Here is a 65,686-nt window from a genome sequence, read left to right on the forward strand (position 1 = left end):
CCTTTTAAGAGCTGGGTTTGAAGACAAAATCGAGACGAATGGTGTAAAATAAACTATTTTTCAACAATTAAAAGACAGATGGGCACTAGACATGTTGTATAACCAAAATTTCACACTTTCTATGAAATAAAGCATGTCTACGGTCTAGAGAATTATGTATTGCATAACCTGTCTAGGGAAAAAACGGTCTCTTTGTGCTCAAATCAGAGCTGGGTTATTTGCCCTTCATATTGAGACATACTGGTATGTGGGCACAGCTGAGGAGACAAGGAAGCTGAGAACAAAATGCACTTTGTATTGTTACCATTAGGTAAAGTCTTTTTAAGACTAATCTATAAGGTAGATTAAAAATAATAATTTGTGTGGATGGAAGACTATGCGAGACTATAGAACAGTTGACAGTAGAATAGAGGAACATATGTGTGAAGTTCTGTAGCCTTAAGTCAAGATCACATACAAACCTTTAATTAGTAAAATAAATATTTCCAAAGAGCAAACAGTGAACGAAGACATGTGAAAACGTAAATACAGAACATAGCTCATAAGATAACAGTGCAACTTAACAGTGCATGATATTATATCATAAGATAACAGATATGATATCATAATATAACAGTGCAACGGAGACCAGTCCAGAAGTAGGCTATTAAATCCAGAGGGTTTTTATAAACCTACAGCGTCAAAACGATACACAATTAAAAGGTAATATAGAGTGAATAATGTAGGTCATACCTGGATAGTCATGGTTAACCTCAACTTATTATTAAACACATTGCTGCTCAAAATATTGTACTGAATGAACCTTACCAGATTGAGTTATATAGCCTACACTGCTCAAAGAAATGAAGAGAACACTTAAATCATCAATCATCATCACGGATCTCGTTGAACGAAATATTCAAGTTGAAAATCTTAATTGATTACATTGTGTAATTCGTCGAGAACAAAACGTGCTTAATTTAATGTTCGGACGTAAGAATGGTCAACGGAAACCAGCATCATTAACCCATTGATGGCTGGATGCGATGACCAGTGTTCCCTTAATTTGTTGAGCGGCGTATTTAATTTAACTCAGATTGGGTTATATTTCCTGTTTCATATCTAGTCACTCTTCTCTCACATTGTATATTTCCATGGAAATAGTTAATATGAAAACTAGTCAACCAAAACCTAATCTGAGTTCCCAGAAGCTCTATAGTGCTGGAGGGCGTCAGCAACGAGAGCTAGGATTCTGAACGCAGCGGATGATTGGCCCATGCAGATAGCGAGATGTGCGGGAAAGCTGATTGGCTGATTGACTGACTGTTCAAATGCAGCTGGATTTGAAAGGTGATGCGCCAGCTCTGCCCATATGACCATGTTTTGTGACGCTTGAGTCCAGACTAGCCAAGACCAGTCTACCAAAACCAGTCAATCAAGAGCAGTCTATCAAGACCTTTCTGGCTAAAAACTATAATTCAAGTCTGACTGAATGACCGAGAGGCCACCTGATCTTCAATCTCCATTCCTATTGGCTGGGGGAATTGGCTGGACGAATCACCAATGTCACAGAGCATAACACTTCGTTTCTTTATCCTCCGTCTCAGAACTCCGCGTCTCTCCGTCCCTCGTGTCTCTTTCACATCCTCCGGAGTCCCGTAGCTCCTCCTCCTCCTCCCCCCTTTCCTTCAGAGCCTCCCAGCCATGCGAGGTCCCAGCGGCCCCCTCCGACCCCCTGCCATCCAGACCCTCTCCCTGGGCTAGACCCTCTGACTGGGCTAGGCCCTCTGACTGGGCTAGGGTCTCTCCCTGGGCTAGGCCCTCTCCCTGGGCTAGGCCCTCTGACTGGGCTAGGGTCTCTCCCTGGGCTAGGCCCTCTCCCTGGGCTAGGCCCTCTGACTGGGCTAGGGTCTCTCCCTGGGCTAGGCCCTCTCCCTGGGCTAGGCCCTCTGACTGGGCTAGGGTCTCTCCCTGGGCTAGGCCCTCTCCCTGGGCTAGGCCCTCTGACTGGGCTAGGGTCTCTCCCTGGGCTAGGCCCTCTCCCTGGGCTAGGCCCTCTGACTGGGCTAGGCTCTCTCCCTGGGCTAGGCCCTCTCCCTGGGCTAGGCCCTCTGACTGGGCTAGGCTCTCTCCCTGGGCTAGGCTCTCTCCCTGGGCTAGGCCCTCTCCCTGGGCTAGACCCTCTGACTGGGCTAGGGTCTCTCTCTGGGCTAGTCCCTCTCCCTGGGCTAGGCCCTCTGACTGGGCCAGTCCCTCTGACTGGGCTAGGCTCTCTCCCTGGGCTAGGCCCTCTGACTGGGCTAGACCCTCTGACTGGGCTAGGCCCTCTGACTGGGCTAGGCCCTCTGACTGTGCTAGGCCCTCTGACTGGGCTAGGCCCTCTGACTGGGCTAGACCCTCTGACTGGGCTAGGCTCTCTCCCTGGGCTAGGCCCTCTGACTGGGCTAGGCTCTCTGACTGGGCCACGCCCTCTGACTGGGCTAGGCCCTCTGACTGGGCTAGGCTCTCTCCCTGGGCTAGGCCCTCTGACTGGGCTAGGCCCTCTGCCTGGGCTAGGCCCTCTCCCTGGGCTAGGCCCTCTCCCTGGGCTAGGCCCTCTGCCTGGGCTAGGCCCTCTGCCTGCTCCTGGATAGTGGGCAGGTTCCCCTGCTTGGGGCAGCGTTTCCTCAGGGCCATGAGGAAGGGCTGGGGAAGGGAGAAGATGTCCACGTTGTTGCCCAGGTCGACCCAGGTGAGGGCGGGGAAGCCGAGCGGGTCCTTCAGCGCGTCGGCGAGCGGGCGCAGGACGGCGCGGGTCAGGCGGTTGCCGTTGAGCGCCAGGGTCGCCAGGCGCGGCAGGGGGGACAGGGCGGGCAGCAGCAGGAGCAGCGCGGGGTCCGTCAGCTCGGTGAAGCCCAGCTCCAGGCTCCGGACCCGGGCGGCGTGCAGGCGGAGGTGGGCGGCGAGGCGGTCCATGTTCCGCACGCACAGGGGGACGCCCGACAGATCCACAGCGCCCCCTACTGGAGGGCTGGTGAGAAGGGCCTTTAGACTGGGGAGGTACAAACAGAGAAACGCCATATCTGATACGCTGCATGAATGAATGAAGTCGAACCGACTGATTATTGATTTGTTTACATGGAACATACAGTGTCACACGCAGGCAGGAGCGAGTGAGTTACCATGGTAACTATATACGAACACAAGTGGTCAGCTGGACACATTTGGAGACGCATGACAGACACAGGTGTAAACGGCGATGTGCCTCGTTGTCCACCACTGATCCCAGATAGCAAGCGAATCTGGGCCATATACAGGCCAGGGCCAGGTTTCCCAAAAGCTTCTTTCGTTAAGAGGCTCTTTAGCCCATTCAGTTGACCAATCAGAGAGCTTGCCCAGACCAGTTGACCAATCAGAAAGCTCTAAATGAATGGCCCAAGAGCCTCTTAACGAAAGACGCTTTTGGGAAACGCAGCAGATCTGGCCCTTGTGGCTTAGTTCCGGCCCATATATGGCCCAGAATCATTACACATCCGCTTGCTATCTGGGATCTGATCGTCTGCATTTTAAGTCTAAACACGGTCCTAGATTCTTATTCAGATGTGGGATTGCGTGAAGCAGATCTAATTGCGAGGGTTCATTCGGCGTGACCGGCGATTCAACTGCTAGGTTAGCCATGTGCGTTTTCGCTTACGTTAGCTCGCCTAGCATTTCTTCGTTCAGACGTTGGATTCAGCGGCATAGGCCCATCCCCCCCCCACCCCCACCCCCACCCCCACCATGGTAAGTGTTTATACACTTCAATGTGTTCAAGGTAAAGACATGAGGATATGTAGTAGATCTACTGAACGATCTAACACATGCAGGCACACACACACACACACAAATGCAATCACACGCACACACACACATGCATGCACACAAGCACAGTCCTGAAAGTGCAGGGGGGGGGGAGGGAATGAAATATGAACCATGAAGCTGAAAGGAAGGGTGACTTGTCGGGCTAGCGATCAGTATAACCCAATCAGAACGGCTCCCCCCTGGCTGGCACAGAGCAGAGCCAGAGGACGGCACCAGAGACAATCCCAATGACTCAACAAGCGGAGAAATGTAATAGGCGATTGAGTGGAGGATATGGCCCTAATGCATCCATGCATTTCAGGGGATTTGAACGAATGTCTGAGAATAGAATGGGAAACGGTTCAAACGGTGAGCGGTTTAGCCAATTGTCCCCACATTGAGGCTCCTCGTAGGAATGGAGGTTGGAACTACTGACAGGGAATTAAAATAAATGTCCACACACACACACACACGCGCGCGCACACACACACACACACACACAACACTATGCACTGAACTGGACTCCCTTTGTAACACTGGGAGTGAGTGCTCATTAGGAAGACAAGTGTACCCCCACACGCACGCACATACACACATACGCACACACACACACACACACACACACACACACACACACACACACACACACACACACACACACACATACAAAGACGCACACACACAAACCTGTCTCCTATCTTCTTTACTCTCTTTTTTTTTCTCTCTCTCTCTCTCTCTCTCTCGCTCTCTCTCTCTCTCTTCTCTCTCTCTCTCTCTCTCTCTCTCTCTCTCTCTCTCTCTCTCTGACACACACACACAACACACCTCAAACCGCCTCATTACTGTGGTTGAGTGTCAGCTCCATTGAGCGAGCCTCCCGGAGGAGAAGCTGATGAGACGATAAGTGTGGTGCTGTGTCGGAGAGACACCGTTCCTGTCCACGATGACCTGGCTGGTTAAATGAAAGGCTGGAGCCACAGGCCTGTCCCCCCCGCTGAGTCTGCCGCTCTGTCCCCCCCCTCCCCCGCTGTCCTCAATACTCCAAAATAACTCACCATAGTCTCCACCGGAAGGTTAAAAATAATTACTTTGATTATCACCTGTTTGTCTCTTGACACCTGTTGAGTTCTGTCTGCATCCGTCCTGCCCAGGATCAGTTAAGAAGATCAGAGGAAAGGAGATGATATTCTATACTGTTATACTATACTACTGTATACTGTTATACTATACTTATGTACTATGTGGTTACTGATATACTGATAAACTATACTGATATACTATACTGATATACTATACTGATATACTATACTGATATGCAATTCTGACGTACTATACTGTTATACTATACTGACATACTATACTGACATACTATACTGATATAGCCTACTGTTCTTGCCAAGAGCCCAGTTGCAACTGTATGTATTTTGGGAATAAAAGAACCAGTCTTTGAACCTTCAGATCGGACCTCGGCAAAACATTTGACTCTTTATTCACTTCTAGATATTCAAATTAAATCTAGCATTCACAATTGGCGACGAGGACTTAAACGGGAAAACTACTGTGTTGTTTGGGTTCGAGCGGACAAACGGGTAGCAGATGTGTTGGGTCCTGTTAGAGGATTTGGAGCTCGATCTTCTCTCTTGCGTCAGCTCCCATTGTTTTGACATTAATCCACACTCTTCCTCTCCTCTCCTGAACTCACAGTACCTTTGAAAGAATCCTATTTGGATTTTTGAGTGAAGTGTGCCTTGTTTTGTTTCTGACTGTGTCAATCTAAGTTTGATCTTTTATCCAAAGCCCAGGGGTAGGTGACGTTACTTGTGTAATTGGTTCTGTGTACTGTATGCACGTTAGGTTGCTATTGGAGATCTTGTTTTCGTTCTGTCACTCTCTTATACTTCTAACGTAAGCCTAGTCCACCCAGAAGATGTGATTTTGAACCTTGATTTAATTGTGTCTTTGTGGTTGAGGTGAACTTTGTTTCTTGCCAACTAAAGTTAAGAAGCATTGTGTACTACTGTTATAACTTTTTTATTTATTTATTTATTTCTTTGTTTCATTTTGGGCACAGGGTAGACCCACATTTGCTAGCAAGGTCTGTGAAACCGTTTGGGGAGCGGGAAGCTAGTAGGCTACCGCTCTGGCAGCGTTTGGTCAACCTTGCCGGCAGACGTAACAACACTGAGACTGTTCTACCTGACGTTCGTTCAGAGCGTGGTGACCTTCGCCATCCAGTGCTGGGGTGGACGTCTGTCCATCCAGAACAGAAACATGCTGGACAAGGTTACTAAGACGGGGAGGAAAATCACTGGCTCAGATATTCAGAGTATCTCTCAGCTCTCTGATCAATATACCATCAACCTTGCCAGACGAATACTGGACGATCCTTCCCATCCACTCTTCTCAGAGTTCCCCCTACTCCCCTCTGGACGCAGGTTGAGAACGCCCAAAACAAGGACAAAACCACCCAGCACTTCTTTTGTGCCAAGAAGCATTAAATTGTTGAACAGCTGTTGATGCCTGTTGCAGTGATGATGATGTTGATGCGATGATGTTGGTGAGGATGGTGATGACGATGATGGTGGTTGGTGACATTGTGGTGTTGGTGAGGGGCGTACATTTCAATGTTTTCTGTATGCTTGATGTGTGCTAAACAAATTCCCCTCTGGGGCAATAAAGGTTTCAATTCAATTCAAATTCGAAGTTCGCAATCAGCGCGATTCACAAAGGAATTGTGCCATCTGTGTGCGATTTTGAGAAATCTATGTATTCAATTCAGTCCTAGACGTTACTGTTACAGACGATCAGAAGGCGGGATTAAACCTTCTATTAATACATCCATGGATTAAACACATCCCCCTCGGCGATAATAATGAATGATCAGAGAGGGGAAAATCAAATGCAGAGACATGGAAATCCCCTCCATCCCCACCGGCAAATCGCACGCTGTAGTTACGGCTCTGGCCTCTCTGACTCTGGCCTCCACCACGCCCCCTAAGGCGCTCCGACTCCCCGGGGTAACCCTGCTGCCCGCCGCGCCCTCACACTCCCCCTCTCATGGGAGGTGGACCCACCCCCCCGCACCTCCTGTTTTGTGCCCCTACCAGGTGAGTTGTGCACAAGAGAGCTACCTGTGTAAGATTGTGAGCTAGGTTCAACACTATTACTAATGCTAATTTAAAAGAGCACTCACTCTCTCTCTCTCTCTCTCTTTCTCTCACAGGACAAACAAGCTAGAGGAATCCCTTTGAGGACACAGCGCTGTGCATTAGCTCGCTGCCATGCAGCCTCTACAGACTATCTCCCAGTTGCACAGGCCTCCGAGGTATCCCAACAATGTGGCTCCTACACTAAGCCTCTGTTTGGTGGCACGACGCACTAGGGAGAGGGGAGATAGAGTACGTTGGGGAGAGGGGAGGGGGGAGATAGAGTTAGTTGGGGAGAGGGGAGAGGGGAGATAGAGTACGTTGGGGAGGGGGGAGATAGAGTACGTTGGGGAGAGGGTAGATAGAGTACGTTGGGGAGAGGGGAGATGGGGTACGTTGGGGAGAGGGTAGATAGAGTACGTTGGGGAGAGGGTAGATAGAGTACGTTGGGGAGAGGGGAGGGGGGAGATAGAGTACGTTGGGAAGAAGGGAGATAGAGTACGTTGGGGAGAAGGGGTACGTTGGGGAGAGGGGAGGGGGGAGATAGAGTACGTTGGGGAGAGGGAAGATGGGAGATAGAGTACGTTGGGGAGAGGGGAGATAGAGTATGTTGGGGAGAGAGGAGATAGAGTACGTTGGGGAGAGGGGAGATGGGAGATAGAGTACGTTGGGGAGAAGGGAGATAGAGTACGTTGGGGAGAGGGGAGATAGAGTACGTAGGGGAGATGGGAGAGGGGAGATAGAGTACGTTGGGGAGAGGGGAGATAGAGTACGTTGGGGAGAGGGGAGATAGAGTACGTTGGGGAGAGGGGAGATAGAGTACGTTGGGGAGAGGGGAGAGGGGAGATAGAGTACGTTGGGGAGAGGGGAGATAGAGTACGTTGGGGAGATGGGAGAGAGTACGTTGGGGAGAGGGGAGAGGGGAGATAGAGTACGTTGGGGAGAGGGGGAGAGAGAGTACGTTGGGGAGATGGGAGAGAGTATGTTGGGGAGAGGGGAGGGGGGAGATAGAGTACGTTGGGGAGAGGGGAGAGGGGAGATAGAGTACGTTGGGGAGAGGGGAGATAGAGTACGTTGGGGAGAGGGGAGTTAGAGTACGTTGGGGAGAGGGGAGATAGAGTACGTTGGGGAGAGGGGAGATAGAGTACGTTGGGGAGAGGGGAGTTAGAGTACGTTGGGGAGAGGGGAGATAGAGTACGTTGGGGAGATGGGAGATAGAGTACGTTGGGGAGAGGGGAGATGGGAGAGAGTACGTTGGGGAGAGGGGAGATAGAGTACGTTGGGGAGAGGGGAGATAGAGTACGTTGGGGAGAGGGGAGTTAGAGTACGTTGGGGAGAGGGGAGATGGGAGAGAGTACGTTGGGGAGAGGGGAGATAGAGTACGTTGGGGAGAGGGGAGATAGAGTACGTTGGGGAGATGGGAGATAGAGTACGTTGGGGAGAGGGGAGATGGGAGAGAGTACGTTGGGGAGAGGGGAGATAGAGTACGTTGGGGAGAGGGGAGATAGAGTACGTTGGGGAGAGGGGAGTTAGAGTACGTTGGGGAGAGGGGAGATAGAGTACGTTGGGGAGATGGGAGATAGAGTACGTTGGGGAGAGGGGAGATGGGAGAGAGTACGTTGGGGAGAGGGGAGATAGAGTACGTTGGGGAGAGCGGAGATAGAGTACGTTGGGGAGAGGGGAGTTAGAGTACGTTGGGGAGAGGGGAGATGGGAGAGAGTACGTTGGGGAGAGGGGAGATAGAGTACGTTGGGGAGAGGGGAGATAGAGTACGTTGGGGAGAGGGGAGTTAGAGTACGTTGGGGAGAGGGGAGATAGAGTACGTAGGGGAGAGGGGAGATGGGAGAGAGTACGTAGGGGAGAGGGGAGATAGAGTACGTTGGGGAGAGGGGAGATAGAGTACGTTGGGGAGAGGGGAGAGGGGAGATAGAGTACGTTGGGGAGAGGGGAGATAGAGTACGTTGGGGAGAGGGGAGATAGAGTATGTTGGGGAGAGGGGAGAGGGGAGAGGGGAGGGGGGAGATAGAGTACGTTGGGGAGAGGGGAGATAGAGTACGTTGGGGAGAGGGGAGAGGGGAGTTAGAGTACGTTGGGGAGAGGGGAGAGGGGAGATAGAGTACGTTGGGGAGAGGGGAGTTAGAGTACGTTGGGGAGAGGGGAGATAGAGTACGTAGGGGAGAGGGGAGATAGAGTACAGAGGGGAGATGGGAGATAGAGTACGTTGGGGAGAGGGGAGATAGAGTACGTTGGGGAGAGGGGAGAGGGGAGAGAGTACGTTGGGGAGAGGGGAGGGGGGAGATAGAGTACGTTGGGGAGAGGGGAGATAGAGTACGTTGGGGAGAGGGGAGAGGGGAGATAGAGTACGTAGGGGAGATGGGAGAGAGTACGTAGGGGAGAGGGGAGATAGAGTACGTTGGGGAGAGGGGAGTTAGAGTACGTTGGGGAGAGGGGAGATAGAGTACGTTGGGGAGAGGGGAGATAGAGTACGTTGGGGAGAGGGGAGAGGGGAGATAGAGTACGTAGGGGAGAGGGGAGAGGGGAGATAGAGTACGTTGGGGAGAGGGTAGAGGGGAGATATAGTACGTTGGGGAGAGGGGAGAGGGGAGAGGCGGTGGGAAGAAGGGAGTCAGGCACCGGCACAAACTCTGCACCTCAGGCGGCCAACCGCAGCAACGTGGCATAATCGGATTAGTACCCTACAAGCTCCTTCACATTCCCTCCTGCTTACTCCCTCCAGAGGAGGATGGAAGGAATGTGAGAGAGCGGGAGATGGAAAGAGAGGGATGGAAAACAAACAAACCGAAATCCCCCCCCCAGTCCACCGACGACTAGGGATGAGACGGTATAGCCTACCGTAAAACCGTGAACCGCGGTATAAAATGTCCACGGTATTAGAACCGTGACATTCCCTGTGTTTACGGTATTACAATAATAATGCGCTGCTGAAACTTCACATTTCAAGTTGCTTGCAACAGTTAATTTTGTAATTTAATATATAAGCTTACTATTAATAAACTGAGCTTAATTACAATAGTGTGTATTTTCCATCATGTGTTCTAGAACTCAGCCTATTCAAACGCCTGTGTCTAGACGATAAAAAAAGAGCCTATTATTCGATCCAGGAAGTAGACTGGGCCCTTCTATATCCATTCCTGACTTCCAGTTGCTAAAACGCCATAATCAAAGAAAGATGAGATGCCGCACACTGTCACCGATGCCGTATACCGTGAAATACCGTAAACCGTACCGTGTAACTAGATACCGTACCGTACCGTACCGTAATGTAAAAATCCATACCGTCTCATCCCTACCGACGACCCACGCCCGGCCAACGACCTGAACAGGTTCTACTGCAGATTTGACAAACAATCACAGGTGGGAGATCGATCAGCTGCTGTCCTGGTGTGGCCAAAACAACCTGGAGCTCAACGCTCTCACCACAGTGGAGATGATTGTAGACTTCAGGAAGAACCACCCCCCCCTCCATCACACTGAATGACACCCCGTGTCCACTGTCGACTCCTTACGCTTCCTGGACACCACCATCTCCCAGGACCTCAAATGGGAACTAAACACCAGCTCCCTCGTGAAGAAGCCAGCTGAAGAAATTCAGACTACCAAAGGAAACGGGGGTACTCTTCTACACCTCCATCATTGAGTCCATCCTCTCCTCCTCCATCATCACCTGGCCACTACAGCCAAGGACAGGGCCAAACCGCAGCGCGTCATCCGATCCGCCGAGAAGGTGATCGGCTGCAACCCGCCCTCCCTCCTGGTCCAACCTGCCCTCCCTCCTGGTCCAACCCGCCCTCCCTCCTGGTCCAACCTGCCCTCCCTCCTGGTCCAACCTGCCCTCCCTCCTGGTCCAACCCACCCTCCCTCCTGGTCCTGCACAACTCCAGGACCCTGAAGCGGGCCAGGAAGATTACATCCGGCCCCTCCCACCCCGGCCATAATCTCTTGGTGCCACTCCCCTCAGGCAGGAGGCTGCGGTCCATCAGGACCACGTCTGCACGCCAAAGAGACAGCTTCTTCCCCACGGCCATCAGCCTCATCAACAAGGCGTGTGTCCCCCTCTGACCTCCACCCCAACTGCCCTATGGACTCCACCACCGCTGATTGATACTGTCGATAGACACTTGCGCATGACCTGAATTTATGTGTAGGACACACCGCACTCACACAACACACCGCACACACATATACACACACACACACACTCACCTATAAATTACACTCTGCATACTCACTGTATACTGACTGCACTATTTTTTGTACATTATTTTCTTTAGCTTATCCTTTTTTTGCACTAGCTTTTTGTACCCTTTGCACTGTCCTGTCTCGTCCCTGCACCCTGTCCAATGTTGTCTCAATGTTATGCACCACGCTTGAAAGAAAATTCCTAGTACGTTGTAAAACTGCATGGCAATAAACGGATTCTGATTCTGAAAGAGAGAGATAGATAGAGATAGAAAGAGAGAAATAGAGATGGAAAGAGAGAGAGATAGATAGAAATGGCGATGGAAAGAGAGATGGAAAGAGAGAGATGGAAAGAGATAATGTGTGAACATGAGGGGATCGGCCTGACCCCACTATGCAGACAGTCCCCACAGACCCACAGAGGACCAGGAAGACAGTCCACACAGAGGACCAGGAAGACAGTCCCCACAGAGGACCAGGAAGACAGTCCCCACAGAGGACCAGGAAGACAGTCCCCACAGAGGACCAGGAAGACTGTCCCCACAGAGGACCAGGAAGACAGTCCCCACAGAGGACCAGGAAGACAGTCCACACAGAGGACCAGGAAGACAGTCCCCACAGAGGACCAGGAAGACTGTCCACACAGAGGACCAGGAAGACTGTCCACACAGAGGACCAGGAAGACTGTCCACACAGAGGACCAGGAAGACAGTCCCCACAGAGGACCAGGAAGACAGTCCACACAGAGGACCAGGAAGACTGTCAAGATCAGACAGAGTTCATCGCATGTTGTAAGACGGTCTGACTGTTGCAGTGAGGGAAAGCGCACGAGGAGAAGAAATGTGTGCACGTACACGTGTGGGTGTTTATCCCCATGCTTGGGCAGTTATTCTTAGAGCGCTCTGTGTGACCTGACTTGGTCACTTCAAGAAAAGGTCAATTTGCATCAAAGGACCTTAATGAAGTGTCAGATTGCAGCAGGTTTACCTGACCTCTGGGGTCTCGTTTATAAAATGTTTCGTAGGATCCATACTAATTAAGTGTACGTGCGCAAAAAAAAAAAAGAAAAACTAAATGAGTTCACCAACAAAAAATCTGATTGAACTGTGTGCTGGTGCTTTACTCAACAGGGAATGTATTCCTAATTAGACTATTAAACCCAGCGGTTTATTCATCCTCGTGATCAATAACCTAATTTCTACATTGTACAGATCCAATTAAATCTGACTCCTGATTAAACTGTACAACATAGGCAACTTGAAGGGTTCTTTTGCAAAAACAGATATCTCCGTTTGTACTATCCTAAATCATGAATGAAAACCTTTATTGTCCCCACTGGGGAAATTTTGTTGTTGTTTTGTTGTTTGCCCATTATAAGGAGAAGAGCAGAGTAGGTTTAATATCGCAGGCCTACAACTTCATTCATCTGCCTATTGATGGTGACGTTAGTAAAATCAACACACGGACATAGTGAAAGTTGGCCTATTCGTAAAAACATTCACACACACTAATATTTATTCACAAGCACAGTGAAGCTTCTCAAAAGAGCTTTCTGCACGCTTCTGCAGGATTACTGACATAAACCCATTCTTACGCATATCTCACATTCAAGTCTTGTCATAATATCGGACCTCTATAATGTGAGATCTGTCTCGCTCCCTCTCTCTCTCTCTCTCTCTCTCTCTCTCTCTCTCTCTCTCTCTCTCCCTCTCTCTCTCTCTCTCTCTCTCTCTCTCTCTCTCTCTCTCTCTCTCTCTCTCTCTCTCAGAGCAAACCTTAACATAGAGCCTATGCTTTCACAGTCCCACAGATGATAATGTTATCATCTCTCTCACACACACACACACACACACACGCACACACACACACACACACACACATACACACACACACACAGTTCACTCATAACACACAAATGCACTCTGAGTTTGTGTTCTTAATTGACACAGTGGCACAGTACTTAGTACTGCCGCCTCACATCAAGGTCCTGGGTTCGATTCCCGCTTGGGACGATGTCGGCACCAGGGATGGTCTCCCAAGTGTTGTCAGATACTCAGGTGGGGTATCTCAGGTGGGGTATCTCCAGGGCCTTTCTGCGCGGAGTTTGCATGCTCTCCCCGTGTTCGCGAGGGTTCCCCCCATAAAGAACCCAATATGAAAAACATGCAGAAGAACAGGTCGCTAACGGTGTCCGTCCCTGACGAGGACGGACAGGAGCGCTTGGATTGGTCCCCGGGCGCGTCCCCCGCACGCTGCCTACGGTCTGCACCCGGCTGCCCTCGGAGGAAGGACGACAGGATGGGTTAAGAGCAGGAGAGGCATTTCATCGGCGACCCTGATGCATGAGTATGTGTGTGTGTGTATGTGTGTGTGTGTGTGTATGTGTGTGTGTGTGTGTGTGTGTGTGTGTGTGTGTGTGTGTGTGTGTGTGTGTGTGTGTGTGCGCGCCCCGTGTCGGCCATTACACAGCACATGTTGAGTCAAGTGCACATCCGTGTGATGAATAAATAATTCTTCTATGTGTGTGGAAGGAATCATCAAGCATGAGTCAGGGTGTTTGTTTTGGTGAGACTGATGATCATAGTTACAGGAGGAGTAGGAGAAGGAGTGGGAGGAGGTAGAGGAGGAGGAGTAGAGGAGGAGGAAGAGGGGGGTGTAGCCTGGCTCCAGCCCCTGAATCTGAATTTTGCAAAATGTGATTCAGGGGTCTGGAAAGGCTCGGGCCCAGAGTTATTTCTCGGTCGGAATTCCAACCGGGCCAATCAGCGTCCTTCGAATGCGATGACGGGATCAAAGGGTTCGACGTGATTGATCAGAGGATGAACTGATCGCCTGGAACTCCTTCGGCAACGCCCTGGGAAAACGGCCGCAACGGGAGAATATTCAGACCGAGAATAATGAAGTGAAGTGAAACGGCAGTTCAGTCTGGTTGTCGGACTCGGGCCGGAGGAGGAGGGGAAGCGACAAGCACAGTGAAGAGCTATTAGGTCGATCCATCTCAGAGCTCTCCCCAGATGAAAGATCCATCCAGGCCATGTTCCGCCACACCAATGAATCACTGTGTCACGTGTGTGTGTGTGTGTGTGTGTGTGTGTGTGTGTGTGTGTGTGTGTGTGTCTGTGTATATAAATGAGAGCAGGTCCATGTCAATGATAAAGAACTAACCGGTAAAGATGATGACCGTGGATACAAGAGAGAAGTACCTTCCCTGCAAAGCTGATGAACCCGAAAAGCCACCAGCTGAACCTATCCGCCCCAGTACCGATCCCAGTACCCGCCCCAGTACCCGCCCCAGTACCCGCCCCAGTACCCACCCCAGTACCCGCCCCAGTACCTGCCCCAGTACCCGCCCCAGTACCCACCCCAGTACCCACCCCAGGACCCGCCCCAGTACCTGCCCCTGTACCCACCCCAGTACCCACCCCAGTACCTGCCCCAGTACCCGCCCCAGTACCCACCCCAGTACCCGCCCCAGTACCCACCCCAGTACCCACCCCAGTACCCGCCCCAGTACCCACCCCAGTAACCCCCCATGAGACGCTCACCTGGGCTGAGGCCTGGTCTTCAGGGACGACTGTCTGCGCCACTGGGAGTGGGGGCTAAGGTGGTACATAAGTTGACGACACACCTTCTCCACCGCACTCAGGGAATCCCCTTCCTGGGAAGAGAGAGAGAGAGAGAGAGAGAGAGAGAGAGAGAGAGAGAGAGAGAGAGAGAGAGAAAAGACACCTTACTTTCCCAACAGCCTTTAACTTGTCCACAAAAACTCCAAGACTCCAAGCCACTCTTCTTTGGATTATGAAGCTTTAATTAACAGCTAGTTCATGACAGGCTAGAAGCATCCCAGATAGCAAGCGGATCTGGGCCATATACAGGCCAGATCTGGCCCTTGTGGCTTAGTTACGGCCCATATATGGCCCAGAATTATTACACATCCGCTTGCTATCTGGGATGGCAACATGGCCCCACGTGGCCTTCATCAGGGCCTGAGTTTGTATCGGACACACCTGTCACTCTCTCCTGTTCTGAGGTCAGATATTGACCGGAGGGGTTTCCTATTGATCCATGCAACAGCTCCGACACTGGGGGTTGTGGGGAAACCTCTTTTAATTAGCCAATAATCAGGAGACTGTGGGAGTTGTGGGGAAATCTCTTTTAATTAGCCAAGAATCAGGAGACTGCAGCCAAACATGGCGGTCGATAACTGTGGGCAGGTGGAGGAGAGAAGCAGACCCCTGTCATCTGATTCGGGTCAGGATTCTGCTGGGTCGGGCCTTTCTGCCGGAACTGATGACTCATCAATGGCGGAAGAAGAGACAGGGCCCTGTGATCAATCACACACTCTGGAGACCGATCTCGACCATAATTGGGTACCGGAGAGCCACTTTAGAACCTCGTCACGAAACAACCACCTTGTTCCTTGTTCCTCCTGGTTGTCAGAGATGGAAACGTTGTGTTTGAGTGCTATTTGAGTGGGTCCCTCTGGTTCAGAGCTGGGATTTGAATGGATGTTCTGTTTCTGTGGGAGAGGTGTGGTGTCTCCTCTATCACATCCTACATGTATTTGAAAGTGTGCTATAAATTATAATAATAATAATTATTATTATTTTTATTATTATTATTATTATTATCGTCATGATGATGATGATGATTATTATTATTATCTGTCTAAGATATTCCTCTCTTCACCATCATGTCTCTACCTCTGTGAGCTGGTATTGCATGACTCTGTTCAATTTCATATTGTGTGTGTTTGCGTGCGTGCGTGTGTGTGCATGAGTGTGTGTGTGTGTGTGTGTGTGTGTGTTTCGGAGTGCAAGCAGAACGTTGGCATCTAGAGTAATATTCTATTTATTAACTTTGAAATGATGAACATGGTTAGGGCACGGAGGGATTTGTGCTCACCGTACTGCTGGAGGGGCTACCTCTATTTCTCTCTCTCTCTCTCTCTCTCTCTCTCTCTCTCTTTCTCTCTCTCTCTCTCTCTCTCTCTCTCTCAATTCAATTCAATGAGGCTTTATTGGCATGACCATACAGAATACAATATTGCCAAAGCACACAGCACAATTGTACTGTATAATACAACCAAGTAACAAATGATATCCTATTAAAAATAAATGATAATAAAAACAATCTTATGTTTACATAACTGATGAACGTTATCAACCAATGAACAATATCAATACAACAACAAAAGCAATGGGGGGGGTCACATTCTCAAGATACAAACCATTTTTGTGTCTTTTGTGTGTGTGTGTGTACATATAGTGTGTGTATGTGTGTGTGTGTGTGTGTGTGTGTGATAATATGACGTATATTGCTGGGGAGGTGTGTGTGTGTGTGTGTGTGTGTACATATAGTGTGTGTATGTGTGTGTGTGTGTGTTTGTGATAATATGACGTATATTGCTGGGGAGGTGTGTGTGTGTGTGTGTGTGTGTGTGTGTGTGTGTGTGTGTGTGCGGTGGGGGTGGGGTCACTCACTGTCCCTCAAAGAGTGTCAGTTAAAGACACATTCTGCAGCTAGACTGCAGCTCTCTATGTGCTCCCCTGACAGGATTGGTATTTTATTGATGTTGGTTATGTGGTCAAAATCAGGAGGATATTTGAATTTGGGGAGATATTTTGTTGGGGATGGCTGGAGTTTTTGTGCATTCGGTGAGGAAGTGCAGCTCTGTCTCAACTCTGCAAAGCTGGCAGAACCGCTCCTCCTGGGGAAGCCATGGTCTTTAGTATGGGCCTGTTTCCATGGCCAGGCTGTGTTCACTGAGGCTGGACTTTGTCAACGTATTTCTGTATTTGAAGAGTTCATTTGCAAAAACCGATATGTGCATTTTGATAAATCATTTTTTCAATCAAATGTCAACATTAAATATCAATTAAATTACAGTTGGGTTGTTTTGATTAAATAAAGAAGACTCTTCTTTACGTAATCAAAACCATCAAACTGTTATTTAATTGATATTTAATGTTGACATTTGATTGAAAAAATGATTGATCAAAATGTATCAAAATGCACATATCTGTTTTTGCAAATGAACTCTTCATTGAGTGTGTGTGGTCAGGTAATCTGCTACAGTGTCGGCTACTGTCTTTTTAGGGTCAGACAGGATTGCACTTTGCTTTGTGCTTTTGTTTGTGTTCCAATCGGTTATGTAGCTTTGTTTCTGGCGTGTTGTAATTTTGTCGACTAATTGATTTGGTTTCAAACTGGTCTCAAACCGAGTGAGGGGTCTCTTTTCTCTCTCTCTCTCTCCCTCTCTCTCTCTCTCTCTCTGTGTGTGTTTCACACACATTTCACATGATGAACTGTATGGCAATGAAATGGGACATTCATTTTCATGTTACTTTCTAGTGATTGCTAAGTATTTTTCCACTGTTGCAGACGTGTCCCAGCATGACTCATTTTATAAAATGTCCCCTAATCTCCCGTCACGAAGCAGGGACAGAGATCCCAGACAGGTCACAGAGGGTTGGGGGCAAACTCCCCCACTGGACTAATATATGCACTGCCTGAAGACCTCTCTCTCCTCCAACTCTCACATTCTCTCTAACTCTCTCTCTCTCCCTCTCCAAATCTCTCTCTCTCCCTCTCCCTCTCCAACTCTCTTTCTCTCCCTCTCCAAATCTCTCTCTCTCCCTCTCCAACTCTCTCTCTCTCCCTCTCAAACTCTTTCTCTCTCTCTCCCCCTCTCCCTCTCCAACTCTCTCTCTCTCCCTCTCCCTCTCCAAATCTCTCTCTCTCCCTCTCCCTCTCCAACTCTCTCTCTCTCCCTCTCCCTCTCCAACTATCTTTCTCTCCCTCTCCAACTCTCTCTCTCTCCCTCTCCAACTCTCTCTCTCTCTCTCTCTCCCTCTCCAACTCTCTCTCTCTCCCTCTCCCTCTCCAAATCTCTCTCTCTCCCTCTCCCTCTCCAACTCTCTCTCTCTCCCTCTCCAACTCTCTCTCTCTCCCTCTCCAAATCTCTCTCTCTCCCTCTCCCTCTCCAACTCTCTCTCTCTCCCTCTCCAAATCTCTCTCTCTCTCCCTCTCCCTCTCCAACTCTCTCTCTCTCCCTCTCCAAATCTCTCTCTCTCTCCCTCTCCCTCTCAACTCTCTTTCTCTCCCTCTCCAACTCTCTCTCTCTCTCTCCCTCTCCAACTCTCTCCCTCTCCCTCTCCCTCTCCAACTCTCTCTCTTTCTCTCTCCCTCTCCAACTCTCTATCCCTCTCCAACTATCTCTTTCTCTATCCCTCTCCAACTATCTCTTTCTCTCTCCCTCTCCAACTATCTCTTTCTCTCCCTCTCCAACTCTCTCTTTCTCTCTCCCTCTCCAACTCTCTCTCCCTCTCCAACTCTCTTGCTCTCCCTCTTCAACTCTCTCTTTCTCTCCCTCTTCAACTCTCTCTTTCTCTCCCTCTTCAACTCTCTCCAACTCTTTCTCGTCCTCTCCAACTCTCTCTTTCTCTCCCTCTCCAACTCTCTCTTTCTCTCCCTCTTCAACTCTCTCCAACTCTTTCTCTTCCTCTCCAACTCTATTTCTCTCCCTTTCGCTCCAACTCTCTCCTTATCTCCAGTTCTCTACTTTCCTCTCTCTCTCTCTCTCTCTCTCTCTGTCTTGCTCTCTCTCTCTCTGTAATAAATGCACTTAATCACACAGGAAGGACAGGGAACAATGGATGAAGTAATTACTCAGTGGTATTAATGTGGACTAGGGGAGCCATCATTGTTCAGAAACAAATGTTGTTTTTTTCCTTTCTGTCGCTGAAGGAGATGACAGAGCCTGTCACGTCTTAATGAAACAATCGTCATGTGAGGAGACAGTCATCTTGTGAGGAGACAGTCGTCTTGTGAGGAGACAGTCGTCTTGTGAGGAGACAGTTGTCTTGTGAGGAGACAGTCGTCTTGTGAGGAGACAGTTGTCTTGTGGTGAGACAGTTGTCTTGTGAGGAGACAGTTGTCTTGTGAGGAGACAGTTGTCTTGTGGTGAGACAGTTGTCTTGTGAGGAGACAGTTGTCTTGTGAGGAGACAGTCGTCATGTGAGGAGACAGTTGTCTTGTGAGGAGACAGTTGTCTTGTGAGGAGACAGTTGTCTTGTGGTGAGACAGTTGTCTTGTGGTGAGACAGTCGTCTTGTGGCGAGACAGTTGTCTTGTGAGGAGACAGTTGTCTTGTGAGGAGACAGTTGTCTTGTGAGGAGACAGTTGTCTTGTGGTGAGACAGTTGTCTTGTGGTGAGACAGTTGTCTTGTGGCGAGACAGTTGTCTTGTGAGGAGACAGTTGTCTTGTGGTGAGACAGCCACCTTGTAATGAGATAGTCTTCTTGTGATGAGACAGTCAATTTGTGATGACAGTCGTGTTGTGAGGAGACAGTTGTCTTGTGATGAGACAATCGTCTTGTGATGGGACAGTCGTCTTGCGAAAGGACAGTCATCTTGTGATGAGACAGTCGTCTTGTGATAAGAGAGTCAGTTTGTGATGAGACAGTTGGTTTGATATGTCAAGTGTTCTGCTGTTGTCTTTGTGAGTTTGCTCTGGCAACGGCCATGTGAATGAACAGTGAGGAGGGGGCGTGGCTTTAATAATGGTTGCGTGTAGGAGCCTGAGAAACCCTCAAACAGAAACATACACACACACACACACACACACACACACACACACACACACATGAATGTTCTCTCCTCAGTCTCTCTCTTCCTCTCCCCCACACACAGATGCACATGCACACAAGCTAACGAGCAAGATGAGTCATTCACCCTGGCTTTGGACTGGCATGGCTGTTGTTGATGCTAGAGTTAATGAACCATACACACATGCGCGCGCACACACACACGCACACCCACGCACACTTGCACAGAAACACGCACACACACACACACACACACACACGCACACTTGCCCAGAAACACACACATACACACTAGTCCATCATAAAGCGATTGTGTGTGCGATTGTGTCTGAAGGTGCGTCTTTCTGTGGAAAGGTCAGCTCTGGGAATAGCTTAGACAGACAGCAAGCGGATCTGAGCCATATACAGGCCAGATCTGGCCCTTGTGGCTTAGTTCCGGCCCACATATGGCCCAGATCCGCTTGCTATCTGGGTAGACAGACAGAGTCAGAGACATGCCGGTGAGGAGGGTGATGGAGGGGATAGAACGGAGAGAGGAGGAGGGGTGGGAGGAGAGGGTGAACGAGCCACATCCAGCCACCCAACCAGACCCACCATCTTGGGGCAGTGGAGAAGTCTGGCGAGGCTGATGAGGAGGTCATGGGTGATGGGGTCCACCAGGTTCCTAAAGCTGGCATAGCGGTACAGCACGTCATCCAGGGATGTGGACTCCATGCCAAGATCCTGGTGGAAGAGCACACACACACACACACACACACACACACACATACACACACACACACACACACACAGGCACGCATGCATGCACACACACACACACACACATACACACACAGGCACGCATGCATGCATGCACACACACACACACACCCTCTCTGTCAGATCAATACGACACCAGCCAAGTAAGGTTCAAATAGAATTATACACACGCGATAGAACCAACAAATCACTACACACAGCAATGCTCCTTCACTGTCTGGTACACTGGTACGCAACTGTACTACTCGTTTGAAATGGTATGGCTCTCAATGCGTGCACGTGTGTGTGTGTGTGTTTATGTAGTTGTAGTGGCGGTTCTGGGGGGGGGCAGCTGCTACCCCTGTAAAAGGCCTTTCCACCCCAGTTGCTGCCCTATTTGTATGGGGGAGAAAACCTCTACCCCCCCCCCCCCCCCCCCCCAGCTGGAACCACTACCACCTTTTGCCACCCCAGGTAAAACTCGCTAGAACAGCTCCTGTGTAGTTGGGAGGTGGTGATGGGTACTGCATGTGTGTGTCGATGTAATTGGAGGTGGTGATGGTTGTGTGTGTGTGTGTATGTGTGTGTGTTCATGTAGTTGGAGGTGGTGATGGTTGTGTGTGTGTGTGTGTGTGTGTGTGTGTGTGTGTGTGTGTGTATGTGTGTGTTCATGTAGTTGGAGGTGGTGATGGTTGTGTGTGTGTGTGTGTGTGTGTATGTGTGTGTTCATGTAGTTGGAGGTGGTGATGGTTGTGTGTGTGTGTGTGTGTGTGTGTATGTGTGTGTTCATGTAGTTGGAGGTGGTGATGGTTGTGTGTGTGTGTGTGTTCATGTAGTTGGAGGTGGTTGTGTGTGTGTGTGTGTGTGTGTGTGTGTGTGTGTGTGTGTGTGTGTGTGTTCATGTAGTTGGAGGTGGTGATGGTTGTGTGTGTGTGTGTGTGTGTGTGTGTGTGTGTGTGTGTGTGTGTGTGTTCATGTAGTTGGAGGTGGTGATGGTTGTGTGTGTGTGTGTGTTCATGTAGTTGGAGGTGGTTGTGTGTGTGTGAGTTTCAAGTTTTATTCAGATCCCCCAGCTTGGCTGTAGCTATTCTTCCTGAGGTCCACAAAGTATACTATACATGGCAACAATGCATCATGTAAATTAACTTATAAACACATAACAATGAACACAACACATGACATACCTTTGACAAACAAAACTAACTTAAACAGACATAACTTTAAAAAATGACAGAAGTAAAAAAATAAAAATAAAAAAAACTAGCTCCTAGTCGTTTAGTAGATAATTTAACATTATCTTTCATTGTCTCAGTTCATTTCAATCCAGAACATAACATACTACTCTATAATCTCCTAATCAGACGCATACCCTGACACAAACACCTAATCAGACACATACCCTGACACAAACACCTAATCAGACACATACCCCAGTATAAACATACCCCAGTATAAACATACCCCAGTATAAACATACACACCAATATCATTGCACTTTTCATACTTTCCTAATAAAATTCTCTATTTCAAAGATGCAGTTTTATTAACATCTTTGCTGTTTTCTTGTGTGATGTTTTTAGGAAGCAGATTCCATTCTTGCATCGCCCTGAACATAACAGTGTGCTTAAAGACATTAGATCTGCTCACTGGCAATGTAAAGCCTCCTGCTGAAGCATATTGTAATCATATGTATCTAAACTTAATGATAGATTATTATACACAACTACAGGAGTCTTAGTAACAAGAATATTCTTCATAAATACCAGGAGTGAGTAAAGTAATGTCTTTAACACATAACCAAGCTAAACAGTTGTGCGTTGAGGCAACGTTTGTTCTATACCCACAACGGAGTGCTGTACATGCTGCTTTGTTTTGTATCATTTGTAATTGTTTTAACTTATTAATTTATACATTAGACCAAACTACAGGACAATAGTCCAGATTTGACTGATTTGGCGTCTTAAAAAAGAGAGGATAATGTTGTGATGGAGAGAGAGAGAGAGAGAGAGAGGGAGAGAGAGAGAGAGAGAGAGAGAGAGAGAAAGATAAGGAGGGATAGAGGGAGAGACAACGTGAGAACAGAGAAAAAGGAGAGAGAGGAGGAGAGAGAGGTAGGCAATGATAGATAATGAAAGAGAGAAATTAAAATGTTTATTTTACATGCCATTTGATACATTAGATTTTGTATTTTTTTTGTTAGTTTGTTAGTTTACTTAATTGTTTTCTCGTGCCATTATTGAATTGTATACACACTGTGGCAATATTGTTCACCTGACATTCATGCCAAGTGTCATGGTCGACTGTATCAAACGCTACGCTGAGATCGAGCAAGATTAAAATAGCACAGGAACCAGAACTGACAGATTGAAGGATATCATTATATATCTTCAACAGAGATTACTGTGCTAACTGTGCAGGGCTCTAAAACTAGACCGGAATTTGTCAAAAACGTTGAATTCGTTCAAGTAGGAGGAGCAGGGGTGGTTCTAGGGAATTTTAACCGGGGTGGCAAAAGGGTGGCAGGGGTTCCAGCTGGGGAAGCAAAGGTTGTCTCCCCAAAACACATTTGAACTTGAGATTTAATTTCCTGAATCACATAATAATGAATGTGAAATAAAATGTAATGCTGAACACTTAACCCAGTCCTTGCATGCAATAAAGACTCACTTTTGCCAAAACATCTTTAAGTCAATTACATATTTGTCCCTTGGGGGAAATTTCAGTCTGCTTCTGCGTCAAAGGAAAAGACAAATGTAATAATAATACATCACAGTGAAAATACACAAACACGGATTCAATATAAAATTAGTCTAATATATGCAAGGCTAGGCTAAACAATAATACGATTATGTGCTCTGTGTTTTTTTTACAGGCTATGCTAAACAATAATATCAGTATGTGCTCTGCGTCTTCCATAGACACGACAGGCTAAAGAATATTACCACCCAATTATGCATCCTGCATCCCGTTCATGACCGCAGCTCCATCACATAGCCACCAGATGATGTCTGTATTCCAGCCCATATTTCTCCAAGCAGGAAATTATTTTGAAAATAAAACATGTAGAGTGCTGCGCTGGCCCAAAGCAGTGTTCATTATGTAAAATAGCAGTCCAGGTGCTCTTCAAGGGTAGGGCTGGTTGGAGATGAATAAATAGCTATAAACCACACTGTCCAGTGTACAGTAGGTGGACAAGGCGGCAAGAAGCTGGTCCAGAGGCACTCTGATGAAGTTAAAAGTCCTTTATTAGTGGACAGCTATCTAATAAAGGACATTTAACTTTATCAGAGTGCCCACTATCTAATAAATGACATTTAGCTTTATCAGAGTGCCTTGGGACCACGTGTTCTGCTTCCTGGTACTCAAACAAGTTCTCCCGTACCATATCATCATAATGGCACCTCGCAACAAGGGATATCTGCTCCTTTTTTCTCACATATTTAGTCTGATCTGCTCTTACTGAGAAGTGGTCATTGGCTTTAACTTCATTTAGAATTTCCTAATGCACCATTCCTGCCAAAAGATTCTAAGATCTTATTTTGAATGCTTTTACTCTGTGAAGTAAAATTAAGAAATAAATGGATCGTGTTTACTCACAAGACATCAAATCTCAAGAAATTCCCTCTGCTCTTTGATGTTTTAGTTTCATCATGTCCACGCTCTGCAATATTCAAAGTAGCTGGGAGCAGCAAAACAAAACAGGTTTTTGATGTAACTTTGATTTTCAGTGACTTGTTTTCGATTTTCAGCTCCCATCATTCCCCCGACAGATGTGTTGTTTTCGGACATCCTTTTGTATTCACCCCATGGAGTCGTTGCATTCAATGTGTCTGACTTAACATGCACATAAAACCCACTGTCCTGCATCCAAAGCAGTAAGCTGCATCCTTGGATTATGGATATTACAACAAGGAGTGCTCTTTATTCCACTCACTGTGGAAACATATTCTAACCCCTCCTTGTAAGGTTTTTTGGAAAGGCCTTCAGATGTGGTTGCATCAGTCCATCAGTTTTTAATCTTGATACGGAAAGAAAAGGGGCAATTAGGACCATCTATTACTCCTAATATCAATACACTTAAACTGTCCTACTCAAATTCAATAGCCCACTCAGAGCACAAATAGCCTAGTTATGGCCCTGACATCAACTCCAACATAGTGTGCCTATTCACGCAGAACCAATCTCAACACACATGAACCCAACATACACTAGCCAATATCTGAAGACATAAAAGCCATGTTGTTATACTGAAATAAGTACGGGGCCTTGTCGGTTCGTTTATAGGTGAAATAACCACTGTTACAGCCTATTTTTCACTCACTGTTCCTTTGTTTCGGGGTTTTCTGCTTCTTCTTCTACGCTCTAGCGGAAATAGCGCGCGCTCTGTGCGGTACGTCACAGTGCTGCCACCAAACGGTGGCAGCTATAACAGAGGTTATAACACTATAACACTGGTTATTTCACCTATAACCGAACCGACAAGGTCCCCACATGATCCCTTGATGCCAGACCTAGTACTACTCTAGTTTATTTTGTGAAAACTGCAGTTTGTCTTTAAGGGCCTTAGTAAGCCCACTGTAGCAAGAACCTAGACCATAATCAAAGCAGCAAGAAACCAAAGAATTAGCAAGCAGTCTAAGACTTGTTGAATCAAGGAATGGGGCTTTTCTTGCTAAGAATCTGGGTCGGCCATTTACCTTGCTCATGATCTTTAGAGCCATGCTCCCTCCATCTAGACTGCTATCTAGGGAACAACCTAAATAGGTCACTGAAGATTTGGCAGGGAAGTGCTGTCCCCCAAGCCACACAGCTTTTTTTATGCAGCCTAGGCTTCGAACCAAACACTATAAATTCAGTTTTGGCCATATGAAGAGACAATTTGTTGTCTATTAGCCAATCTTTGATGTTACAAAATTCCTCCTGCAGAGTATTTTGCAGCTTGAGCTCATCTTTGTCGGAGACTAAAATAGCTGAATCGTCAGCATATAGAAACAAATTCTCTTTACAAGCTGACTTCATGTCGTTGATATAGATTAAAAACAATAATGGACCTAAGACACTCCCTTGTGGTACTCCACGTTACAGGTTGATCCTTGGATAGATGACTTTGGAATTCGGTCCTCTGATATCTATCAGACAGGTAGGAGACAAACCGTTTTAAGGTGGGAGGGCTCATGCCTAACGCAGACAGCTTGTTGAACAGTAGGCTATGATCGACAGTGTCAAAGGCCTTCTGTAAATCAATTAAAATCATGCCACAGAGTTTGCCGACATCTATTTTGCCTCTAATGAAGTCGGTCAAGTACAGCAAACGAGTCAGTTGAATAGGACTTTCTGAAGCCTGACTGGAATTCATATAGCAGATTAGAGTCAGAAGCGAACTGATATAACTGTTTGTGTATCACTTTCTCCAGGACCTTAGAGGTTACACTCAAGATAGAGACCGGTCGGTAATTTCCCGGATCAGACCTGACACCCTTCTTAAAAAGTGGAATGACTTGAGAAAGTTTCATGTCATCAGGAACTGTACTTTGCTCTAAGGACAAATTAATAATATGAGCAATCAAAGGGGCTATCAGGTCGGCTACATCTTTCAAGAACCTGGCTGAGATATTATCGAGCCCTGTAGCTTTAGCGGAGTTAAGGTCCTTTAACATCCTGCCAATTTTTTCAACTGACAAAAGATTAAAAGAAAGGCTATTAGGAATCACACCTAGCTCTGAATAAAAAGCCTGCATATGTTCAGGCCCGTACACACCTGGGCTGGGTGGAAGCTTCTCCACACATTTGTGAGCAACTGAGGTGAAATAAACATTGAAATGATTGGCAATTTCATCCTTTTTATTCACCTCCTTTCCATCTATGGAGAGAGTAATGCATGAACTGGAAGAGTTTTTCCTTATATATATATACCAGGCGATACTGCCCTGGTACAGTAGAGCACTGTTGTATAGTACTGTACCAGGCCCGGTAGAGTACTGTACACAACACACTAGGGAAGATGGTGTCATGGAATTTTACAACTGGCCTCAAGACCTTTCAATCAATCAATCAATAACCTTTATTTAAACTCGAAGGACACTGATGTTGCCCTCATTTACAGTGACGACGAGTAAAGATCTCAGCCTTTGTTCTGAAAACCTATTGATCCAGTCCACTTTGTTATCCCAAACACCTCTAAACCCGTCTTCCTCTCTTCTTTGTAAGGACAAACACCCCTGAACCTCTGTCTTCCTCTCTTCTTTGTAAGGACAAACACCCCTGAACCTCTGTCTTCCTCTCTTCTTTGTAAGGACAAACACCTCTGCCGTGGTGTCCTCACCATGACGGGAAGACCTCACACCTCAGACTTCCCGTTTGGCCTAGGCCATTATTCCATTGTCTATATTCAAAGTGTACCGCGCTTTCTCTGTATCCCTCGACCACTGTTGATGACGTGTACAATGGGTTAGCCAATCACATCCTGGAAGCGCCATACCTGTGTATTGCTTGAATATAAGGCCGCGCAAGACCAGAGGGGGGACTTCACTTGGATGAACCACTCACGTGTGTTGTCCTGAAGTCCTTGCGCTCGTATGTTTTCTCAATAAACCAGACTTAACCTGTTTGAGCGAATCTTGGCAAATCTTTTTTGACTAGATCAGTTAAAAATCCATTACAATGGCAGCTAGGAGAATGAGGCCAGCTGGGCACTGTTACGGACACTGTGAGCTTCCGGCCAACAAGCTGGTGATATGGGAGCCATCTCCATGGCGCAGACACAAGTCACGAGGACATCCTACTAAAACATTTGCGGGCATAATCAAGATGGATGCGGGAGTGGAGACCAGCGATGAGATGGCCAGGTGTGTGGAGGACCGGGATGACTGGGGACAAAGATGGAGACCCGTCTGTGGTTGACCTGATGAGGTTGGTACAGTACTGTTCAACACACTACTGCAGGTCTGGTACAGTACTGTACACAACATATAGTACTGTATCATCTCTTGAGCTCTACAAAATATAAAGATAAACAAAAACATTCTGTAACTCACAAGTCACATTCTAATAACATACTGTAAGTAAATAGATTTACAGCCAAAAAAAAAAGCTACTACAGATTAAATGTTTTCAATGTCTCATGTAAAGCACCTTGAATTGCCCTGTGGCTGAAATGTGCTTTATAAATAAACTTGCTTTGCCTTCAAGAACACAGTAGCAGTAATGAGAATGAATTGTAGTTGAAATATAGCTAGCGATGCATGATGTCCAATTTAGTGGACAGGTGATTAATCATAATTTATTCCCAATATAAAATCAATACTTGAACATAGCAATTTTTGACTCCTTAGTTGTTACTTGATCTCGCCTTTTTTTTTTTTTTTTGACCTGCAAGGGTCTCCTATTCATGGATACCAAATGTAGTCCTAGACCTGCCATCTTTGTGTCCTCCACAGGTGTATCAAGTGGTCTAATTGGCTCTAGTGCATAGAATCCTATGCAATCAGACAAATTGACACACCTGTGTAGGGCACAAATATGGCAGATCTTGGACTACATTTGGTACCCATCAATAGAAGAATTAGCAAGATATATATTGACATTTCTGGCTGTCCATTGGCCATCTTGGTTTTGATCAATTTTCTTGCACTTACAATGGCTTGCCACTATGTGGCAGTGTATGGGATAATGCTCTAGCATCCACTCTAGCGGCTGATGTGCAAATATGCCATCAAAACCCATGCATATACAAGAAAACAGCTTTTGAATAGCTGTCCACTGTAGGGACTTCTATGTGTGAAATGGTTTTTCAGGGGAGCAAAGTGAATTCTAAACTGGTGAGTAAAGAAGTTTACCCCAACTATGAATTTTCAACGGCAAAAAACAAACAAACAACACATATATATTGCCCCTACAAATAGGGTGGCAACTGGGGTGGCAAGGCCTTTTTCAGGAGTGGCAACTGCCACCCCTTCGAGCCGCGTGTTTTATAAATAAATGGTAGCTTGGCTAGGTTTCTTTGGGCTTCACAATAGCATGTTTAAAACGGAAAAGGACGACTCCATTTGTTAAAGTCACACTGAAATGAAAAAAGCATTCTGTCCCATTTTGGTTCACATAATTGGTCATAGTGTTCACCTATTCAACGATGTATGCCAAAAAAATTACAAAATTCTACTTTTGTTGTAATCTTATATCAAAGTAAATAATTTCTTACTTCCTGGAAAACGGTAGGTCACGTGCAATGACGACAACAGGTACATTAGATTTTAGGCCAATAATCTCACAACATCCACCCGTCAATCAATGCTATCCTTCTATCGAATCTGTTTAAAGTTCTTAAAACCCGTCCACTTGTCAATGTTCCAATCAAATTCCTCTAAACATATGTCCCACCCTCATAGCTTGTTTGCGTCGGAAAAAGTCAAACTACTGAAGTTAGATGATCTTAAACGTCCGTTTCAGTGCGACTTTAAACTGCTATTAAAGCAGCTATGAGGAGTTTTTCAGTGTGTGTTGACTTTATCGGCCCCTGTGGACAATGCCGTAGTGGTAGTGCTTTCCCGGAAAGCGGTAGTGCTTTCCCGGAAAGACGACTGCATTTCCCATGAGCACCACCGCTTCCTGACGTAGCCCAGCATTTGTTTTGGAAGCCAGCAAAAAAAAAACACTACTGGTCAGATTGACTAGTGACGTGGTAAATAAATCGTTTAGTCCTTTCTGGAAGACCTGACCAGTCAAACAGCTATCTATATAATAGGCCTAATACATAGAAACAGCCAATCTTCTCGCTGATGGCCATGTTTGCTAATGTTGGTAATGTAGAGGCATCAGTAGGCCTATTAAAATGAGACTGTCTTATAACCAGTCAAAGACTCCTTGTAGTTGCTTTAATTATAGCCTAAATAAGCGGGCAGATTGTGACAAAAACATCATTGAAAAGGCGTGACGGTATAATGTCTTAGGGACAGTAGGTGGGATTCATGTGTGAGACCACCTCAGCAAAGACACGGCCGGGCCCAGGGGCCCAAGAGGCTCAGGGGCCCAAGAGACTCAGGGGGCCCTTTGCATTTCTTGTCACATAGTCAAAAGGCTTAGTCATTCACTCAATAACAGAGCCTCAAAAATTCTGCTGAAAAACTGAAGCAATAGCCTAAACATTCACTTTGAAGACGTCACAAGAAAGAAACCCTCATGATACCTGTAGTTTTTAGTTGAGTGTTTATAGTACATTAGAGGGGCTGAGTACCCCATGCAATATGGGCCCTTCAACTCTTTTGGGAAGAAATCCAAAAAGCAGGTCCTCCACACAGAGTTGAGGTCCCTCGAGTCAAAACCGAGCTGGGTAAAGTTGCTTTTATTGTGAGTTTTCTCAAATCATCTTCACATTGGATGCCGTCTCATTGGGCAAATTCAAAATGTCGCTAAATGAAATGGGTGGGAGGTCGACACGCGTTGAAACTGCTGGAGGCGGCCGGCAGGACAATGTGTCTCTGAAGGATCAGATGTGAACGCTGTCACTTTTGTCTATGAAGACATTAAGAAACTTCCCAGGTTTTAGTAGAGGACTCAAAAGGTAGCAGCAGCAGTAGAACGATTTAAGATGGAGTTGAATAGTATTTCCTGTCTATGGCCCTTGTAATTACTTCAGCGTATTAGGCCTACCTCAGATGACTTGAAGAGCTTTGGTAAAGCTTTAAGCAATCTCTTAAAATGTTGTAGGCTACGAGACCTAGGGTTTATCTTTTTCCCATTTCCGCTCATCCTTCCTATAAGCTTGTCTAAACGCATGGGTAGAGTCATTGATTCAGCCAGGAAGTAGATCCGTGTTAGCCTTGGGTCTTTCAGAGTCTCGGGTCTTTCTTTATTTTAAGGAGCTACACACCCAGAGAGACAGAGCAGAATAAATCGAAGAGTGACTATCTCTTCAGTGTCAGTGCATCAGAGAAGGGTATAGGCTAAATGAGTTGTGAGTTGAGACGTGTTGGAGAAATGTATGGCTGTGACTGAGTTTATAGATCGGGCGTGGGAGTGGGAAGGGGACAAAACAAAATGGATTCAAATTCAACCATAAAATGGTCAGAGACACCAGTAGCCGATCAACACTTTCAAGGTTGGAGTCAGAGAGGAGATAAAATAGGGGATTGAATGGGATGAGGGGGGGGGGGGGGGTTGGAGACAGAGTCAGAGAGGAGATAAAATAGGGGGTTGAATGGGAGGGGGGGGGGGGGGGGGTGGAGACAGAGTCAGAGAGATAAAATAGGGGATTGAATGGGATGGGGGGGGGGGGGGGGGGGGGGTTGGAGACAGAGTCAGAGAGGAGATAAAATAGGGGATTGAATGGGATGGGGGGGGGGGGGGGTTGGAGACAGAGTCAGAGAGGAGATAAAATAGGGGATTGAATGGGATGGGGGGGGGGGGGTTGGAGACAGAGTCAGAGAGGAGATAAAATAGGGGATTGAATGGGGGGGGGGGGGTTGAGACAGAGTCAGAGAGGAGATAAAATAGGGGATTGAATGGGATGGACTGGGTGGGGGGGGGTCTACATGTGGCTGTAGGTCTGTGATGGACTGTCTGACAAATTAGGCCATGTGGGCATTTGCCTTTGACAATAACCCAAACTTTCCCACCTACCAACCAGATCCACATCATCGCCTCCACTCCCGCGTCATCCGCTCACCTGTCGGAGCGCCTTGAGCATCTCCAGAGCCTCGTCTCGTCTCCCGTCTTTGACCATCATCAGGACCTCCTGGATCATCCCTACGCGTCGCTGGTAGGGTGGAGGAGTCCCGGCGCGTCCGAACCGCTCTCCGGACGACCGCCGCCTGAACGAGCTGTGCGTCCGTCTCCAGGCACCCAGCACGGAGCAGGTCCCGCTGTCCTCCCCGCCTCCTTTCGTATGCTTTGTCCCCATTTTGCGTCGTAAACTAACTTCTAAAATCCGACAGATGCGTCAACTGTAACATTGCCACTCAGTGAACTTTGCATTACCACGAGCAATGACGACAAAACGGGGACACCGCTGGACAAAGCAGAGATCTTTGCGTAAACAAAATTAACCCCCAAAAATATCGAAATAGGCTGCACACAAATAGAAAGGCGGGATCCAGAGCATGTATACTCTCCAGGGTAGACTAGTCCGTCGCAGAGACAGAAACGCCCGATAGTTGACCCGCACGGACAGAGGATGCGCGTCTGCAGAAGGCTCCAGTCTCAAGTGAAGCGCACCGCATCCAGCAGACAGGCAACAGGGGGAACTTCTGATCCAATACATCTCCTTCTGATCGGGCAGCAAAACGAGGAGATCCACACGTTAAAAACAAAACAAGCTATAAAAACGCAGACACATCATCTTAAAAAATAAAAAAAATAAGAGGAAAAAATCATAATTCTCATCTCTCGTACTGTTGAAATACGGCCGTTTCAAACCAAAAGGAATCTCTCTGGAATGGCACTTGTCCAAGAGGTGTCGGGTGCGGTATACCCGTAATATAGTATTATAATACTGTCCATGAGAGAGGAGTTCAAACCCACACATTTCCATCCTGCTCCTGACCTAAACATTTGCATGCCGTCCATGAACTGACACGAGCAATTCCTGTGATCTGGTGGCAACCATGACCTCACCACCGACTCGAGATAATAACAATATCATTTGATTGACTCAGAAATATGAGCACAGTGTGATAAGCAGTAGAAATATGACCACAGTGTGATAAGCAGTAGAAATATGACCACAGTGTGATAAGCAGTAGAAATATGAGCACAGTGTGATAAGCAGTAGAAATATGAGCACAGTGTGATAAGCAGTAGAAATATGAGCACAGTGTGATAAGCAGTAGAAATATGAGCAGTGTGATAAGCAGTAGAAATATGACCACAGTGTGATAAGCAGTAGAAATATGAGCACAGTGTGATAAGCAGTAGAAATATGACCAGTGTGATAAGCAGTAGTCCGACGATGGCGCCACCTGAAGACCGAGGACCAAGGACAGACCGCAGCAGACGAGGACTCTTTTCAAAAAAACATCTTTAATCACGGTTTCATGTACAAAATGTCAAAAGGTCTCAAATGTATTTGGCCTCTTAAAACACAAGGGTACAATGTTCACGACTGCTTTTGTGCTTCACTTCACACAGATTACTTTTGGAGACGGTTGGGTCCTGTTCTCCCGTCACTCCTGTCTGGGGGGTCTTAACGTTGCATTCTTTACTCAAGTCATGTCCAACTCCGATGAGTGTCCGTTTTAAACCTTTGTGGTGCTAAACTAACCCGCTGTGTCCCCGGGTATGTCCCCAAATGTCGCAAACGTCGCGCCCCAGACATGCCACCATTCTGAAACCACATTGTCATTCAGTCGAGGGTGGAAGACAAAAGGTCAGGTCATGTTTTCTGTCACATGCTGACTTTGAATAAATAAGCATCAGGCTAGTTAGGCCTATATTTACTTGGCGATAAAAACTCACACTGCTCAGTGATATCATTTTTTCCCACACACTTCTTATACAAAGACACAAATCTTGTCTTTAGGCATCTCTTAGTTGTTAAGAATAGTTGTTTCTGTCTGCTGACACTCTTAGGCGATATACTGTAGAACTAGTCTGCTTCTGCCTTGCCAGAGTTTTACAAACTAGAATTCGGCCAACATTTCAGCCACCTAATGATCAGTGGCGCCATTCAATTGGTCAAACCGTGGATGACTTTTGATATGATCAGTGCATAATGTGCACAATGTCTTTGTCTTATGGTAAATGACCGTAGCCTACACATGTACTTAAGTCTATGACAAATAAACAGCAAAAACAAGAGACAGGGGGACAGAGAGACAGACAAGAGCAAAGCGGTCGTCTGCCGCTGCTCTACCAGGTGTAGCCAGCGGGGGGCGCCTTGTCGTCCTTGTTGCTCTCCAGGGAGAACGGCGGAATGCGAACGTCAAAGTGTGACCCGTCTGTCCTCTCTATGCGAAACGTACCCCTGCGGAAACAACACACACACACACACACACGCACACACGCACACGCGCACACACACCAGGCACTATGCATAAGTACTTGGATACAGTCAGTTTCACTAACGAATACAGGTGACAGATTGAGGCCGCCGGATTCAGAGACCCACTGGAGCAGACCGCATACAGAACATTCTCAGAGCAGACCACGTCCTAGATACGTCCTGGGTATGCCGTGTTACTAGAGGTGGGACTGTGCGACAGACAAGAGCACAGGGATGATTGGGTGTTTTTCATTGTAGATCTGAGCAGGTAGGCCTGCCTGCATTCTAATACACTGGGACACTACTGGGTTGAATCAGAATTCACTAGTGGGGGGGGGGGGGGGGGAGAGAGAGAGAGAGGGAGAGGGAGAGAGAGAGAGAATTCACTAGTGGGGGGGAGGGAGGGAGAGAGAGAGAGAGAGAGAGAGAGAGAGAGAGAGAGAGAGAGCGAGAGAGAGAGAATTTAAAAACAAGCAACGGGACATGAATATCACTTAGAGACGTGTTTATTGTGAATATCACTTAGAGACGTGTTTATTGTGAATATCACTTAGAGACGTGTTTATTGTGAATATCACTTAGAGACGTGTTTATTGTGAATATCACTTAGAGACGTGTTTATTAGTTATACAGAGTGACTATGAATGTAAGTCCTGGTAGAGTTCTCCAGTAGAACACTCACAGTTAGAGAGAGGATAGACAAAGAGGGTTCTCTCGTAGACCAAAGAGGGTTCTCTCGTAGAACACTTATCCGTCAGTAATGCCCCCAATGTTTCGCTGTGGATGTGGCGGCGACAAATTAAAACTGACCGTCCTGATCATCTTCAGCAGTCAACAAGTACTACAACGACCCACCCTCTTAAGCACCTATTGTATTTTAGATTGCTATTCTTGCACTTTGCCTTCAGCACTAGATTATGCTCTTAGTCACTTGCTTTTAGAAAGAAGATGCACTTGTGAGTTCTGGCAAGTAGTAGTACATTGGCTCTTCCTACGTTAAATGCAATTATTGTAAGTCGCTTTGGATGAAAGCATCTGCTCAATGACTGTAATGTAATGTGTTCTACTCTGTTCTACAGGGTTCTGTGCTGTACTGTGTTCTACATAGTGAGTAATGTTTTTCTGTCATCGCTGCCACTGATGCTGCTCCGTCCACAGAGACACACTGGAGCTTTACTGACAGTATCCGTATAAGACATCACAGTAACATAACAAGGTTAAAGCCATAATCCAGGGTTGTAGAAAACAGGGAGGAACAACCAGGTGCCCAAAAAGGCAGATCAAGGGCTGTTAGCATAGTCGGTGCTCTTGGATCTCAGGGAATAGAAACCGTTTCAAAAAAGTTGAGTTGATCCAGGCACTCAATAAAGTGATCAGGTGTAAAGTAATTATATGACAAAAGCCTTTGATGTGACTGTCTTACATGGTTAAAAATGTAAACATGTTCCGGCCGCTGACGGTCTTCATCGGGACAAGTCTGTTTTAATCATGTAAACCAGTCATAATCCAGGCTTGTTGTAACTAGACAGCCGTTTGTAGCATTGCAACAACAGACACCTTCAAACAACGACTACACTCTTAACACCCCACCCCAAACCTATGTTAGCATACAGAGCTAACGCACACTGAGCTAGCTGGGGTGTTAGCATACAGAGCTAATGCACACTGAGCTAGCTGGGGTGTTAGCATTACAGAGCTAATGCACACTGAGCTAGCTAGCTGGGGTGTTAGCATTACAGAGCTAACACACACTGAGCTAGCTGGGGTGTTAGCATTACAGAGCTAATGCACACTGAGCTAGCTAGCTGGGGTGTTAGCATTACAGAGCTAACACACACTGAGCTAGCTGGGGTGTTAGCATTACAGAGCTAATGCACACTGAGCTAGCTAGCTGGGGTGTTAGCATACAGAGCTAACACACACTGAGCTAGCTGGGGTGTTAGCATTACAGAGCTAACACACACTGAGCTAGCTGGGGTGTTAGCATACAGAGCTAATGCACACTGAGCTAGCTGGGGTGTTAGCATACAGAGCTAATGCACACTGAGCTAGCTGGGGTGTTAGCATACAGAGCTAACGCACACTGATCTAGCTGGGGTGTTAGCATACAGAGTGATGGAGGTCAATGGAGGTCAATGGGGCCAGAGACGTTGCTTTTCAAGCGGCCCTCCCTCTCACTACAATGCAGTGCAGAAGTAAAAGTGAAGTTTACTGCGAAATAGTGTTAAAATTGACCTTTTTTTTGTTTTCAACATTCGGTTTGTGATGTCTACATTTCACAGGAGAACATACTGAGACTGGTAAGATTACACCCTGGGTTTCCTGTCTCGGAAAAGCACATTTATAATTGTATTTTTCCCCAACGTCTCCGTGGCCCCTCTGACTTCCATTGTAGCCGAGGGCATGCTAGCCGAACACCTGTAGCTAGCTCAGTACTGAGGTAATGAGGGAACAGACCAAGAATACAAAGCTAACGCACACTGAGCTAGCTAGCTTCGTGCTTCTTAAAAACTTAAGAAGCACGAATCAAACCTAGTCTTGTTCAAGACAAAAAAAGTTGTATAACAATAAGCACCTAAACAGATGCACAAAAGGAGTAAGTGGCATAAGTGTAAGAATGGTAAATGCTAAAAAGATGATGAAAGGAATGCACTTATATAGCGCTTTTATCCAAAACATTTTACAACAAATGCATTCACCCATTCACACACACAAACACACACCAGTGGCGGCAGCAAGGTGCTAGCTTGCTCATTGGAAGCAATTTGGGATTCAATGTCTTGCCCAAGGACACTTCGACATGTCGTCAGGAGGAGCTGGGATTCGAACTGCCGACCCTATGACCGTTGCTCTACCTCCTGTGCCATAGCCCAAGAAGCACGTAGGCTTCTCTGATGTAAGCCACCTGAGAAGAGTATGCAGGGTTGACTGCCTTCATAATGTCCATGTTGACTGTCGTCTTTATGTCCATGCAGAGAGAAAGACCCCGTCACAGAGTACACACAGGGAAGGGGGCTACGATGAGGCCTAAGATGACACTGGCTAGCCCGAACAGTTAAAGGTCCAGTGTGTAATTCTTGGCGGCATCTAGTGGTGAGGTTGCAGATTGCAACCAACTGAATATAATTAATGGATCTGGCATACATGAAATATATTTATATGCATGTTTTAATTAGTGTAGAATTCCATAAAATTCTTTTTTTTTGTGTTCTCATCACCTTAGAATGAACCCTTTACATCTACATGGGGAACGGGTCCTTTCCACAGAGGCCACCATCTTGCACCATGTAAATTGTATTGAGTTGGTTGCAATCTGCAATCTCACCACTAGATGGCCAGAAATTACACACTGCCCCTTTAAAAAGTACACAAATCGGGGCACCCTGGTAGCTCACCGGGTAAGTCGCGCACCATATGAAGGCTAGTCCTTTGCGTGGCGGACCCGGGTTCGATTCCCGGCTCGGGTCCTGTGCCGCATGTCCTCCCCTCTCTCTCTCCCACATTTCCTGTCTCTCTGCACTATCCTATAACATTTAACCCAGGGGTGTCAAACTCAAATACACAGTGGGCCAAAATTTAAAACTTGAACAAAGTCGCGGGCCAACATTGAACAAATGAAAATTTTAATATGGACCCAAACAAGTTTTGCTTTAACATTGAATATGCACTTATCACTTTCGCTTTTGGTGCGCATCAATGGTGTGCACTAACATATGTGAATACACCCTCAGACACAAGTGTTGGTGCTCCATCTGCTCAGTAGAGAAGCTTGTAAAACCCTGACTGTCCTACAGCCGGCATGCAGACAGACAGCCAGGCAGACAGGCCGGCAAGAAGGCAGGCAGGATTGAATGAACAGGAACAGAGCAAACACAGCGGCCGGCTAGGTCAACACAGGTGTCTCTATCACAGTGAGACGTTACATAACGTAAAGCTTCTGTTTTCTGCCTTTCTTTTCGCCATTTTTAAGAAGGGGTAACACGGTTACAGTTGTAGTATGAGATTGCTATGACTACTGTCACAGAAGAGAGGGCGTTTCTGGGTCCTGTCTTGATTGACGCGCCAAACCCACAGCAGAGCATTATGGGATTTGTAGTATTAGCGGTGAATGCGCTGTATAATACTGACGGGCCAGCTCTAGTAGTCATTTGGTATTGCCTCGCGGGCCAAATATAATTACACTGCGGGCCAAATTTGGCCCGCGGGCCAGAGTTTGACACCCCTGATTTAACCTGAAAAGCCCTAAAAAATATCTAAAATAAAAAATAAAAAGTACACAAATCACTGTCTCTCTCTGGTGGTCTCTCCAGGGTGTGTGCGCGCGCGTCTCTCTCTCAGAGAAACAAGTAGGGGCTGTCCTGGTGGCCGTGACTGTCCAGGGAGAAGGAGGGGATGGCCACCTCCAGCATGGAACCATTGGCTCTCTGACAGGTCAATGTCCCCCTGCAGAAGGTGAAAACAACTGGTCAGCAGCCAACGAGAACTGGTATTTCTTCGGGGCAGAGTTAAAATAGCCTGTTCTCCGCGTTCGCTTCCCGCGGTTAAAAGCTAGTAGGCCTAGCCGGTGTCATCGCAGTTTAGCTGTGAATGCTAACTCCTCCCGGAGTGATTTTACTTCAAGGAAGTAACCGTATGGAAAGGACTGAGCAGCATGCTGGTAAGAGAGACACAAAGTGCTCTCACTGAGCAGAGAGACAAGCGGTAACAGGTTACAGTAGAGCCACATGTGGGCTAAAGGTTAAAATGCTGTGCTGTTCAAGCGGTGTAGACTGCACAGACACGTGTGCTAGACAGACGGGCTTAGATAGAAACATGCATTGCAGACAGACGGAAACAGCCAGCCAGACAGACAGGCAGGCTGAAATTGAAAGAAACAGGCATTGCAGACAGAAAGAAACAGACAGACACACACAAGACATTCAGACAGAGTCAGGCAGACAGACAAACTGCAGTAGCCGTCTACCTCCAGTCTACCGCGGAGGGGTTTCCTTGCCCCTGTAGCATCTGTTCGGAAATCTCCTGATCTGAGAGCTCGGTTCAGAGACAACTATGGGGGATTCTTAACCGGTAACACAACAGATGGTGAAGGAACTAACAACGACCTCTCATTTCAGAAGTGGATCTAGCTGAACACAAGAGGACTGCTAGGCAGAGCACAGGGGCTCAGACAGTACAGAACCACTCACATGATCACACAAGCGTTTATTTAGTCTTCAAAGTCCCCGGGTGTACTGATCCAGACAATTTAACATACTTGTCACAACTTAAATACTTTGTTAAATACATTATGTGACAATGTGCAATGGCGGCAGCAGCTAACACAATTTCTCTCATTATGTTTATAATACTTTCCATTTACCACAATATATTACAATATCATATTTTAAATTACAAATGTACACTTAGGTTGTGACCGTCGACCGTGAAATTGTGTGGCAGTATAATAAAGAACTCTATTAAAATTCCGGTTCTATCAACATCTCTTATAAAATAGATAGCCTGACATGATTAGCTAGCCTGACATGATTAGCTTTGATTGAATAAGCCAAGAACAGACCAGTGCATCTATGCTGCCAATCAGTGACGATCATTTCTAAATATAGCAGCGCCTAATTTAACAACTCCGACTGTCTGATTAAATTCCACGGATGAAATCTCATCCCCAGCTGTGCAGCCTGCAGGTTCAAGAGGTTCACTGACATCAATGCTTAACACTGTCACTTAACACTCCTGCAGGCTAACCCGGGGAACAAAGTCCATCTCTGGCGTGTTTTACAGCGCCGACAAAACCAAGGAACCGCTGAGAACACGGGGGGGGGGGGGGGGGGGGGCGCTTCCACGGAGCAGCATGGGTTCCACGCAGAACACAAATAGAGGTTCCAGACGGAACGTTTCACTTATGACAGCCGTTGACGCTTCTCTCATAAGTTTCTTGACGAGAAAAGGCCTTCTCCAAACTGTAAGAACATCCCTTCTGATTCATCTGAGAATGGGCCTTATCAAACAAACGTTGACAGAGTAAAACTGGGCGTTCTGTCAAAGAAGAAAAATGTTACTCTTGACTTGGCCTGGACATCCGGTACTGTTTGATTTGGGCAATTTTCTTTCTCTCCTAATAAACTGTGCAAGTTAAGTGCGTTAAATGTGCTATACAAATAAAAGCTTTGATTGATTGATTGATTGATTGATTAAGTGCCATACTCTCTGCAGTGCGAACGCTGTGTTAGGCAGTCTACGACATAAGTGCTAGCGCTTCAAATGGAGGTGAGGAAAACGACCCCTGCCACGTTCCTCTGCTGTACGTGACACAAACAAGGGCGCCCTAGTGTCCTCTCCGTTCACAGGGACGACAGCAGACCAGATTGTTTTACATTCACAAATAGTTCAATACAGTTAGAGTTCATACTAACCAGCCTTTTAGCATCGAATAGAAAGGAAATTCAACACACTTTTTTTTCTTTTTTTCTGACAAACATTCAGCCAATCCCGTTTCCTTTCCTTCCTTCCTTCCTTGGACTCTGAGGTTCAGAGAAAGGCAGAGTATTGAGATATGCCCCCCCCCCCCCCCCGACTCAGGGAGGTTCAGAGTATTGAGACATGGCCTGACTCCGGGCGGTCAGTTATCCGGGTGTTTCGTTCACAGGGCCGTAGGGACCGCGCAGCACCTGTCTGTGCTACTGAGAGCAAAGTTCAACAGCAAAGATCAACAGGCACCAGCACCACACCCGACCCGACCCTAGCCATGCTGCTGTTCCCCGGTCACACACAGACAACGCTTTGCTCAAAAGAGTCCATGCTTTTCACTACATTAACCTCCACTAAGATTGTACATCCGAGATCGTCAAAGTGCCTTGTGTTGGCCAGAGGGGCGTTAGTAGTGTTGGGGGTGGGGGTTTGAGCAGTGGGTGGCTGTCGGCAGAGGGGGGGGGCCACGTGGCCCTCAGGGGCCGGGCAGGAAGCTGTTGGGGTTTTCGTCTTTCTTGCTTTCGAGTGAAAAGGGTGGGATGCGGACGTCGAAGAAGGTGCCGTTGGGCTTCTCAAGGCGATAGGAGCCCCTGCAGGGGGTGAGACACACAAGGACAGGCGCCGTCAGAGACTGTGCCCCTCCCCCCACGACCGGCCACCTACTGCCCCCGTCAACTACTGCCCCGGTGACCTACAACCCCCATCACCCTACTGCCCCGGTGACCTACCACCCCCATCACCCTACTGCCACGGTCACCTATGACCCCCATCATCTACTGCCCCAATCATCTACTGCCCCGGTCACCTACGACCCCCATCACCCTACTGCCCCGGTGACCTACGACCCCCATCACCCTACTGCCCCGGTGACCTACGACCCCCATCACCCTACAGCCCCAGTCACCTACGACCCCCATCATCTACTGCCCCGGTCACCTACGACCCCCATCACCCTACTGCCCCGGTGACCTACCACCCCCATCACCCTACTGCCACGGTCACCACCATCATCTACTGCCCCAGTCACCTACGACCCCCATCACCCTACTGCCCCTGTCCCCTACGACCCCCATCACCCTACAGCCCCATCATCTACTGCTCCCATCATCTACTGCCCCCATCATCTACTGCCCCCATCATCTACTGCCCCCATCATCTACTGCCCCCATCATCTACTGCCCCCATCATCTACTGCCCCCATCATCTACTGCCCCCCTGGCCTCGTGCGAGGCTCCTGGCTCTGGTCTGGCGAGCTCACATCGCGTTTCTCTCCGCAGACCAGTCTGACCTTCCCCCTGTCTGACCTTCCCCCTGTCTGACCTTCCCCCTGTCTGACCTTCCCCCTGTCTGACCTTCCCCCCGTCTGACCTTCCCCCCGTCTGACCTTCCCCCCGTCTACAACCAGTCTGACCTTCCCCCTCTGACCTTCCCCCCGTCTACAACCAGTCTGACCTTCCCCCAGTCTGACCTTCCCCCCGTCTACAACCAGTCTGACCTTCCCCCTCTGACCTTCCCCCCGTCTACAACCAGTCTGACCTTCCCCCCGTCTACAACCAGTCTGACCTTCCCCCCGTCTACAACCAGTCTGACCTTCCCCCCGTCTACAACCAGTCTGACCTTCCCCCTCTGACCTTCCCCCCGTCTACAACCAGTCTGACCTTCCCCCCGTCTACAACCAGTCTGACCTTCCCCCCGTCTACAACCAGTCTGACCTTCCCCCCGTCTACAACCAGTCTGACCTTCCCCCCCTCTGACCTTCCCCCCGTCTACAACCAGTCTGACCTTCCCCCCGTCTACAACCAGTCTGACCTTCCCCCCGTCTACAACCAGTCTGACCTTCCCCCTCTGACCTTCCCCCCATCTACAACCAGTCTGACCTTCCCCCCGTCTACAACCAGTCTGACCTTCCCCCTCTGACCTTCCCCCCGTCTACAACCAGTCTGACCTTCCCCCCGTCTACAACCATTTCAGCAGGCTGGACAGACAAACTCCAAAAGACGTATTTTCCGCTGAGAAACTCCGCTAGTTCATACTCTTGTCGGTCATCTACTGCCCCTCTGGTCATCTACTGCCCCTCTGGTCATCTACTGCCCCTCTAGTCATCTACTGCCCCTCTAGTCATCTACTGCCCCGGTCATCTACTGCCCAGTCACCTACGACCCTCATCATCTGCTGCTCCGGTCATCTACTGCCCGTCCACTTATCAGCTACCAGTAGGTCACCTAACAACCTCTTATTGGCAGTGTTGCTGCAGGAGGTCTAGTAGCACAATACACACAAACACACATACAGGTAATCAAACACATACATGCAAACATACACACAGGTAAACATACATACATACATACACACATACAGGTACACCAACACACATACACGCAAACATACACACAGGTAAACATACATACATACATACAGGTACACCAACACACATACACGCAAACATACACACATACATACAGGTACACCAACACACATACACGCAAACATACATACATACATACAGGTACACCAACACACATACACGCAAACATACATACATACAGGTACACCAACACACATACACGCAAACATACATACATACAGGTACACCAACACACATACACGCAAACATACATACATACAGGTACACCAACACACATACACGCAAACATACATACATACAGGTACACCAACACACATACACGCAAACATACATACATACAGGTACACCAACACACATACACGCAAACATACACACAGGTAAACATACATACAGGTACACCAACACACATACACGCAAACATACACACAGGTAAACATACATACAGGTACACCAACACACATACACGCAAACATACACACAGGTAAACATACATACAGGTACACCAACACACATACACGCAAACATACATAAGGGCTGTACCCGACTCTACATTTTGTGAGTCCAATCACATTCGCCTGTTCAAACCAGAGGTCCAACAATTTGTTTTTTGGTTTTCATATGCCTAGTCTGAGGGGAGACCGCGGGACTCTGGACAGCTGTCGAACTTCCAACTCAAACTCGCAGGCGGCACGATAAAAGATGCTTGTTCTTTTGGCCTTCCACTGGATCGCGTGTGACGTTGTGTTGGACACAAACTTGTATCGCCTCATCCAACTACCGCCCTTTGCCGGGAAAGCTAGCCAATCCGTTGCCAACTTGGACAAACTTGTCACTAATTGCCAGATGGCTCCATACTAAATGCCAAAAGACCCCGAGGGGGTTTGCATGGCAAATCAGGGAGAAAATGTCCAAATTAGAGTAGAGTACGTCATTTCCAATCAAACATAACGGTGAAATCCAGACTTAATCATACATTTACATACAGGACAGGTGGCCTTGCTTTCACACGCACGACGTCAAAGTCAAAAAAACAAAGTTGAAAAGGCAAACGATCAAAAGGAAGTGAAACATGCCAGTTCCAGGGCCAGGTGTCGCTGGATCAGAGCCGAGCTCAGAAGATCTGGCTGTTCTGATCTGTGTTTACTGTTCCCGCCAGCCCGCTGTGAAGTGGGGCTCCGGTTCACAAAATGTCCAACAAAGAACCACCTCTGTTGACGAGTCCCCGGTGAGCGGGTGACTTTGACACGTAGTGACGTTATGAGAGAGCGAGGATGAGTTTACATGAATGCGGCTTCGTTTTAAAACACGTCAGTTGGTCTGTGTCCGAGGCCGAGTGTCCACACTACTCTGGCGTTTTTCCAGCCCCTAAAGCAGAGACTTTTGAAAACTACTCTGGATTGCGTTGTAGTGTGAACGGAGAGGAAACAGAGACTTTTGAAAACTACTCTGGATTGCGTTGTAGTGTGAACGGGGAGGAAACAGAGACTTTTGAAAACTACTCTGGATTGCGTTGTAGTGTGAACGGGGAGGAAACAGAGACTTTTGAAAACGTCCGGCTGTTGTGGAGTTAAATTCAGCATTTAATATGAAACAACTGCGATACTACTACTCCTACTTCATCACTTTATTCGTATTTCAACTATTTCTATTGCTTGCTGGACATTAAAACTTTTTTTTGTCACTTTTAAAGTATATTTTGGTGTTAATCTAACGTAGGATTGTGTGTAGAGTAGGCTAAAGTTGAATATGCGCGCGTCCGCCAAGATGTGAATTGATGACTACAGATATACCACTGTATTTCTGTAGGTCTACAAATGAATCTTTCGTTAAGTAGGCCACTAACAGCCCCCACTACCTCCCCCAAAGCAACTCTAGCATGTCATACATCTGGCTCGGTCATTTGCGCTCGGATACGGAGCTTGCCCGGTGTTGTCAGAAGGTCAGGAGGTCGTTTTGGTGTTAAAATGAAAACATAGTAGTGTAAACGTAGCCTGAAAGTGCCGTCATGGTTTGGTTTGAGTGACATGGTTATCATTGGAGTCTGCCGGTACAAGGTCTGCTTTCTAATGCCGGGCTCAGACTACAGGACTTTTGGGCCGGTTTATCCCCGATTCACCCCTCCCGACAATCGGAGGAGAAATGTGGTCTGGAACGTTGATCAGGGCCGATGATCGGTCCAGATTATCTTGTAATGTGACGGGTTTACAGATCCAATCTTATACCTCCCGATCGGCTCGCAGACCCATCGGGGCGGCCCCGATAATATCAAACATGTTTGATTATTACGTCCCGACTTTACAAGTGAGACGGCGAGACCAGTGGTTCGTTGCTCCCTCGGGCACAATAAGATCCTGTAGTGTGTGATGAGATGTTATTTTCAAATAAATGTGTGCTTGTTTGAGATGCGCAAGAAGAATATCTGTTAAGATTCTCCTTATGTGCGTGATGTAACCCGATTTCGAAATTGGTTAGGATTTGAAATATCCTGTAGTGTGAGCCCGACATAACAGTCTAACTGTGTTTGTGGTCCTGCTCTGTGTGTGTGTTGTGTGTGTGTGTGTGTGTGTGTGTGTGTGTGTGTACTCACCACATGTGTCCGCTGGGGGCCTGAAGGGAGACGTGGCTGCTGTACTGGAAGGCTGGCTGCTCTTTGGACAACACTGGCTCCTGGAGGAACACACACACACACAATCCTGATTAGCGTACACCACCCACACACACACACACACACACACACACACACGCACACGCACAGCGAGGGGCTCACCCGTCCCACCACCCCTCGGCCCCTGACCGTCTCCAGGGTCCCGGACAGGCTGAAGATCCTCCAGTGTCTCTCTCTCAGCTGCACCACCTCCTCCCCCATGTTCTCCAGACGGATGCAGTAGCGCCACTGGGGAGGGGGAGACGCACGTTAGCACAGCGAAACATCACCTCACACACTGGTGATATCACACCGAAACATCACCTCACACACGTTAGCACACTGAACCATCACCTCACGCACGTTAGCACAGCGAAACATCACCTCACACACTGGTGATATCACACCGAAACATCACCTCACACACTGGTGATATCACACTGAAACATCACCTCACACACTGGTGATATCACACCGAAACATCACCTCACACACTGGTGATATCACACCGTAACATCACCTCACACACTGGTGATATCACACCGAAACATCACCTCACACACTGGTGATATCACACCGAACCATCACCTCACACACTGGTGATATCACACCGAACCATCACCTCACACAGCTGGTGATATCACACTGAACCATCACCTCACACACAGCCGGTGATATCACACTTAACCATCACCTCACACACTGGTGATATCACACTGGACCATCACCTCACACACTGGTGATATCACACTGGACCATCACCTCACACACTGGTGATATCACATTGAAACATCACCTCACACACTGGTGATATCACACTGAACCATCACCTCACACACTGGTGATATCACACCGAACCATCACCTCACACACTGGTGATATCACACCGAACCATCACCTCACACACTGGTGATATCACACTGAACCATCACCTCACACACTGGTGATATCACACTGAACCATCACCTCACACACTGGTGATATCACACCGAAACATCACCTCACACACTGGTGATATCACACCGAAACATCACCTCACACACTGGTGATATCACACTGAATCATCACCTCACACACTGGTGATATCACACCGAACCATCACCTCACACACTGGTGATATCACACCGAACCATCACCTCACACACTGGTGATATCACACCGAAACATCACCTCACACACTGGTGATATCACACCGAAACATCACCTCACACACTGGTGATATCACACCGAAACATCACCTCACACACTGGTGATATCACACTGAACCATCACCTCACACACTGGTGATATCACACTGAAACATCACCTCACACACTGGTGATATCACACCGAAACATCACCTCACACACTGGTGATATCACACCGGACCATCACCTCACACACTGGTGATATCACACTGAACCATCACCTCACACACTGGTGATATCACACTGAACCATCACCTCACACACTGGTGATATCACACTGGACCATCACCTCACACACTGGTGATATCACATTGAAACATCACCTCACACACTGGTGATATCACACCGAACCATCACCTCACACACTGGTGATATCACACCGAACCATCACCTCACACACTGGTGATATCACACTGAACCATCACCTCACACACTGGTGATATCACACTGAACCATCACCTCACACACTGGTGATATCACACCGAAACATCACCTCACACACTGGTGATATCACACCGAAACATCACCTCACACACTGGTGATATCACACTGAATCATCACCTCACACACTGGTGATATCACACCGAACCATCACCTCACACACTGGTGATATCACACCGAACCATCACCTCACACACTGGTGATATCACACCGAACCATCACCTCACACACTGGTGATATCACACCGAAACATCACCTCACACACTGGTGATATCACACCGAAACATCACCTCACACACTGGTGATATCACACTGAAACATCACCTCACACACTGGTGATATCACACTGAAACATCACCTCACACACTGGTGATATCACACCGAATCATCACCTCACACACTGGTGATATCACACCGAACCATCACCTCACACACTGGTGATATCACACCGAACCATCACCTCACACACTGGTGATATCACACCGAAACATCACCTCACACACTGGTGATATCACACCGAAACATCACCTCACACACTGGTGATATCACACCGAAACATCACCTCACACACTGGTGATATCACACCGAACCATCACCTCACACACTGGTGATATCACACCGAAACATCACCTCACACACTGGTGATATCACACCGAAACATCACCTCACACACTGGTGATATCACACTGAACCATCACCTCACACACTGGTGATATCACACTGAACCATCACCTCACACACTGGTGATATCACACTGAAACATCACCTCACACACGTTAGCACACCGAAACATCACCTCACACACTGGTGATATCACACCGAAACATCACCTAACACACTGGTGATATCACACCGAAACATCACCTCACACACTGGTGATATCACACTGAACCATCACCTCACACACTGGTGATATCACACTGAAACATCACCTCACACACGTTAGCACACCGAAACATCACCTCACACACTGGTGATATCACACCGAAACATCACCTCACACACTGGTGATATCACACTGAAACATCACCTCACACACTGGTGATATCACACCGAAACATCACCTCACACACTGGTGATATCACACTGAACCATCACCTCACACACTGGTGATATCACACTGAAACATCACCTCACACACTGGTGATATCACACCGAAACATCACCTCACACACTGGTGATATCACACTGGCCCATCACCTCACACACTGGTGATATCACACTGAACCATCACCTCACACACTGGTGATATCACACCGAAACATCACCTCACACACTGGTGATATCACACCGAAACATCACCTCACACACTGGTGATATCACACTGAACCATCACCTCACACACTGGTGATATCACACTGAACCATCACCTCACACACTGGTGATATCACACTGAAACATCACCTCACACACTGGTGATATCACACCGAAACATCACCTCACACACTGGTGATATCACACCGAACCATCACCTCACACACTGGTGATATCACACCGAACCATCACCTCACACACTGGTGATATCACACCGAAACATCACCTCACACACTGGTGATATCACACCGAAACATCACCTCACACACTGGTGATATCACACTGAACCATCACCTCACACACTGGTGATATCACACTGAACCATCACCTCACACACTGGTGATATCACACTGAAACATCACCTCACACACTGGTGATATCACACCGAAACATCACCTCACACACTGGTGATATCACACCGAAACATCACCTCACACACTGGTGATATCACACTGAATCATCACCTCACACACTGGTGATATCACACCGAACCATCACCTCACACACTGGTGATATCACACCGAACCATCACCTCACACACTGGTGATATCACACCGAAACATCACCTCACACACTGGTGATATCACACCGAAACATCACCTCACACACTGGTGATATCACACCGAAACATCACCTCACACACTGGTGATATCACACTGAACCATCACCTCACACACTGGTGATATCACACCGAACCATCACCTCACACACTGGTGATATCACACCGAAACATCACCTCACACACTGGTGATATCACACCGAAACATCACCTCACACACTGGTGATATCACACTGAACCATCACCTCACACACTGGTGATATCACACTGAAACATCACCTCACACACGTTAGCACACCGAAACATCACCTCACACACTGGTGATATCACACTGAAACATCACCTCACACACTGGTGATATCACACTGAAACATCACCTCACACACTGGTGATATCACACTGAACCATCACCTCACACACTGGTGATATCACACTGAACCATCACCTCACACACTGGTGATATCACACTGAAACATCACCTCACACACTGGTGATATCACACCGAAACATCACCTCACACACTGGTGATATCACACTGGACCATCACCTCACACACTGGTGATATCACACTGAACCATCACCTCACACACTGGTGATATCACACTGAACCATCACCTCACACACTGGTGATATCACACTGGACCATCACCTCACACACTGGTGATATCACATTGAAACATCACCTCACACACTGGTGATATCACACTGAACCATCACCTCACACACTGGTGATATCACACCGAACCATCACCTCACACACTGGTGATATCACACCGAACCATCACCTCACACACTGGTGATATCACACTGAACCATCACCTCACACACTGGTGATATCACACTGAACCATCACCTCACACACTGGTGATATCACACCGAAACATCACCTCACACACTGGTGATATCACACCGAAACATCACCTCACACACTGGTGATATCACACTGAACCATCATCTCACACACTGGTGATATCACACCGAAACATCACCTCACACACTGGTGATATCACACCGAAACATCACCTCACACACTGGTGATATCACACCGAAACATCACCTCACACACTGGTGATATCACACTGAACCATCACCTCACACACTGGTGATATCACACTGAACCATCACCTCACACACTGGTGATATCACACTGAACCATCACCTCACACTCAGCCGGTGATATCACACTGAACCATCACCTCACACACTGGTGATATCACACTGAACCATCGCCTCACACACTGGTGATATCACACTGAACCATCACCTCACACACTGGTGATATCACACTGAACCATCACCTCACACACTGGTGATATCACACTGAACCATCACCTCACACAGCCGGTGATATCACACTGAACCATCACCTCACACACAGCCGGTGATATCACCCGTCCACCAGACAGCCTGGTGATTAGGCACAACACATCCATCACCACGATGATGACGTTGATGAGGGGAACGGTGATGTGGCACTTACCCAGTACACATGGGAGTTCTGGGCTTCCTAGCGTGGGGAGAGAAGAGAGAGAACATGAGGACTAATGACATGAGGCCAATTAGAAAGCGATTGAAGCCAGAGTGAGTGATTATGACTCACTGAGAAGGGCGCGGTCACGCTCGTCAGAGACGACGCGAGCCGCTCTCCTCCCGTCAGTGAGCGGCTATTATCGGCGCGCCCGCTAACCTTGTGATGTGTACCCGTGCGTGCTAGCACCGCGGCGAGGGAACCAGCCTCTTCCTGTCTTTAATGGTCTCTGGGGGGGGGGTGGGAGTACCCACTGTTCTGACGCCATATATAGCATGAAGCCCCGCCCCCTCAGGTTTACAGATGAGCAACCGCGGGTGTGTGTGCGTGCGTGCAGGTGTGTGTGTGTGTGTGTGCGTACCCTCATGCCCATGTAGAAGGGGATGACGGTGACGCGGATGTTCTCGCTGGTCTCGCGGTGCACGTCCGAAAGCTCCAGCCAGGGGTGGTTCTTCTCCTGCCAGGCGCGCAGCGTGTCCCTGGGGGTGAAGGGTGGGACTGCGGGAGGGGGGGGGACATTGTGGGGGTCACATATGTTCAGAATTTTGGACTCATCTACGACTTAATGTCTCCATCGATCGACAACGTTATGGGTTGATTGATGACGAGAGACAGCATGGAATCAGCTGAAAATGTTCTCCGTCAATTAACGTTATGGGTAAGTCGTAAATGAGGCTCTGTGTCCAAAATTCCGAACTATCCCTTTAAGCAGGTGGTCTGAGCTTGGTGATTGGCCGATATCTCTCACAGCTTTTGAGGCCAAATTTCTCTAAGGGGAGAACAGTATTCTTAGCACAGGAGTGGTTAGTTTTAGTAATGATCCCGTTTTTGCTAACGTGAATGTTGAGGGCGAGCTGTCTTATGAGCTACGCTCACTGATAATTACTCAACACTTTGGCCCCAAAAACTGTTATAGCTATTGGTCAATCACCAAGATAAGAACAAATAATAATCTGTCTGAATCTGAATAATCTAACTGACAACTGAAGTCATGTCAAGAGACCAGTCTTCAGAGCGTTTGTTTTTCTGGGTGCCTTGGTAGCCTACTGTATTAGACTACTACTGTATCAGACTACTACTGTATGAGACTACTACTGTACCAGACTACTACTGTATCAGACTACTACTGTATGAGACTACTACTGTATCAGACTACTACTGTATCAGACTACTACTGTATGAGACTACTACTGTACCAGACTACTACTGTATCAGACTACTACTGTATCACTACTACTGTATCAGACTACTACTGTATCAGACTACTACTGTACCAAACTACTACTGTATCAGACTCCTACTGTATCAGACTACTACTGTATCAGACTACTACTGTATGAGACTACTACTGTACCAGACTACTACTGTATCAGACTACTACTGTATCAGACTACTACTGTATGAGACTACTACTGTACCAGACTACTACTGTATCAGACTACTACTGTATCACTACTACTGTATTAGACTACTACTGTATCAGACTACTACTGTAACAAACTACTACTGTATCAGACTACTACTGTATCAGACTACTACTGTATCAGACTACTACTGTAACAAACTACTACTGTATCAGACTACTACTGTATCAGACTACTACTGTATTAGACTACTACTGTATCAGACTACTACTGTACCAGACTACTACTGTATCAGACTATTACTGTACCAGACTACTACTGTATCAGACTACTACTGTACCAGACTATTACTGTATCAGACTACTACTGTACCAGACTACTACTGTATTAGACTACTACTGTATCAGACTACTACTGTATGAGACTACTACTGTACCAGACTACTACTGTATCACTACTACTGTATCAGACTAAAAATAAAGTCCAAACAAACAGAAGGGAACCTTTGGAGGCGTTGAACATGAGGAACCTCTCAAACAGCTCGTGCTGGATGGGGACCTGGTCAGTGGAGTTATACGGCAGGATGTCTTCATGGCTCACGTAGTCGAGACCTGACACACACACACACACACACACACACACACACACACACAGACACACACAGACACACACACAGACACACAGACACACAGACACACACACACAGAGGGACCGATGGTTAATACCAGATCCAGCCAGTCTGATCATGTGATCTGAAGCAGTGTCACTCTCTAACCTGGAATGGCATACAGCGCCCTGCTGTCGTCGTGATTGGCCAGGAACGTCACCGCCTCGGTCTGGGATCTCTGAGACTGACACACAGACAGACAAGGGGACAGTCAGACAAGGAGACAGTCAGACAAGGACACAGTCAGACAAGGAGACAGTCGGACAAGGACACAGTCAGACAAGGAGACAGTCGGACAAGGACACAGTCAGACAAGGAGACAGTCAGACAAGGACACAGCCAGACAAGGAGACAGTCAGACAAGGAGACAGTCGGACAAGGAGACAGTCAGACAAGGACACAGCCAGACAAGGAGACAGTCAGACAAGGAGACAGTCAGACAAGGACACAGTCAGACAAGGACATAGTCAGACAAGGAGACAGTCAGACAAGGAGACAGACAGACAAGGGGACAGTCAGACAAGGGGACAGTCAGACAAGGAGACAGTCGGACAAGGACACAGTCGGACAAGGAGACAGCCAGACAAGGACACAGTCAGACAAGGACACAGTCAGACAAGGGGACAGTCAGACAAGGGGACAGTCAGACAAGGGGACAGTCAGACAAGGGGACAGTCAGACAAGGGGACAGTCAGACAAGGAGACAGTCAGACAAGGAGACAGTCAGACAAGGAGACAGTCAGACAAGGACACAGTCGGACAAGGAGACAGTCGGACAAGGACACAGTCAGACAAGGAGACAGTCGGACAAGGACACAGTCAGACAAGGAGACAGTCAGACAAGGACACAGCCAGACAAGGAGACAGTCAGACAAGGAGACAGTCGGACAAGGAGACAGTCAGACAAGGACACAGCCAGACAAGGAGACAGTCAGACAAGGAGACAGTCAGACAAGGACACAGTCAGACAAGGACACAGTCAGACAAGGAGACAGTCAGACAAGGAGACAGACAGACAAGGGGACAGTCAGACAAGGGGACAGTCAGACAAGGGGACAGTCGGACAAGGAGACAGTCGGACAAGGACACAGTCGGACAAGGAGACAGCCAGACAAGGACACAGTCAGACAAGGACACAGTCAGACAAGGGGACAGTCAGACAAGGGGACAGTCAGACAAGGGGACAGTCAGACAAGGAGACAGTCGGACAAGGAGACAGTCAGACAAGGACACAGTCAGACAAGGACACAGTCAGACAAGGGGACAGTCAGACAAGGGGACAGTCAGACAAGGGGACAGTCAGACAAGGGGACAGTCAGACAAGGGGACAGTCGGACAAGGAGACAGTCGGACAAGGAGACAGTCGGACAAGGAGACAGTCGGACAAGGAGACAGTCAGACAAGGAGACAGCCAGACAAGGAGACAGTCAGACAAGGGGACAGTCAGACAAGGGGACAGTCAGACAAGGGGACAGTCAGACAAGGGGACAGTCAGACAAGGGGACAGTCAGACAAGGAGACAGTCGGACAAGGAGACAGTCAGACAAGGGGACAGTCAGACAAGGGGACAGTCAGACAAGGAGACAGTCAGACAAGGACACAGTCAGACAAGGACACAGTCAGACAAGGACACAGTCAGACAAGGACACAGTCAGACAAGGACACAGTCAGACAAGGACACAGTCAGACAAGGAGACAGCCAGACAAGGAGACAGCCAGACAAGGAGACAGTCAGACAAGGAGACAGCCGGACAAGGAGACAGTCGGACAAGGAGACAGTCAGACAAGGAGACAGTCAGACAAGGAGACAGTCAGACAAGGGGACAGCCAGACAAGGAGACAGTCAGACAAGGAGACAGTCAGACAAGGAGACAGTCAGACAAGGAGACAGTCAGACAAGGAGACAGCCAGACAAGGACACAGTCAGACAAGGACACAGTCGGACAAGGAGACAGTCGGACAAGGAGACAGTCGGACAAGGAGACAGTCAGACAAGGAGACAGGCAGACAAGGAGACAGGCAGACAAGGAGACAGGCAGACAAGGAGACAGGCAGACAAGGAGACAGTCAGACAAGGGGACAGCCAGACAAGGACACAGTCGGACAAAGAGACAGGCAGACAAGGACACAGTCAGACAAGGACACAGTCAGACAAGGACACAGTCAGACAAGGAGACAGGCAGACAAGGAGACAGTCAGACAAGGAGACAGTCAGACAAGGAGACAGCCAGACAAGGACACAGTCAGACAAGGAGACAGTCAGACAAGGAGACAGTCAGACAAGGAGACAGCCAGACAAGGACACAGCCAGACAAGGAGACAGTCGGACAAGGAGACAGTCAGACAAGGGGACAGTCAGACAAGGGGACAGTCAGACAAGGACACAGTCAGACAAGGGGACAGTCAGACAAGGAGACAGTCAGACAAGGGGACAGTCAGACAAGGACACAGTCAGACAAGGAGACAGTCAGACAAGGAGACAGTCAGACAAGGAGACAGTCAGACAAGGAGACAGTCAGACAAGGGGACAGTCAGACAAGGAGACAGTCAGACAAGGAGACAGTCAGACAAGGAGACAGTCAGACAAGGAGACAGTCAGACAAGGAGACAGTCAGACAAGGGGACAGTCAGACAAGGAGACAGTCAGACAAGGAGACAGTCAGACAAGGAGACAGTCAGACAAGGAGACAGTCAGACAAGGACACAGTCAGACAAGGACACAGTCGGACAAGGACACAGTCGGACAAGGACACAGTCGGACAAGGACACAGTCGGACAAGGACACAGTCAGACAAGGACACAGTCAGACAAGGGGACAGTCAGACAAGGAGACAGACAGACAAGGGGACAGTCAGACAAGGAGACAGGCAGACAAGGGGACAGGCAGACAAGGGGACAGTCAGACAAGGAGACAGCCAGACAAGGAGACAGTCAGACAAGGGGACAGCCAGACAAGGAGACAGTCAGACAAGGACACAGTCAGACAAGGACACAGTCAGACAAGGACACAGTCAGACAAGGACACAGTCAGACAAGGGGACAGTCGGACAAGGACACAGTCAGACAAGGGGACAGCCAGACAAGGACACAGTCAGACAAGGGGACAGTCAGACAAGGGGACAGTCAGACAAGGACACAGTCAGACAAGGGGACAGTCAGACAAGGGGACAGTCAGACAAGGGGACAGTCAGACAAGGGGACAGTCAGACAAGGAGACAGTCAGACAAGGAGACAGTCAGACAAGGACACAGTCAGACAAGGAGACAGTCAGACAAGGAGACAGTCAGACAAGGGGACAGTCAGACAAGGACACAGTCAGACAAGGGGACAGTCAGACAAGGGGACAGTCAGACAAGGGGACAGTCAGACAAGGAGACAGTCAGACAAGGACACAGTCAGACAAGGACACAGTCAGACAAGGGGACAGTCAGACAAGGGGACAGTCGGACAAGGACACAGTCAGACAAGGGGACAGCCAGACAAGGACACAGTCAGACAAGGGGACAGTCAGACAAGGGGACAGTCAGACAAGGACACAGTCAGACAAGGGGACAGTCAGACAAGGGGACAGTCAGACAAGGGGACAGTCAGACAAGGAGACAGTCAGACAAGGACACAGTCAGACAAGGAGACAGTCAGACAAGGGGACAGTCAGACAAGGAGACAGTCAGACAAGGGGACAGTCAGACAAGGAGACAGTCAGACAAGGAGACAGAGGTTCCGTTCACAGTAGTGCAAAACAGTCCGTAACAAAGGGTCAGTGCGGTTTTGAACCGTGTAGCGCAGAGATGTGACGGATCTGGGGTCAGCTGTATCTGGGGTCAGCTACATCTGGGGTCAGCTACATCTGGGGTCAGCTACATCTGGGGTCAGCTACATCAGGGGTCAGCTATATCTGGGGTCAGCTACATCTGGGGTCAGCTACATCAGGGGTCAGCTACATCAGGGGTCAGCTACATCAGGGGTCAGCTGTATCTGGGGTCAGCTACATCTGGGGTCAGCTACATCTGGGATCAGCTATATCTGGGGTCAGCTACATCTGGGGTCAGCTACATCTGGGGTCAGCTACATCTGGGGTCAGCTACATCTGGGGTCAGCTACATCAGGGGTCAGCTACATCAGGGGTCAGCTACTTACAATGTGCGGGCAGTCCCTGGTGTCTATCAGGACCTGATAGTACGTGTGAGTTTTGCCCTTCACCTCCTTAGAGCCGTGTGCCCCGGGCGGCTCAGCCTTGCTGTGGAGGAGAGGTCAGAATAAGAACCAGATGATAGGCCAATACTACCAGTCTGTCAACCCAATAGCTGTTTCAATGATTGACATGCAGGCTACGCCCATTCCCCACTATAAAAGTTCACCCAAACGGTCTGGGCGTGGTAATGAGAACGGTCAACTAGCTATGATTGACAGGCCGTGCCCCTACTTTCCACACATTATTTGTTACCATAGCTACCTCCACGATCTCCATCTTGGGAGACTGAATTATCACAAGCTAGCTCACTTTATATATCGATAGTATCCACAGTTAAGGTAAGGACACTAACTTCAACGATAATATTTTTTTCAAGCTAGCAAAAGGGCCAGGATAATTTAAAAGCACAAGAATAATGTCCTGATGAAAGCAAACTAGCATAGAACATTCTGGCTGAAAATAGGACACATTTAACGCCTACTTCTCCAAAGCTAAAGAACGGACATATTTAATACTTTCATCACGTTTCTTCAATACCATCTGATTTAAATAGCACATAAAACCCAGAAGTGTGACAAACCACCATGTTAATCCTTTAAATGTCAATGTAGTCCTCCCAAGCTATTACAAGCAGTAATAGTTGTCGCTTTGGATAAAATGTTGTGAAGGTGTGTCTTGGTGTGTGTTGGTATGTGTGTGTGACAGGGCCAGTGTTGTGAAGGTGTGTGTTGGTGTGTGTGACAGGACCAGTGTTGTGAAGGTGTGTGTTGGTGTGTGTGACAGGACCAGTGTTGTGAAGGTGTTTGCTGGTGTGTGTGTGTGTGTGTGACAGGGCCAGTGTTGTGAAGGCGTGTTTGTGTGTTGGTGTGAGTGACAGGACCAGTGTTGTGAAGGTGTGTGTTGGTGTGTGTGACAGGACCAGTGTTGTGAAGGTGTGTGTTGGTGTGTTGGTGTGTGTGACAGGACCATTGTTGTGAAGGTGTGTGTTGGTGTGTGTGTGTGTGTGTGACAGGACCAGTGTTGTGAAGGTGTGTGTTGGTGTGTGTGTGTGTGTGACAGGACCATTGTTGTGAAGGTGTGTGTTGGTGTGTGTTGGTGTGTGTGACAGGACCAGTGTTGTGAAGGTGTGTGCTTGTGTGTTGGTGTGTGTGACAGGATCAGTGTTGTGAAGGTGTGTGTTGGTGTGTGTGACAGGACCAGTGTTGTGAAGGTGTGTGTTGGTGTGTGTGACAGGACCAGTGTTGTGAAGGTGTGTTTGTGTTTGTTGGTGTGTGTGACAGGATCAGTGTTGTGAAGGTGTGTGTTTGTGTGTGTGACAGGATCAGTGTTGTGAAGGTGTGTGTTGGTGTGTGCGACAGAACCAGTGCTGAGAAGGTGTGTTTTGGTGTGTGTGACAGGACCACTGTTGTGAAGGTGTGTGTTGGTGTGTGTGACACTGTTGTGAAGGTGTGTGTTTGTGTGTTGGTGTGTGTGACAGGACCAGTGTTGTGAAGGTGTGTGTTTGTGTGTTGGTGTGTGTGACAGGACCAGTGTTGTGAAGGTGTGTGTTGGTGTGTGTGACAGGACCAGTGTTGTGAAGGTGTGTGTTTGTGTGTTGGTGTGTGTGACAGGACCAGTGTTGTGAAGGTGTGTGTTTGTGTGTTGGTGTGAGTGACAGGACCAGTGTTGTGAAGGTGTGTGTTGGTGTGTGTGACAGGACCAGTGTTGTGAAGGCGTGTTTGTGTGTTGGTGTGTGTGACAGGACCAGTGTTGTGAAGGTGTGTGTTGGTGTGTGTGTGTGCGACAGGACCAGTATTGTGAAGGTGTGTGTTTGTGTGTTGGTGTGTGTGACAGGACCAGTATTGTGAAGGTGTGTGTTGGTGTGTGTGTGTGTGACAGGACCAGTATTGTGAAGGTGTGTGTGTGTGTGTGTGTGTGTGTGTGTGTGTGTGTGTGTGTGTGTTGGTGTGTGTGACAGGTCTCACCTGTCTGTGGTCGGGGGAGTAATATCGCGGTCATACAGACGAGCGTGCCAGGGGAAGAGCACGATCCCTCTGTACCCAAACACACTGTGCAGGAACAACTAAGAAAATACACAAACACACACACACACACACACACACACAAACACACACACACACACACACACACCCAAACCCACACACACACACAGGTTAATCTTTCTGAATGGGCAGGGGCCGAGAATGTTAGTAGAATATAAAATTAAACCTTCCTAGTATTCATCGGAAGAGAGCACACACACTCTTAAAAACCCAGGCGATGGACTAACTTCATAAATGCATATTTATTCAGATGGCACAAAGTGTTTTGCTATGCGCTTACTCTTCATACGTTTGACTTTTTGCTAGCTTTGACCAGCACCTCCAACTCTGGATGTGCACGAGTAGAATGTGATTTCATCTCAAACGTGACAAGCCTTGGTCTCACCTGTCCCGTTTCATATTTCCCTTGCTGTTTGGGTGCCTCGAACACACCCACGGTCTCGAGCACCTTGCCTTCTGGCCTGTGTGGAAAAACAACACCGTATAGAATTAACAACCCTATTTAGTCTGCAGGGGAGTTGGCACCATGACTGAGTTACATAAGTCCTCATACTGAAGTACCCCAGCAAACACAGAACGTCAGGGAGACGTTCAGATCATGTCTTAATAACGTCCGTCGGTCCAGAACCCCATTTGTACGTCTGCTGGACCCCTCAATATTCAAACGTCTGGCTTGGACCCCTCTAAGACGTCTGTGGACGTGCAGAACGGGTTCAATATCTGAACGTCTAAAAAAACTTTCATTCTGGCTCCTAATTGGATGTCTTTGGACGTCCGAAAAAGACGTCTAAAAGACGTCTTTTAGACGTCTAAAAGACGTCTTTTAGACGTGTCTTTGCTCAGTGGGACGTGTTCTGCACAGCCCTGACACGTGTAGGGCTAAGGAGAAGCAGCAGGCTGCCAGTATTGGAATGATCCCAACGCAGTTGTCACCTTACCCGGTACAGACACCAGACAGCTGTGTACCAAAGGTCACGGCTTGATTCTGGCGCTGCGTCACAGCAAAACGTGCACCAAGCTTGTGAAAGTAATAAGTGAAGTCTGTGAAATCTAGCTAAAGTCATTGCTTGAGATGAATATTTACATTTCAGTACCTTCAAAGTACCCCGTGCACAAAAAGGTCAAAACAAACGTTGACCCCCCCCTTTCACCACATGGCTAAAAGATACAATTTCATTTCTAAAGCTAGAAAAGATTAAGTTTACACTCAGAGGGGTTGGCGAAAAATTCTTTAAAAAGTGCCAGCCTTTTATTTCATATTTTAACAGTTTATCTGTTCTCCCTCCTGTTTTTTATTTTTCTGAGTGGCCTTCTGATCTAGTCCAGCAAGACTATTTTTACTCCATAACTGATTAATATATTCTGTACCTGACCCAGACTGATATTTATGCTTATGTTTTTTATTTTATTTTATATATGTATAATTTTTGAATCATCTTTTGTACTATATTCTATTTATTTTTATTATTTTTTTATTATTATTTTGTTTACAGTATGTAATAATCATTGGTGTTCTTGCCATATGTGGCCTTTTCGTACTGTATTGTTTACACATCGGCTGGGTAGTGGTTTATAAAAGGGAACATGGTGACTGATACTGTTTTTGTATTTGTACTGCAGTTGTTTCACCAATAAAAAATGTTGTAAAAAAAAAAAAAACGTTGCTAAAAGCGTATTTGTGACTATATATGCAGTAACATAACTGTGACTGGCTAATCGAGCTGACCTTGCCATTCCGATCCGGAGGGATGTGATTACACAACCAGCTCTGTCGTTAGCATAGCTGCTAGCTAACTTGCTAAGCTAGGCTAACTTACATGCTAAGCTAGGCTAGGCTAACTTGCTAAGCTAGGCTAACATGCTAAGCTAGGCTAGCTAACTTGCTAAACTAGGCTAACTTGCTAAGCTAGGCTAGGCTAACTTGCTAAGCTAGGCTAGGCTAACTTGCTAAGCTAGGCTAACTTAGCAGCCATATAGCTCGCAATGCTTTTTTGACACCCATTTAAGTCAGTAATTCCGTAGATTCAGGAGGGTATAAAGGGCATACATGCAGAGAAATAATAAATTGGTGTGAACAAGGGTTTCCTTCTTTATCTAACGTGTCTTAACTAGTGATCTAAACACAGATAGCACACTAGCCAACATTACCGTGACGACATGAACCGCTTCTGTTGAATGTTGACCAATCCACATGTTGAGCAGGAGTAACTATTTAGTCTTCTGTTTAAATCCACGTTTAGTACTCTAATAGCGTGCTTTCTACTGTATTTGTTCACGGTGGACAGGAATGTCCGTCGTATTACACACGCCGCCATCTTTGTTTAGATTGCACGTTTGCGCACAAGTAGTACGCAGACTAGAAAGCTTTTACCAGTATTACGGTTTTTTTTTTTTTTTGTAAATCTTTATTAATCAAGGTACAAAACAGTACAAAATGTACAGTACAAAACAATACAAATTAGCAACAATCAATCAATACAAAGAATTAAATAAAACAAATTTAAAAATAATACAAGAGCCAGGGTACATATATCAAGCCTTTCACACAAACAAATCAAAGAAGGAGCACAAACTCACTGTCTTCGTAGCCTTCTTATTATTGGAGGAAAAAATAGTCTTTATGTATTGTTTGGTTTCATTTTCTAGAATTTTGAACAGGGGTTTAGAGTTAGTACATTTGGATTTGTGAATGTGAAATTTTGCTAAAAGAACTATTAGGTTAATAATATAATATTCTTTGGTTTTACTGTCAATATCTTTTATGAAACCAAACAAAACATTCTCTAGACATAGAGTGAAATCAGGGTCAATATTATCAATAATAAATCTACTTAGATCATTCCATAGTTTTTTTGTATGAGTGCAATGCCAAAATAAATGAAGAAGTGTTTCTGGGAGTACATTACAAAAGCTATTTAGCTACATGCTGCACGATCGTCTTGTCTCAGTCAAGGACCCACTGTCGAAATTGTAGGTAGCAAATACTCTGCCGGTTTGAAAAACATCTATCGCGGGATTTCCGGCAACGTTGCCTAATAAACGGTATATAAATCGGGTTGGGATCGTCTGTTGGAATTCATGCATGTCTATCATGTCACCTCATGGGTTAAAGTTTTCCGTCTCCACGACGGATTTCCGTCGATTGGACTTGAGAGCAGGGTTTCCGTTGATTTCAATATAACTGCTTCCACACACTATTGCTGATGATGACTGTGGCGCTGTCCGTGGTGCTGATCAGCCAGGACTCAGGAGGGCCTGATTCTGCCCACGGTTGCGTCACACCTCCACCCCCAGCAGGAAGCCAGGCTTCCACCTGGAAGGCAAAATCCTGCAGAGCGAGGAACCCACCTCGTGACCCTAGTGTCTTTAGCAATACTCATCCATTTGAGGCGTGCATGGTCAGTCACAAGGATGAACCAGCAGCGGAGAGATAGGCAGGAGTTAATATTTCAACTTCTCAAGGCCCCACTTAATGGCGAGGGCCTCTGTCTCCAGCGTTGTGTAGGACTGTTCATGCGGGAGGAATGCGCATTTCAGGAGGCGCATTTCATACCCAGAGGCAACACAATGCGCTTTACAGAGAACAAGGGAGGAGGGCATACATCCCACCCCTACATATTCCAGAGGGAAGCAAAAAAACAGTAATCACCCAGGGGCCAGATAAGTGAGCTGTAAAAATTCTTCCCTGACCCCTCTCAACAAGGCGATCGAGCAAGCTCCTGGAGTATGTTTGTCTACCGGCTAAGAACATTTATAGAGCAATAAATAACATTAAATTACATTTTCAGGACAGCGACCCCAAGCACCCAGCCAAGGTAACAAAGGAGTGGCTTCAGGATAGGATCTGTGAATGTCCTTGAGTGGCCCAGCCAGAGCCCAGACTTGAACCTGATTTAACATCTCTGGAGAGACCTGAAAATGGCTGTGCAGCAACGCTCCCCATCCAACCTGATGGAGCTTGAGAGGATCTGCAAAGAAGAATGGGAGGAACTGCCCAAAATAGGTGTGCTAAGCTTGTAGCATCATACTCAAAAAGACTTGAGGCTGTAATTGCTGCCATAGGTGCTTCAACAAAGTATTGAGTAAAGGGTGTGAATACATATGCACATGTGATATTTGAGTGTTAAAATAAAATTAAACAACTTTTTTTCACTTTGTCAGTATTGTTTGTGGAATTTTGAGGGAAAAATTAATGTAAACCATTTTGGAATAAGGCTGTAACACAACAAAATGTGGAAAAAGTGAAGGGATATGAATACTTCCTGGATGCACTGAAATTGCTCACCGACCACCTCTGTTCCCCAGGTGAGGGGGACTCCACCCCCACTCCGTTGGAGCCTGTGATGGACGTCTGTGACGGGGTGGGGGGGGTGTGGCGGACCTGCAGCAGTACACGCCCCTGGGCGGGGTCTTCTTGCCTCCCACCCCAGGCCTAGCAGCTGATTGGCTAGGAGATGTGAGAGGTCAGGAGAGTAGAACACTACTGTCTTGAAATGTTAGATTCAACTCAAACTCAACTCAAACTTTATTTATGAGGCACGTTTAAAACTACTAAAATCGACCAAAGTGCTGTACAGGTAAGTGAAAAATAAATTACAACAAAGACACAACCATACATGCAAACACAACAATACCCACACAGACAACAACACACACACCAGCCTGGGAGTCAGGCTCAACTAGAATTGAAGGCCAGGGAGAAAAGTGGGTCTTTAATAAAGATTTAAAAACATTGAGGGTCTGGGTGGATTACCCTTCTCTCTTAAGAGATCACAGAGGGATACATACTTTCTCTGGTATGTACTACAGAGGGATGCATACTTTCTCTGGTATGTACTACGGTAGAATGTGAAGACAGGGTGTACTATAGTATATTGTGATTAAAGCACAGGTGCGGTTTGTTGTTGGGGCCAGTGGGATAGTAGTGGACAGTAATGCGTCTACTTGTGTGTTTGCCTCATTGCTCTGTAGATGTATTTTCCTGGTGTGGGTTACGTTGATTCTGACAAGCTCTATGTCTTTGACCTCTAATTGGTTCCCTGGCCTCACACACAGCTGCAGTCAGACGAGGACTGGGGCGCTCCGATCGACGACGCCAATAAAGAGAGGCACCATCATCAAAAAAGAAGAGAAGGACTTCAGGGTGGACAGGCAGGATGGTCTTCAATAAAACCTCTTCCCTTCCTCTGAGCGCTGGGCTGGGACTCCTCCCCTCAACAGCGCCCCCACTCTGTACCCCCCCCCCCCCTCACACACACACTGCAGACCAAGGTTATAATAGTTTTGCATTTTTCATTAGTTTTTATTTTCATATCGTTTTAACTTTTTGTTTTCAATTTCAGTTTAGTTTGAGTTTTTTACAGCAGGTTTGCTAGTTTAGTTTAGTTTTTGAAAATGCTTAGTTTTAGTTTAGTTTTTATTAGTTTCAGTATTAGTTTCATTTTTTGTGCTTCTGCGCTAGCCTCGTGAGACTATCCTGATCTCAAGAGCTCACGTTGTTTCACTCACCCAAAACATCTGGTGCACGTCAGGTTACTTCTGCGCAGGGGCACAGCTAAAAAAATGGACGATAGATTTCATATCCATCCAAAACCCTAAGCTTACTGTATGTATGAAATGAAATAGACTGCAACTAGACATTTTCTCTATAATTTTAGTTTATTTTAGTTAGTTTTGTAAACAAATACAGTTTTAGTTAGTTGTCGTTTTTTTGTAAAGTCTAGTTTTTATTTTTATTTCAGTTAACTAAAATGTTTTTTCACACCTAGTTTTTTGTTGTTGTTGTAAGTTTTCATTAACTATAATAACCTTTCTGCAGACAGACCCACCCACCCTCTGCTGGCTACCTGGCCTCCATGGACCCCCCAACAGCCCCCTCAGCAGGGCCATGGACCCCCCCCCCCCCCCCAACAGCCCCCCCCCCCAACAGCCCCCCCAGCAGGGCCATGGACCCCCCCCAACAGGCCCCTCAGCAGGGCCATGGACCCCCCAACAGCCCCCCCAGCAGGGCCATGGACCCCCCAACAGCCCCTCAGCAGGGCCATGGACCCCCCCCAACAGCCCCCCCAGCAGGGCCATGGACCCCCCCCAACAGCCCCCCCAGCAGGGCCATGGACCCCCCCCAACAGCCCCCCCAGCAGGGCCATGGACCCCCCAACAGCCCCTCAGCAGGGCCATGGACCCCCCCCCCCCCCCCAACAGCCCCCCCAGCAGGGCCATGGACCCCCCAACAGCCCCCCCAGCAGGGCCATGGACCCCCCAACAGCCCCCCCAGCAGGGCCATGGACCCCCCCCAACAGCCCCCCAGCAGGGCCATGGACCCCCCCCCCCCCAACAGCCCCCCCAGCAGGGCCATGGACCCCCCAACAGCCCCCCCAGCAGGGCCATGGACCCCCCAACAGCCCCCCCAGCAGGGCCATGGACCCCCCAACAGTCCCCCCAGCAGGGCCATGGGGAGGAAGATTTCATAGGTTTTTTTATTTGAAAAGAAAATGAAATGTGTCTCAAAAAAATGCAATACCGGTTCTCTCTAAATAAGGCAATATTAGCTCCACACCATATGCACAGCACATACCACTCTAGCAACATTCAAATTGAATTGTGAGCTGAGGAAATGTCCAATAGAAATCCAATACAAATAGAGAAAACCAAACCAATATGGCACAGTGCACAACGCTATATTAATGATATGAAGAGATATAGGGAAAGGGGTTATAATGATTTCTTTTGAGCACAGAAACACTCCTATATTAACACACACACAGCTTCTACCAATTTCTGTTTTATTGCAATTTGAAACAAAACATGGCATTTAGTATATATTTAGTATATATTTTTGTTTGGTAATCAGCTTATTGGGTGAAAACAGCTGTATTTTCAACATGAGACTCAGTGAATAACCATGGCAACACAATGCTCCCCGTCCATTAGAACACATCCATCAAACATTCACAACCTCGAACACGAACCTCAAGAGTCCAGGCCTTCCTTTACTTTACAAATAAATCCATTTCATCTATTTCACTGAATGATCCATGATTTCTTCTTACAAATAATTTTCATTTGCATAAATCTAATTTCACAACTACATATGACCAGCAGGTGGCGCCCATTGACACAAAATGCACTGTACAATGTACTGAGTGAACTATACAATTTATTTCCTGATTCACACATAGACAATAACATGCAATAACGGTTCTCTCTAAATAAGGCAATATTAGCTCCACACCATATGCACAGCACATACCACTCTAGCAAAATTCAAATTGAATTGTAAGATGGCGAAATGTCCAATAGAAATCCAATACAAATAGAGAAAACCAAACCAATGTGGCACAGTGCACAACGCTATATTAATGATATGAAGAGATATAGGAAATGGTGCATCACTCTTTGGAGACCATCCTTGTGACTGGTGCTGGAGGCAACGGGAGGGGGGGGGGGGGGGGGGGG

At 47.4% G+C, this 65,686-nt stretch overlaps 1 protein-coding gene across 2 annotated transcripts; it reads right to left on the bottom strand.

Moving 5' to 3' along the window:
* Nucleotides 1-32,513: 32,513 nt before the first annotated feature.
* LOC311308866 (polymerase delta-interacting protein 2-like) lies at nt 32,514-60,546 on the bottom strand (the record flags this gene model as incomplete). Of its 2 annotated transcripts, none has more annotated exons than XM_084437938.1 (11): nt 32,514-33,445; nt 44,881-44,960; nt 45,061-45,186; nt 49,919-49,945; nt 50,328-50,464; nt 51,834-51,941; nt 52,106-52,181; nt 56,135-56,234; nt 58,154-58,251; nt 58,617-58,692; nt 60,380-60,546. In XM_084437938.1, 11 exons carry the CDS (start codon nt 60,544-60,546, stop codon nt 33,331-33,333), a joined length of 1,110 nt encoding a protein of 369 aa, XP_084294064.1. In that variant the 3' UTR covers nt 32,514-33,330. The 2 variants fall into 2 exon arrangements, with proteins under 2 accessions (XP_084294064.1, XP_084294065.1); XM_084437939.1 differs by lacking the exon at nt 32,514-33,445 and adding an exon at nt 40,138-40,518.
* Nucleotides 60,547-65,686: the final 5,140 nt, after the last annotated feature.

The sequence above is a fragment of the Borostomias antarcticus genome, assembly GCF_949987555.1.
Source record: "Borostomias antarcticus genome assembly, chromosome: 1".
NCBI classification, from domain to species: Eukaryota; Metazoa; Chordata; class Actinopteri; order Stomiiformes; family Stomiidae; genus Borostomias; species Borostomias antarcticus.